The sequence below is a fragment of the Lethenteron reissneri genome, chromosome 34 (assembly GCF_015708825.2).
Source record: "Lethenteron reissneri isolate LAM-NWPU_2019-01 chromosome 34, ASM1570882v1, whole genome shotgun sequence".
Taxonomy (NCBI): Eukaryota; Metazoa; Chordata; class Hyperoartia; order Petromyzontiformes; family Petromyzontidae; genus Lethenteron; species Lethenteron reissneri.
Window position 1 is genome coordinate 704,727 of NC_083812.1, and position 71,289 is coordinate 776,015.

General features: G+C 53.9%; 3 protein-coding genes across 3 annotated transcripts; 1 reads left to right on the forward strand and 2 right to left on the reverse strand.

The window, feature by feature from the left end:
- Positions 1-1,842: 1,842 nt before the first annotated feature.
- Positions 1,843-10,428, reverse strand: LOC133350510 (solute carrier family 35 member D3-like). The gene is made up of 4 exons (XM_061564866.1): positions 9,997-10,428; positions 6,428-6,755; positions 4,276-4,469; positions 1,843-3,896 (listed from the first exon to the last, which is right to left on the reverse strand). Exons 1-4 carry the CDS (start codon positions 10,159-10,161, stop codon positions 3,306-3,308), a joined length of 1,278 nt encoding a protein of 425 aa, XP_061420850.1. The 5' UTR covers positions 10,162-10,428; the 3' UTR covers positions 1,843-3,305.
- A 5,540-nt stretch (positions 10,429-15,968) lies between these two features.
- On the forward strand, positions 15,969-28,267 carry LOC133350509 (ras GTPase-activating protein-binding protein 2-like). The gene is given in 14 exon segments (XM_061564865.1): positions 15,969-16,096; positions 17,379-17,516; positions 19,779-19,860; positions 20,273-20,374; positions 22,106-22,177; positions 22,720-22,810; positions 23,555-23,654; positions 23,828-23,984; positions 23,986-24,123; positions 24,715-24,825; positions 25,586-25,718; positions 26,200-26,331; positions 26,889-27,013; positions 27,431-28,267. Coding segments are annotated over 13 exon segments (1,638 nt in total). The 5' UTR covers positions 15,969-16,096; positions 17,379-17,421; the 3' UTR covers positions 27,731-28,267.
- An 8,391-nt stretch (positions 28,268-36,658) lies between these two features.
- LOC133350483 (uncharacterized) lies at positions 36,659-48,667 on the reverse strand. The gene is made up of 13 exons (XM_061564821.1): positions 47,727-48,667; positions 46,586-46,700; positions 45,986-46,234; positions 44,852-44,968; positions 42,937-43,223; positions 41,996-42,161; positions 41,359-41,455; positions 41,066-41,141; positions 40,132-40,257; positions 38,932-39,099; positions 38,658-38,715; positions 38,404-38,502; positions 36,659-37,551 (listed from the first exon to the last, which is right to left on the reverse strand). Exons 1-12 carry the CDS (start codon positions 48,665-48,667, stop codon positions 38,404-38,406), a joined length of 2,499 nt encoding a protein of 832 aa, XP_061420805.1. The 3' UTR covers positions 36,659-37,551.
- Positions 48,668-71,289: the final 22,622 nt, after the last annotated feature.

Below are 71,289 nucleotides of genomic sequence, written 5' to 3' on the forward strand. Positions count from 1 at the left end.
TATATATATCCATATATATGTTACAACGTTCCCAAATTCGTCACTGATTTCCGACAAAGTTGTACTCTTGTATCGACCTCGCACGGCTGATGATGATGATGGATTCAGTCGATTTAAACCACGAAACGGGTTTTGCAATGTGCGAAGGATGGAGAGAGGTGCACGCTTGGATCGACACTGCGACAGGGGGACACACAGATCAGAGACGTCCAACGTGGAGATGGAGCGAAGGAATCAGTGGCGTGCTCCGGACGGGAGGAGGGAGCCAGGGGGGTTGTTGTTGAATCGCAACGGCGTCGTCACCTCGCGCGGCAAACGAGACAGCGCCCCCCTCTCGTGGCTGCCGTGGGGATTGAAGGCCGCGAATTAACATCGCCCTCTGGTGGCTGCCGTGGGGATTGAAGGCATGCCGCCAATGAACAGCGAATGCAAAGTCACGTGCTATGTATGTATGGTGAACTTCTTGCGCACCGTACATAACCAACAGTGCTAATCTGAGGTGCGGGAGTTAATCGGAGGTGCTACGAAGAAGGGTCATTGCCCAAAACGTCGGCTATTAAATGTTAGTTCTTATAAGGCCGCAGTGTTATTGACGAATGTTTTTGGTGCACCATTACCAAAGCAGCCGCGTCACCAAATACGTCGTTTACTGTGGCTGATGGGATGGGTAAAAACTTGCATTGAGCCCAGCTCACACCCCCAGGTCGACTCAGCCTCAAAAGATTACCTGCTGCGGTGTGGAAACATCAGCACTTGGGGGAGACAAAGGCGGCCGGGCGTGGTGTTGGCTACCCACCCCTTCGTGTGCCGTGCCGGCATTCATAGGTGCTGCTCGCGAACAGCACTTGCCCCAACAGTCTGTTAAGGCTACGCGGGGGATCTTTGTCTTTGAGAGGGATAGGGCGCCACGCGTGTTGTGGTTATGTATGGGGAGAGAGGGTGATGGTTGGCGTCAGGGTCACCGGCGAGAGCTTGGTGAGTGGGGTTCAATAAGAATCACCATCGTTATCAACCATGATCGATCCACTGCTGGACGGCCGCCTCCCCAAGCTGCCGATCGATCATGCGATGTGAAAATCCACGCAGCGCCTGGCCCACAAAGATGTGTTTATTTTCGTTGCTGCGTCTTTCTCTGCGGACGTCCTCTCTGGCGCGTCCCCTCCTGTCTTGACTGCCACTCCGACGACATTATTCTTGACGACGGGCGATCGGCGCCTTTAGCCGTGACGCGTCCTGCCCAAGGGCCCACGATCTGAAGAGATGCTCGCCGCTCAGTTGGAATTACATTGAGACACAGAGAGGTCGAGCACGCACGCAGATTACAGATATCGTTCACACTGGTAAGAGAATGTGGGAGGGGTGCTGCCACAGTGGTGTAACTAGCTAGCGAGCCTCAACTTTGCACCCTCCCCATCCAATATCTATGCTCGTCATCATCTTCCTCATCAACCCATCACTGATGGGGTGGCTGGCGTGGTGTAATGGTCAGCACCCTGGGCTTGCAACCCAGGAGTCTCAGTGTCACTCTCGAGGCGCGGCAGTTGAAACAGTGGAGGGAAGTTTCACAAATGCCCCCCCCCCCCCACTTCCACTTTTGTCCACGCACAATTCGTTGATCGGCAGGTTGCGTGTGGCGGTGGGGTAAAGTGTGGGTACTCCCACTCTTCCAAGACGTCTGACCAGTGTGGAAGAGTAGGCCAAGTAACCGTCTGGAGGGTTTCTCTCTAGAGCTCCCAGTGGAGGGCCTGCAGCCAGCAGTAGCGTGAGAAGATAATTGCATTGACCTCGTAACTGGGCTGTAAGTCTTCAGAATCCTCGCTACCCACTCCGCTATTTCGCAGAAGCAACGACTCTGCGGCTTTATTCCCGACGCACCTTACCCCTGAACGCCCACGCATGAGGGCTATAGCCTCCTGTAAAACAAACGTTGCACTATAAACCCGGCCACCCGAGTTGAATTTGTGACCACAGATAACACCACCAGTGGCGAGAGAGAGAGATGTCGCCTTGACCAGTCCTGGGCCTCCTGCCCCTCCTCCCCGAGCCAGCACTAAACCAGCGTGGGGAAGTATGGCCTTCATCTAGCAGTAGATTGACAAATGACTGTAAATCAGTTTCTATTTTCATTTAATTGTCATAATTTACAGGAAAAAAACTGCAGTGCAAAACAGGAAATGTCGCATCGGGTGTGATGCAACTCCCACTCCTCGCGTAATCTACCAACCCCAGCCACGCGCCGGGTGTAAAACACACTAGTGGCCCTCATCGCGGAGTGCTCGGCCAACAACGCAGGGGGAAGGCTCGGCTCGAACCCCCCTACGTCGACGGGTACACAGGCAAAGGCGCAGCCCTGCAATTGCTCGCCCGCGCCACTGCTGGCGGAAGGGGCTGAGGGGGTTCAACAGAGGCCCTCTGGAGGGCATCAGGAAAGGGATGAGGGCTTAATTCCTCACTTCGTGTTGTCCGGCTTGCTGGTAACACCGGAGCGGAAACGGCGTGTGGACTGGTTGCTGAAGCGGTCAGATACCCGGCTGGAACCCAGCCCCGAGCAGGATGCCGTGTGCGAGAGCCAGATTCGTTGCATGGGAGTTTTGGTTATCACAGCATCCCTGAATGTCTCTTGCAAGTCTCCATCTCGTCCATAAGCCCACAAGAGATGTTTCACTGTGTCGGTACCATCCGAGGTGGGGTAACATAGTGATCCCGACTTATTGATGTTACCTACAATGGTGAATTATGCGATAACCGCTTCATATGAGCTGGGTTATCGAGCAATTCACTCGTATTGGCCATGTAAATAAATCGGTGATACCTTAGATAGTACCAACTTCTGATCTGGCTCATGAGCTAATTGTCATTACCGCAGAGTTTCAAGTTCACAGAGCCTCAACGGTGCAGTTGCAACGTGAGACCAATACGTTTGTGGATATATTTTGTTTCATCTCTGCCAACGCGGATATCACAGCGCTACCTCTGAGCTTCCTTCAAGTGACCCCCGATCTAGCGCAGTAGAGGGCAGCACTTTCCAAACCGCTCGGCCATGAGAAAGTAACTTTCATCACATGACGGTCAAAGCGATACATTTAATTCTCAGACGTGGAATTTAACCAAATTGAGTGCAGAATCAAATTGAACGTGATGGGTTTTTTTCGTGCGCAGTCATTGGTGACCGGGCTGAGTCCCTTCAACTCCTTGCGCTTGAGAACCTGGCATGATCACAGGCAGCTGACACCTGTAATCGATCCCTAGCTCTCTGACCTACGAGCCACCCGGCCTCCTCTGCGTCGCCGTCCCTCTCGCCGCACTCATTCCACGTGCACCGCGCAGACCGCGCGCTCATCCACCGGCACCGCGCCGGCACCGGTCCTGCCCCCCCAACCGCGCAACCACCGCAGCCACTGGAGCGGAGCCCTCGCCACGGCCTGCGCACCACCGGGGGTTCTGCGGAGGGGGTCCTGGACGGCGGCTCCCGGGGTCCCCGCGCGCACCCCAACGCCGCCGTCGCCGCCGTCGCCGTCTCCGCCGTCCGCCGAGCCGACGCACTTCTGGCCGAAGCACGCGCCGGCACGCGCCGTGCAGTCCCGGAGGAGGCGGTGAGCGAACACGGCCAGCCCGGCCACGTCCAGGCACAGGCCCAGCACCAGCCGGGCCCTGCCCCGCCACGCCGTCCGCCCGGCGACGGCGCCGACGCCGGAGCCGGCGCCGGGCAGCGCCAGCAGAGCGGCCCAGTCTCCGGCCGCGGTGTTGTCGAGGAGCGCCGTGCCCAGCCCGGAGTTGAGGCGCACGCAGAGCAGCGTGAGGAACTGCGAGAGGCAGCCGAGCGTGAGCGTGAGCGCCAGGAAGCCCAGGAAGATGAGGCTGTCCCAGCTGCCCCCGCGAGCAGCGCCCAGCGCCTCCTGGGCAGGGAGAGAACAGATGCTGCCGTGAGAAATGCTGTGGCAGCCGGTAATGGCTGTGTCCAGGTAAAAGTGTTAATGGTTTTGCAAAAACAATATATGGGAACAAGGGGGTGAATAGGTTAATGTTAGGAAGGTTAGGGTTAGGGGTACGTTCTGGATAGAAAATGGTCGAGGTAGGATATGATTAGGAATCAGTTGGGGTTAGCGATAGATTAGGAGTGTGGATAAGTGGAGATTGTCTGGCGCTTCAAGGCGGCCGGGCATGGTGCTGAACATCCCACCTCCGCTCGTGCGCCGTGCCGGCCTTCACAGGTGCTTGCCAACAGCACTTGCCCCGATAGCCCGGTGAAGGCCACGCGGGGTGTCTCTGTCTCACCTGTGGGTGGAGCAGCAGGAGGCCCAGCAGGAAGGGCATGCTGCCCAAGTTGAGCAGGTACAGGGTCTGCACGGCAGGGCGCGGTGCCTCCACAAACAGCCGCTCGACGTGCCACAGGAAGAGCCCGCGGGACAGCAGCGCCGGCAGGGCCCGCAGCCACGCCTCCCACGACTCCAGCGCCAGCCGCTCGTGGCCTGACGTAGCACAGCACCACCCCCGACCCCGGTCAGCCGGCTGAGCGCTCGCGCCACGTGACATTGCGCCTACCGTGGGGCGCCGCGGTGGCTGGCGTGGATTTTTCTCTGGGTGCTCCGGGTTTTCCCTCCGCATTTAGAATCAACACGCGTTTAGAGTGTTTGGCTGCGATACAATTTCTACGTGATAAGCCACTTCGTTGCGCTATCATTTGCCAAATGTAGAAAATGTCCTGCAATTCACTCATTTGGGACTACATAGCAATCAATGCTCCTTACTGGCAGACCAATGCCCCAGGTCGCTCTTGCAAATGAGACCCATTCTGGCCTCTTGAGCTCTCAGCTGATTGAAACATTAACATAAGTCCCAGAATCGCAGCATGAACCCAATGGGCTCACATTAACAAACCGCTTTGCATGGCCGTCGACAACCAAGCGGGGCAGACCAGGCTACCAAAAGAGCCTCAGGACCTCCCGTGTTGGAACTGGAATGGAGCCCAGGAGTCAGCAGTGCCGGCTCGCTGCTCGGACCGCTGGGCCAGCCGGCCACCACGCTCGTGAACGTTGGCCAGGGCGTGGGTGTGACGGCGCACCCTCCTGTACGCCGGGGCATCTCCGGGCGCTATCCATCCCATCTCAACATTTGACAGGGCACCCCTAGTGGCAGCTGTCACTGTGGCCAGAAGGTGACTCAGAACCCGGCCTGCAATTTTACATTCGTCTGCCTGTCGTGGGGGACGATGATTGCTGTGTGTAGTCACAATTCAGTAATTATTGTCACGTGTACTCTAACTCCCGTTTTAAGTTGTCCCTGAGTAATAAATAAACGTGAAGAATGATCTGAAATTGTAATCCAGCACCGCCGCACGGTGGCTGCTCACTCTTGAAGAGAGAGAGGACGACGAAGAGGCGACAGGAGGAGGCACCACCGACGAGTGGGAAGGCAGCAATCAGGTGCTGAGCTGGAACCAAATTTCCCCCAAAGCTCTGCCGTCCTCTATATATGAAGGTTTTGTCAGCTAATTAACTGGAGCACCCGGAGAAAAGCGGAGAACACCCGCACGTGCGCCGTCTCCTGGCGAGCCAGGGTATGGCTCCTCCACGACACCCACGGGAAGGAGGGAGTTTTACACCATCTGTGTTTGATCCACCAACCCTCGCCTCCTCCACAGTGCTGCATTACAGGCCACGTGCATAGCCACCACCGCCAGGGGCGCGTGTGGCCAGTGCACCATAACCCCGACCGCCTTTGTTTCTCCTCGTGGTGTGTACAGGGTCAAGGACATGCCAAAAACTAAGGTTCAGGCAATATTGATAATCTCTGCACCACGGCCAGGAACTGAACCCAGGTCACCGGGATTAGACCGAGGCACCGCCCTCACCGCGCCCCACACTCACATCGCTCACGTAGACACCCCCCGCCCTACATGTACACAAAGACAAATACAGCCCCCGTGTAGCCTTAATAGGCTGTGGGGGCAAGTGCTGGTAGTGAGTAGCACCTTTGAAGGCCGGCACGGCACACGTGGGAGTGGGTGGCCACCAGTAGCACCAGACGCCTTTGTCTCCCCAGTGCTGATGATTACACACTGCCCCAGGTACTCATTTAAGGCTGAGTCGACCTAGGCAAGGCCAGAGACCGGTTCAGACATCACTCGCCGTGAAGGGGAAATGAACTCGGGTGACCCGGTGCGGTCGTGGTGCAGCACGCCGGCCGCTGCACGGCACACAGATGACGCGTCCTGCCCACTCCTACCAACTGTACACATACACGCGCGTGCCCATGAGCAATCTGACAATTGTCATTCCGTTATCACGAGTGCTTGGCGTCTGACCGTATAGGTGCTGCGTGCTGGGTGCTGGGTAACAGCCCCAAGGTTCCCTGTGATGGGTGTCTGAGCCTCACTGCTGGGCGGGCGCTGAGTGGTGGTGGTGGTGCAGGGTGCTTAGCCCCGTACCGCAGAGCAGGGCGCCGGCCGTGGCGAGCAGGGCACTGAGGAGCTCGTGGGGGGCCGGGCCCGACCTCCCGCGCGTCGCGCCGCCGTCGCACCCCCCTAGCAGCGGTAGCAGCAGCAGCAGGAGGAGGCAGACGAGGGGGGCCAGGCGGGGCAGCAGGACGCTGGCGGGGGGCCCCAGGGCGCTCAGCGTCCACAGGTACGTCACGTGGTGGAAGCCGCGGCACACGGCGGGGAGCGCCACGGCGTCCGCCGCCCCCCACGAGGGGGGCTCGAGGCGCACGAGGCGCGTCCCGCCGAGCGCCGCCAGCACGCCGTGCAGGAGCAGCGTCTGTGGGCGCAGCGGCGGGCAGCGTGCAGTGGAGGAGTAGGCCGAGTGCACGTGGGGGGCGCGGAGGGGTAGGCGAGGTGGGGTGGGGGAGTGGGGAGGTGCAGAGGGGCGGACACCAAGGTGAGATAGGTGATGAGAGAGGAGGAGTGTCAGGGCTCAAGATGTTGGGGGATGTTGGAGGTGGAGAAGAGGGGGAGGGAGCAGTGGGGAGAGAGGGGAGGGGGAGGATTGGGGGAGATGACGGAGTGAGATGGGAGAGGGGGTAAGGCGGAGGAGGGGAGTGGTGAGAAGGGGAGGAGGGAGGGCTAAGTGAAGGGGGGGAGATGTGGAAGGGGAAGGCGGGGGAGAGGATGGGGCCGTGAGGTGGGGGGTTGATATAGACGAGAGGGGGGAGGGAGAATATAGAAGATGAGAGCCGAAAGGGGGAGAGAGAAAGAGAGAGAGAGGCAGGCGGAGAGGAGCCGGAGGGTGAACGGGAGAGGGGAGAGGGGGGAGACATTGGATGAGGTAGAGACAGAGGGAGGGGCGAGAGAGGGAAGAGGCAGGGCCAACGGGAGAGTGAGGTGAGAGTGGGAACACAGAGATGGTTAAGAAGAGGGGTGGAGAGAGGGAGGAGACGGATGATTAGAAAGTGAGATGGAGAAGAGCAAGCAGAGAGGGGGGAGAGGGGCGGGGCGGGGGAGAGGGGCACAGTCCAGAGTCTCATGCAGTGCAGGGTCCGTCTGAGTACGTGACTGTGTGTGTGACTGTGTGTGTGACGGTGTGTGACTGTGTGCCTGACTGTGTGACTGTGTGTGACTGTGTATCTGTGTGTGTGACTGTGTGTGACTATGTGCCTGACTGTGTGATTGTGTGTGACTATGTGCCTGACTGTGTGACTGTGTGTGACTGTGTATCTGTGTGTGTGACTGTGTGTGACTATGTGCCTGACTGTGTGATTGTGTGCGACTATGTGCCTGACTGTGTGACTGCGCATGCCTGTGACTGTGCGTGTTACTGAGCGGTAGTGTAACGGTTAGTGCGTTGCGCTACGAACCCGGCGACCCGCTCACATCTAAAACCAGTGATGATTATCTGAACCGGTCCTGGGCCTCCCCTAGGTCGACTCAGCCTAAAAAAACTTCGCCACTGGGGATACAAAGAGGGTCGGGCGTGGTGTTGACCGCCCACCCACCCCCTCGTGTGCTGTGCCGGCCTTCATAGGTGCTCGCTAACAGCACTTGCCCCAAAAGTCGGTTAAGGCTATACGGGGGATATTTGTCTTGTATATAACTGGGTGCATCTGTTAATGTATATACATGTGTGTGTGGAAGACAGAGTTGTAACTTAGTGGTGCGTGCATCTAGGTTCGGTTCCCGGCCATGGCTAACATCAATGACGAGGCTCTGTGTGAGCCTGCGGGTCTCTGTGTGAGTCTGTGGGTCTCTGTGTGAGTCTATGGGTCTCTGTGTGAGTCTATGGGTCTTTGTGTGAGTCTATGGGTCTCTGTGTGAGTCTGTGGGTCTCTGTGTGAGTCTGTGGGTCTCTGTGTGAGTCTGTGGGTCTCTGTGTGAGTCTGTGAGTCGCTGTGTGGGTCTGCGGATCTCTGTGTGAGTCTAGGGGTCTCTGTGTGAGTCTATGGGTCTCTGTGTGAGTCTATGGGTCTATGTGTGAGTCTGTGGGTCTCTGTGTGAGTCTGTGGGTCTCTGTGTGAGTCTGCGAGTCGCTGTGTGGGTCTGCGGTACTCTGTGTGAGTCTGGGGGTCTCTGTGTGAGTCTATGGGTCTCTGTGTGAGTCTATGGAGTAAGCTTTGATGATGAAGCTACTGCCTGGAGCCATGAGCCACCCCTGGTGGCTGCTCTCAAGTCATACTTCCCGTGCAAAGGTTACTTTGCACGGGCATGTTACGCAATAGATGAGTACTTTGTTTCGTTCTAATGTTCAACCTGTTCCGAAAGTTTTGTCTGGCTCAGTGGATGTGTACTGGACATCTGTGAAAAATCGCTTCATATCTCATCGTATAAATAAAGTTTGTGTTTCTCATTTACATATTTTAATAAATAATAATGCACGTTGAACGTAGCCAACCGTCCTGCCCAAGCCCGACTTCTCTGCGTGACGTTCACTGCGAGTGAAACAAAACTCAACAGACAAAGCCATGCCGGTGTAGGCGCATAGACCACGGCCTACGAGAAATTAACCGACTTCTCAATCCGCAGTGCCATAAGGGGAGTGTAACTTGAGTGCGAAAGCAGCCACACGGAGTGGAATAGACAGAATGGGTTGGGTTGGTAAACGTGGTAGAGACAGAGGAGAGGAGAGAGTGAGGGGGGAGAGAGGGGAGCTCTCAGCTGACCGTCAGCGGGTAATCGTTGTATCGACCCACGGAGGGAGGGATGATGGGCTAAGTCAACACCCCCCCACCGTCCCCACACATGGACATCCTTCGTCAAAATGACAAAATAAATTCTCAGCACATTCGTCAATAAACGAAAAATAAATATATCATATGCGACGTTTCGGGCAATGTCCCTTTCTCACAGAGCATACTTAAACATAGGACAAGCCCCATTTCGTCTAAGATGTTTTTGTCAGCAAATTTCAACAGAGGAAGTGCCCAGAGGATTACGCGATGCCGGTTATCCTTAAACATAGCCAAGGTGTAGTATTATTATCATCTTTATGCTTATATTTATTTTACAGATGAAGGCCTCGCTGAGTCCCATGACTCTTTCAGAAGGGTTCTGCCAAGTTTTGCTAAGGCAGTAGGCGCCGGTGCATGCTACGCGTGTGCTTAATCTGATTGTAGAGGGAGAGAGGTTAACATTGAGACTGAGCGAAGTTAATCATAAGCTAGAACAAGTCAGCGAGGGTAAGCGGTCCCAGATTCCTACTGTCGTACACAATAGGTTCTCGCTAACAGCACTTGCTGTTGGCGAGGCTATGGGGGGGGGGGGTCATCGTCTTTGTACGTTGTGTGGGGAGCGGTCGTGCCGCTGCGCTACGAACCCGGTGGCCCGAGTTCGATTTCCGCTCACGGCCAACACCAGTGACGATTATCTGAACCGGTCCTGGAGCCTCACATGAGTACCTGGTGCGATGTGTAAACATCACCACTCGGGAGACAAAGGCGGCCGGGCATGGTGCTGGCCACCCACCCCCTCGTGTGCCGTGCGGGTCTTCATAGGTGCTACTCGCCAACAGCACATGCCCCAAGCGTCCCTTAAGGCGATACGGGGCATACTGGTCTGTGTTTGCCCACCTCCAGGATGGCGATGAAGGTGGGGAACACGAAGCGGTACTGCGTGATGAGCACGCGCGAGAAGAAGGCGCACGCCGTGCCGCACGCGGCGTGCAAAGCCGCGGCGAGGACGCGCACCGCGGCCGGGCCCGGCCCGTGGGCCGACAGCCGCAGCCACCACCGCATGGCCGCTCGGGCCGCGTCACCTGGGCGGCCCCACGTCCAGCCTCGCTCCTCCCGTCATCTCGGGGCCCGAGTGTTCGCCACTCCGCCACTCGGCGTCGTCTCGCCCGGCTCCGCGTGTTTTGTGTTTCACGAGGCCCACCCGTGACGTGCCCGTTACGGACCGGGGCACACCCCCACCCAGCCACCCACCCCCCTCGCCCGTGCCATCTCTGAACAACCCTCCGTGCGAGACGATGACTTCCCGCTACCAGACCGAAGCCGGGCCTCCCTCCCTCCCCCCTCTCCATAGCTCCCTCCCACCTTTACTCATTGACTTGCTCCCACCCTCCTCCCCTCTACCTGCCCCTGCCTCCAGCCACAAACACCACCGCTTACCACCTCCTCCCCCCACATGACGTCCTCCATCTCCTCCATCCTTTTCTCCTCCCTGTATCCTCTCTCCCTATGCCATCCTCCCTCTCTCCATCACGCGTTCTCTCCACCCTGCCTCCTTCTAGCCCCCTCCCTCCATCCCTCCGTCCACCCTTTCATCCATCTCTCCCTCCTCCTTACACGCTCAATCCCTCCCTCCCTCCTTCACTCATTCACCTTCCCTCCCTCCCTCCTTCACTCATTCACCCTCCCTCGTACACTCCCTCCCTGCACCCCTCCGTCCCTCCTTCACTCATTCACCCTCCCTCCTTCACTCATTCACCCTCCCTCCGTGCCTCCCTCCCTCGTGCACTCCCTCCCTGCACCCCTCCGTCTCTGCTTCACTCGTTCCCTATACCCATCCCCTGCACCGCTGGGGCCCCTCCCCCCGCCCCCGGTTACCGTCTCGTGCCAGGTCGCTTCGTCAGCCGTCGTGAACCTTCGAGCGGCTGTAAACGCGGAGCCAGCGGGGGACGGGAGGAGGGGCCGCTCCACCGCCGTCGACACCCCCCGGGTACTTTGACCCGCGCCGCGCAGAGTCGCCCGTCGTGTCCCTCGCCACCCGCCGCCATGCAAATCGGCCGAGTCGGCTGAGCAGAGACAAACAAAGCAGACGGCAGAGCTGACGAGCGGTGCGGACAGCAGTACACATCACGTGATGTGGGGACAGCAGTACACATCACGTGATGTGCGGACAGCAGTACACATCACGTGATGTGGGGACAGCAGTACACATCACGTGATGTGCGGACAGCAGTACACATCACGTGATGTGGGCACAGCAGTACACATCACGTGATGTGGGGACAGCAGTACACATCACGTGATGTGGGGACAGCAGTACACATCACGTGATGTGGGGACAGCACGTGATGTGGGCACAGCAGTACACATCACGTGATGTGCGGACAGCAGTACACATCACGTGATGTGGGCACAGCAGTACACATCACGTAATGTGGGGACAGCACGTGATGTGGGCACAGCAGTACACATCACGTGATGTGCGGACAGCAGTACACATCACGTGATGTGCGGACAGCAATGCACATCACGTTATGTGGGGACAGCAGTACACATCACGTGATGTGGGGACAGCAGTACACAGCACGTTATTTGCAGACAGCAGTACACATCACGTGATGTGCAGACAGCAATACACATCACGTGATGTGGGCACAGCAGTACACATCACGTGATGTGCGGACAGCAGTACACATCACGTGATGTGGGCACAGCAGTACACATCACGTGATATGCGGACAGCAACGGGTGCTGCTCTGCGCGCAAGCTCGGCCCTTCCCAAGCACGGATTTGCACGGCACGTGACTCAAGGGTGCACGCGCTTTTCTGCCCGACGAGTTTCTAATTATCTACAGGGTAGTGGTCTGATGGCTTTAAGATGGTTTTCATCTTGGAGCTGCCGCCTAGGCTCACACACGAGTTGGAAGCTTCATTCGTAATTCTTCTCCCCAGCGATCCGTGCATGCGTAGGTTCGTTTCCTATACGAGGTGAGAGCTCATTTGATGCTCAGATCGCGTATTCATTCATACGAATTAAATCAGTCTGGTCCTGCATACGAATGCATTTCGTCGCTCCATCTCTGCAGGGGACGCGTCCCCGGGCCATGCGTTCCCTCTTTGGGCTGCGACTCCGTCGTTCGTCTTTCTTTCCCTTCCAGCAACGCGCACTGCCCAAGCCGATACTTACTGAACCACGGCGACGCTTTTGGGAAGGAAGCATTCGTCTAGCAGTGGATCGATCACTGCTGAGGTCAATGATACACTCGTGTCTGTGTGTGACACAACCAGCACCCCGCGTGAGCTAACACAATCTGCCCTCTCACCTTCACCCTTAACCCTTCCTCGAGCATGTTCGTTTTTTTTTGCAAATCCGTTATCGGAGTGATGCCAAAAGACAAATAACCCATTCAGAAAGCTCGCAGAGCAGTGCATCGTCGTCGTTTGTGTTAGGGAACGGGCCACGAATGTGGGTATCACAGAGCTACCTCCGAGAACCCTTTAAGTGACCTCTGGTCCACCCAGTGAAGGGGCAGCAGTTTCCCACCATCACCCTAAATCGAATTCCTAATACCCGACCTTAACCCCTCCACGAACCCTAGGTAGCCCTCGGCCCTATTCATGATTCTAAACTAAACACGCGCCCTACACCAGCGATGGCCAAGACGTGTATCGCAAAAGACGTTGTTGTAGATCTCACGACGAATCAGAACAAACACGAACATAACCATACAGTACAACAATATTGGTTACAGCGGATGGCAAATCCTACACACCCGTGAACGAAGAATTCCAACATCGCAAACACAATAACGCGCACCAACAGATGGCGCGCTGACTGTACGTGTGTACTCTAAAGCGGTACTGGAGAGGCCTTGTTGGGTCACGGCGCTCTGGTGGATCATCGCGGAGCCCGTTGAGATCCACCGGATTGGAGCGCAGAGCGCGGTGTGCGTGGACACCGCTGCTGCAGACCCCCGCCTCCTCCCCGCCTCCAAACACTCCCAGCGCAATGCTTCACGGCAACGCGCTGGTGGTGAGCCTGCTTAGTTACTGGATTGGTTTGACACAGTCCATATGAAACAAACTTTAAACAAACGCTCAACCCTAAGCAGAATTGGTAATGGCACGATCTTCAGATCTCACTGCCATGTGAATGAGGCAAGGCTGCAACGCCCATCGCTTCGTTGTACTGATGTTCGGATTACCCCACATCCTCCGACTATTGTAGACAGTGTGCATACAAAAAGTCCGACTGTAATAACGTTTAAGAGGGGAAGGCGTTGAGCCATCAAAAAGGGGGCTCAGCTGCTTACACCCCCACCGAAGCATACTCATTTGAGGCTGAGTCGACTTAGAGGAAGCACAGCACCATACATCTGGAACAACCTCCTCGAGGCAATCCACACACTCGACTCCATCACCACGACAGTCACAGTCACCACTCAGCAACAACACATCTCTTTGCACTTGCATACAACTGACTCAAAGCTTTATTTTTGTATTATTATTTAAACATCTATATGTTGTATGTAAATACATATTTCCTAATTGTTTAGAATGTTCTCATGTTATGTTGAGTATTTATGTGATGGCGCTTTGAGTCGCAGATTTGTGCCAGAAAGGCATCACGTATGTAAAGAAAAATGAAACTGACTTGACTTGATACAGAATCGGTTCAGATATCCGTCACTGTTATTGGCCGTGAACGGGAATCGAACTCCGGGTCTGGGTTCAAAGGGCAGTGCCCTAACGACCCACGGCGCATTCGCTCCTTCCTAAACATGCACACACACACACACAAAAAGGTAATGACAAACACAAAGAGGCAATGACAAACACAAAAAGGTAATGACAAACACAAAAAGGTAATGACAACCACAAAAAGGTAATGACAAACACAAAGACGCCCCCTCCCTCCTGTAGCCTTAACAGACTTTTTGGGGTAGATGCTGTTCGTGGGCACCTATAAAGGCCACACAACCAACACACGTGTGCACTCACACACATGGCCACACACCCACACACGTGTGCACTCACACACATGGCCACACACCCACACACGTGTGCACTCACACACATGGCCACACACCCACACACGTGTGCACTCACACACATGGCCACACACCCACACACGTGTGCACTCACACGCATGACCTTTATAACCAGCGGACAGCTCCAGTGGTACGAGCCTGTGGAGCTGTCAGCTGCTCCGGCTTAGGCAAGCAACCATAAAAAGCATCAACGTGACCATAAAAGCAATCGATAGGTCGTTTGTTACAAGAGGTTCGCGGGTTGGAATCCGGCAGGCTGCCCTGGTTAATACTTCGGTCTCTAATTGTACTACTATTTTTTATTTTACCAGGTAAAGTCCACTGAGCTATATAGATTTTTTTCATAAGCGACCTGGCCACAAATGCTAGCTCAACGAAGTTGTTCTTCATCATGTGGACATTTATAGCAGCCACGGAGAGAACATGTAAACTCCAAATATACAGGCGTGGTTAAGTGGAAAAATAGGTTCCCTATTCTTAATTATGCTGTTTCTGATATCTAACCATAAAGAATACATTGCCAGCGTATTTATTGTGTTATTTATACTCTCCGCAGCTACGGTAAATATTATTTATGAAGTTGTATAATGTTTTAGTATTACCAGTAGGACCGGTATCGTCCTTGCCAGTCACATTGGCAGTCACCAACGTTGATTCAGGCAAGCCTGGCTGCTGATGAGACACTGTATGTTGTTCAAACCGGCCCAGAGTTTGCTTGGATTGAATCAATGCTGCTGCATTTACAGACTGCGTGGCCGTTGGGTTGTGTAAAAAAATACTTTATTTTATGTAGGGAGACGGATATGTGAAGCAGACATTTTTCCTCCTTTAATAATTATTCAACGATTTCCTCCCATAGCTAAAAAAACCCAACCTACAATGTCACCGGTATTGGCCAAACATCGCGATGCTGAGAAGTGACCTGCAGGCAACTTTGGTGGGGATCACGCGTGGCAATATCGCCCCCTACTGAAATAAAATCAAAACTTATCAAAGCCCTCCTGAAAAAGAGTTGAAACTGATCGAGGCTTTTCTGGGTAATCACATATAATCATACAGTAGTAAATAATTATATGGTTTTGAAATTAGAGGATAGGATTTTGTATACGCAGCCAGATTGTGTGATTCGTTTTAATTATTGATCCCATGTTATATGCATTGATGTTGCACCAGCCACAAAGCCCTACAACCGTCAGTATCAAAACCACTGTATCTTCGCGAGACTTTATCACCAGAGGAACGTGGAATTTCCATCTCAGGCTCAGGGGTGGCTACAGTGACACTTTGGCTCGACTTGCAGCTACTGTGTAAATAAATATAACCACGGATGACTGATGAGTGCGTGAAAACGATGGTCAGAATCCGAATCTTTATTTAGATTGCAGGAGGACTCCTTTTCACAGATGTCCATTGGGTCAGCAAGGCACAGCTGCTGATAAGACTCAACGAAGTCGAGCCTTGTCCAACGATGCATGCCCTGGACTATTACACATTTTCTGTATAGCAGCAGGCAAAATGTCACGTTCTCGTATCTACTCTCTCTCTGCTGACCTCTCTCTTCATGTGCACTGAAGGAGGGCCATTGCCCGAAACGTCACTTATTAGAAGTTAAATGTTAAGGCCACGATGTTATTGATGAATGTGTTGAGCTTTTTTTGTTATTTGTACTAATGCACCAACTAACCAAATAGATAGATACATTATGTTATTATTGATATGCTATGTAAATAAATCACCTCTCCAAACCAATTCCCTGTTTCTCTGCGTTGAAGCCCTTCGCGTCCCTCCCTTCGCCCCAGCCCATCTCCTGACCCCCGCCCCCCACACACCTGTGCTGCACGGGGTTTCCCGGGCTTGGCCCCACGGGTGCCCGGCCTGGGCCGTTCTGCGCATGCGTCCCGCCGCTTTGTGCCGCCGCCGCCGCTGTTGCCGCAACTCGGCCCCGCTCGGTGAGGCGATTCCCGCGTTCCCCGCGTCCCCCTCGTCGCTCGCCGCGTTCCCCTCGCTCCCAACTCGGGGTCGGGTTTTTTCCCCCTCCGGGCAACCCCCTTGCGCGTTTCCCGAGCCGTGGCCGCGGCACCGTGAAACGGACCGAAGCGCGAGGCGGGAGCCGCGAACCCGCAGGCGCGGCCTATCGCGCATGGGCGAGGCGCTCGGGCCCCCCGGTCTCGGCTGGAGGCGCCACCGGACCCCGCGCCGTGGACGGCGGCGCGGGGTCGTCATGCGAGAGCGGGGTTTGGCGAGGCCTACCGCGGGGCCTAGAGATGGCGCGGTTGCCGCTCGGTCGCGAGGGAAGGCGGCGCCGTGGGGAGATGTCCGCAGCGCTCTCGACTCGCGGGGCCGTCGGGGAGGACGGGGCGACTAGCGGGAGATGGCAGAGGCGAAGGGATGCGCTGCCGGGAGTGGGGAGCATGCAGATGGAGGAGGGGTGAGAGAAACGTGGCTGGGATGTCGAGAGGCCGGGGTAGGGTGGCTGGTGGGGAGACGGCACGAGCGGGAGGAGATGGAGAGGGGACGTTGCGTTGGGGACGTGATAACGCTGGAGGAATTCTAGATTGTAATTGCAGAGGAAATGGATTTATGGTATGGAGAGGTGATGCAGATGGAGGGATACGACAAAACATGGGCAGTTGCGACGGACTCGAAGATGATGGGGGGAGAAAGGGGTGACTCGAGATGGACAGATTGGGACTACGTGCACAGTTAAAGGGGGATGAGGGGACAAGGAGATGATGGTTGCGAAAGAAGACTGCAGTGACGATGTCAGAAACGTGGAGATATGGAATGACCGACGGGAGATGTTGGAGAGATGATCAATAGCAAAGGAAATGGAGGCTATAATGACCGAGGGAGTTGAATGAGAAGGGGACCTTGTGACAATAGGAGGGAACGAGACAGGAATATGATTTAGGATTTAGCTGGGGGAGATCGGGGAGATGGAGGCAGCGATTTATCTCCGCAGCCGAGATAAAATGATGGTTGGGGATGTGGAGGGGAAATGCGCGAAAGACGCGAGGCGGATCTCGCAGCCGCTGAGGGTGAGGGGAGCACGCGGCTGGTGGTGGAGGCAGTTAACGAGGGGTCGGGCAGTTTTTTTGGAACGGTAGAGAAGGTAAAATTGGACGTGAACATCAGAGGTGACGATACGAGAAGACATTCCGTAGTTGGCGTATACGGATCTTGAATATGCATTTGAGAGTGATGTTTTTATTTATTCCCCCTCGCCCCAAGTGCGCGACAGTTCCTGTGAGCGGCTGTGCACGCGAGACGAGAGATGGTGATGGAGAGGCCAAGTCCGCAGTTGGTTGGGCGGGAGTTCGTGCGGCAGTACTACACCCTGCTCAACCAGGCGCCCGACTATCTGCACAGGTGCGCGCCCAGCCGTCCAGCAGAGTTCGGCACCCTGCGGAAGCCGAGTCCCGTGACAGCTGTGGTGAATTTGTCAGAAGTGTGCTCATCAGAAGTGTGTGCATGTGTGTGGTCCGTCCAGGGTTTTTGTTCTACTTTTGTTTTACAGGGAGTTGAGCGGCATTGTTTGTGTGTTCATGTCGAGGTTGATGGGTGAGCCAGTGGATGGCTTCAGGAGTAGCCTGGTAAATACTACGTCTGATATTGTGCCAGAAAAGGATGGATTTGTGCATTGGCATTACTATATTGCCTATGGTTTAAGATATAGTCTCATCGCAATTAATAGACCCCTAGATATGCATGATTGAAGCTAGAACTCGTGTGCTCTGTGGTTTGGGTTGAACTCGCATGACGATTCACATTTACATAGATACCCATAGACTGAAACTGACACGGTTTCAGCCTCGTGAATATATGAAATGTGAATGATTGAAGCAGGCAGTGGTGTACAATTTTCTGATGTTACAGCATCAGTGGTACTGTGGGCTATGCTTAATTGTTCCTTCGGTGTAGGAGAGAGCTGCCTCAGCCATGCGTCCTGAATACAGACCGTTGTTTGCGTGGTCCGTCCGGTTGGCGTCGCAAACAGCAACAATTTAAAAACAGAAATTAATAGGGGGCCCTCCTTAATGAAGTGTCTTGACGTCCTTGGGGTAGGGTTGTGGTGAGATGGCGCGTTCCTGTTGGGGTGTTGGTTAGGGGTTGAGTTAGGGTTAGTCTTAATGGCTGGTTGGTTAGAGGTAGAGTTAAGGTTACTTGTTGGTTTGTGTCAAGACTAGTGTGCTGCACCCCAAACATTGTCTCCACCTCCGCATTGCAACATTTGACTTTTAGGTTTGGTTCGCTTTATTTTCTGACATTGAAAGCAAATCAACTATTGAACCTGAATGCACGATTGGTAGGTTGCGAGTTCAAAATCCCATACAGGGATTTAATCGTTGCCTATGGTGTTAGATAAAACTGGTACTGTTTTCTGCAAAGTCAAGAGTCCTTGTCCGATGGCGTAACTTTCCCTTGCCACAACAAAGTAGAATTTTCACCACTCACTCAGGGCTTCGGCAGAGCTGGAAAAATATAAATAATTGGTTCTTGGCACATCTGAAATTGTGTTTTTTGGAGGTTGTGCATTAATAATTGCGTTGTAAATTGGTGCCATTAAGTTGATGATTAGGATGATGATTACTTAGTGTTGCCCCCAATAAAACTAATAGGCAAAGAGGTATTCCAGTGGCTCAGAGGTTAAAGCACTGAACTTGGTCCTGGGTTCAAATCCAGTCAACACCCTGTGATTAAACTGGGTTCACAATTGGCTCAACCTGGTGACCCGTGCACATCATATTACGTTTGAATCTGCACTTTATATGGAATCGGTTTCAGCTCTGAGAATTTAAAAGGTGGTTTTATTGTCATCTCATGAACAGTGGCAAAGTGGGTAGGAAATTACTAACCCCCTTTTGAGTGTGCTTAAATTAATCTCAGAGGTAGCTCTTGTGATATCCATTTGCCTCTACTATGGAGGATTGCATTACTCTGCGAGAACTCCAAATTAATTATTTGTCTCAAGAAATGACAGTGATAGCACAATCGGGATGTAATTGGAAGAAAATACAAAAACAATCAAGTATGTAATAAAGTGCTTCTATCTAAATTTAAATAGTTTCTTACCTTCCCAATACATGCATCAAATTGTGCATGGGCCAATGTATTTCTTACCATGACTTTACCTGAAAGAACCAAAGAGTAATTTCTGCAGTCACGAAAGCTTCAAATTAAGTTTATTTCTTACGATGTAACCAAATTACATTGAAACAATAGAGTGGTGTTACATTTAGGCTAACGGAGTAAACAAGACAAAAAACTTGAGACGAAAGGAATATATGCTTAAATCGTATCTCCATTCAAGTCGTGACAGTTCTTGGAATACCATGGAGCAGGGCCTATTTTAATTAAATTTACCATTAACCATATGGCTCCGTCATGTATGTATGTGTATGTTGAACTTATTTTACGCCGTTCTTAGCCAACTGCTAATCGAAGGCGCATTTATGTACGTATACGGCGTAGTGTTACAAGGTACAGAACAACAGCTACAAAGGTTACCGTGTTTGATACAGAGCTATGGTTACCATTGACAATTGGTGGCCACTTTGAAAATAGGCCCCGCCATGGAGGGTTTTTCTGTAGATGCCTTAACTGCTGCTGTTGTGTTGCGCTTTGTTGAAGGTTCTATGGCAAGAACTCAACCTACGTACATGGCGGGCTGGACGCCAACGGACAGCCCGCCGAGGCCGTCATTGGGCAAGCGGTGAGCCAAACGCCAGCAGCCACCGGGGAGCACACAGGCGATGCCAACTCGGCTCTGGCATCCACGCACACACACACACGTGTTCACCACACTTTGCTTTTTGTGTGTGTGTTGTTTTTATGTCGGTGTTGAGCAGTGTAGTGGTTTGCGCAGTTCTCAACCCATTGACCTGTGTTCGATTTCCGGCAATGGCCAACATCAGTAGCAGTTATTTAAACCGGTCTTGAGCCTCCACTAGGCCTGACTCAGCCTTAAATGAGAAACCTGGTGCAATCTGTAAAATTCAGCACCGGGGAGACAAAGGCAGTGGTGCATTGTGCACAGTGCCAGCATTCTTAGGTGCTCACTAACATAACTTTACCCAACAGTGTGTTAAGTCTGTACGGGGGATCTTTGGCTTTGTGCTCGGCAGGAAATTCACAAGAAGGTGATGTCGCTAGGATTTCGGGACTGTCACACCAAGATACGACATGTCGACGCTCTCGCCTCGCTCGGGGATGGAGTTGTGGTACAGGTGAGGAGAAGCCATACCTGGATTTCGGCCCCGAGTTCTAGTTTCAAGGAGAACGTGGAGTGAGGGGTACATGCTTCTGACATCATTGCAATGCAAATGCCAAACTAGTCTAGCATGAAATGATTTATATTCTTTGGGTCTGTCGGTAAAGCCATGTAGATATAAAAATAATAAAATTATCACAACGTTTCGATCGCAACACAAGCGATCGTCATCAGGTGAAAAATATAGCGAGAAAGCTACCAAGGCAGGAGAAAATACAATGGGAGAGCTGCTGAAACACGAAGTTTTTTAGGCTTCAGATGGACTCAGCCCAAGGGTAAGTGGGCAGGGCTAGAGGTGTAATTTGATTGTAAATGTCAGATCGGTGATGTACCTCCACGACGACGACTCAGCTGTGGAGGTGGCCATTGTATTGTGAGAGATTAGCATGTAAACGAACCAACGCGCAACTGGTGGCTGTGCTAGTGAGACATCAGCTCGTTAATTTTTTTAATGATTTCACTAGAGTACACGTGAAAGTCACTTAAAAGTGAAATTCCCTTTAATGAAGGTTTAAACTCATGTTGGGCAGGCTGGGACACACAACCTAGATGCCTATCAGCAAGATAATAGGTTTTTCTTGAATATATATACATTCGTATCATTTATCCAGGAAAGCCAAATTGAGTCAAGATTTTGACTTACATCTTTTGTGACTGCAGGAATTTATATTCCTTGGGTCTTTCGGTAAAGCCACGTAGATGGAAAAATAATACAAATATCACGACGTTTCGATCGCAACACAAGCAATTCAAATCAGGCGAAAAATATATAGCGGGAGAGCTGCTGAGGCAGGAAAGACCCAAAGAATATGAGTCAAGATTCTTGTTCAGGAGGGCCCTGCTAGATTGGGATGTTTGGTTAATTCCTTGTTAAGAAGTGTTTGGGTAGAGAAGAAGATTTCTAAATTGGAAAAAAAATCCACACCGAGAGGAGATAACACTGGAGTCCACACTCACTCGTCATGTACCCACTTTCTGTACTACCATCTCCTTGGTAAATGTGCACCTCAGCAGGTTAGTCGTCTCACAGAACATGGTTATCTGTGTTATCCACCAACTCTTGCTACAAAGCATTGGATTTGTGGCATATGTCACCACACCTGCTGGTATGGGTACACCGTCATGCCATATTCTTTAATTCACTGGTACTGTTGTAAAACTCTTTAATGAAGACTGGCATGTTTCATTAAATTATACATTTATGTTAAAATGGGCACCCATAAGAGTTTTTGTTGATGTTGGTTGAATCAGGCCTGAGGAACCTTGCCTTTACTGAGGGCCGAACCGGACTTTCCAATGCATGTGGTCGGGGCCACACATTAGTAGACACGAAATCTTGATAGTGTAGCGTTGTCAGCATTGACCGCACAGAGCTCCAAATACATTCGGTGACTGAGAACGCTTAAAATTAGTAATGCATTTTTCCAGGCGGAAAATAGTCCTCCCGAGTACCAAATGAGTATGGCTAAGATACTCGTAGTGGTGGATAAATATTGTTTGTGGGATGTTTCAAAGTTATAGACTGCATGTGGCTGTTGGCCGTATGAAATAGATTTGGCCATTAAGTCGCAGGTTTTCCACGTCTGGTTCCAGGCATTGAAGTGTAGTGCAAACACCAAAATATAAATTGTGGTAATGTAAAACCACTACTCGTATGACCGCTCGACTGCATCCATCCATGGTGCAGGTGATGGGAGAGCTGTCCAATGCCGGGCAGCCCATGCGACGCTTCATGCAGACCTTCGTGCTGGCGCCAGAGGTAGGTTCCCAGTGAGCACTGGTCAAAGCGCACACAGTGCACACACACCATGCCTACCCATACACAGAGTAAACACTACACACACACACACCCCAAGTAAATACCACTTACACGCAAATGCAGCATGTACATTGGACACACACTCTGTACATACCACAAACACCTTCACAGCATATACAGCACACACTTTGCCTATACCCCTCATACTTGTATGCACCACATATATGCCACGCACAACACATACGTACACATACCACCCGTACACGGCATACGCAACACACTGCATTTACCGCTCGCACCCATAATCGCAGCGTATATGCCGTACACGCATGCATCTTCGCTCATAGCCACACGGCACACAAACGCCATTTGCGTACCTCTCTCACACGGCAAGTTCGCTCCTCCCACTCGCCCATCGCACGCTTGCACGCCGCTTGCACTCGCGTGCTGGATAACTGCCCAGTGTTTATGGCCTCAGGCTCGTGTGTTTGTATCGGCGTGTGTGGGTGAGTGTTTACTATTTTTTATCTTATCTCACACAGGGATCGGTGCCAAACAAGTTCTACGTTCACAATGACATGTTCCGCTACCAGGATGAGGTGTTCCTCGACTCTGACACAGAAGCTGCCGAAGGTATCGTGTGGCGTTTACGCCCGCCCGGGCCCGTCTGGATTTGTCGATCGCTGCCACCGCCGCTGTGTGTGTGTAATTCGGAGCTGTGTCTTTGAACCTCGTGTTCTTTGGACGGCCACCTCGAGTCGGCCTGATTCTACCTCAGACCTTGTGTTCATGAACTAATTGAGTTGACTTGAGTGGACTGGCAAGCTGAGATGAAGGACAGCCGGAGTTGGTTTAAAAGAAAGTGGCATTACCATGATTTTCTGGTTACTTCAATTATCACGTGAGTTGGGCAACTCACCACCCTGCACACAGTTGGGCATGTTACTACTATGAATATAAAATAACTTTTTTTTAAGCTGCCTACAACACTTGGATCATCATGCATTGGGCATATTCTGGCATTGGACAAATTCGGACATCCAGGCCAAGCCTGACAAGTGAAACCTTCCAGGAGAATTTGGGCTCTTGCATAAAATTGGCAATCATCGTGAGGAGTCTGAATACTTAGAAAAGAAGTGCCAAGGGGCAATATTTCCACTTTGCCTGAATATCGACGTCGGAATTCTGATGTTGGAATCTGGGCCAGCAAGTGGAGCAAAATCATCCGGCAGAATTTGCATTCTCATCGAACTTGCGTTTGAAAAACATGGAGAGTGGATACCAGGGTGGGGGTAAGTTGACTATGTACTCGTGCTCCTTGTTTTTGTGGAAACACATTATGATGAGTGTGTGCTTGTGTGCGTGGGCTAACAACAGAGTCGGGAGAGGAGGTGGAGGAGGGTGAGGAGGAGCAAGAGATTATCCAGCCAGAGCCTCCGGCTCCTGCCCCCTTCATTCAGGACACAACTCCGCCCAGGTGCGTGACGATGTTGATTTGCAGATGATGATGTCCGTGTGCTGGTGGTGATGTCAATGGTGTGAGGGTGGTGATGTGCATGGTACAGGGGTGGTGATATCGGTGGTGTATGTGTGCGCGTGCGCGTGTGAATTTGTTGATGTTTTCCGGTTATGTTGTTTGCGTACGAGCAGCAGTACGGAGGTCGTTGAGCAGGAGGAGTTAACCTCTCACCTGGAGGCGGCGCCGGGCGGTGGCATCGCTGGTCCTGGGGCGGAGCCCGAATCCCCGGGCGGTGTGGAGGGGAACGGGGACGTGGAAGGGGGCAGTCCGGAGGAGGACGAGAGGGTCCCCTGACAGCCTAGATACGGACGGCACTGGCCATTGGAGGGACGAAACGGAGGGGACAACGCCGGAGAAACCGGAAGCAAAACCCCCTTCCCCGTGCCAGCCTGTCGAGCCCCCACCAGCCCCCCACAAGCCGCCCGAGGTGGGTCCCACTGCTGCGCTGTCGCTGGGGATGCGACCATTCATTGAGTCAAATCAATCATTTGCATTTCATTTTGATATGTTTTATACAGCACTTTGAATGGCATCCTTTGCACTAAATGGTGCTATAGAAATACAGACTTGATTGATATTGCCCACTTTGATGTACGATTGGAAACACGGACATTGACAAAGATAATGGAACTAAATCTAAAAAGTGCACGAAGGTGCATGGGAATTGCTTGCTTGGAATTACACGGAGATGGACAGAGGAACACATGGAGTGGAGAACGCGCGAGTTAGAGACATCACACTGAGAGTTAAGGCGGACTCAGTTGGCTTGGGCAGGACGCATCCGCTCGACGTGGTGAAGGGCAGTGGTCGAGATGAACGGCGGAGCGGTAGCCAACGCAGGAAACGCCTGAGAGGACGTCCACAGCGGAGGTGAAGCAAAGAAACCATCTCGTAGGCACGAGCCAGACACACCACGACAACGGCCTGGGGAGCCCTTCGTCCACCAGTGGATAGGTCATGGCAGATGATTACGATGATGATGATAATGATGACTCTTTTTTTGCGCGCACGTATGCAGACGAACTCATGGGCGTCGGTGACAAGCAAAAACCTGCCACCCGGAGGAGTGGGGGCGCCATCCGGAGGAGTCACCCCCTATGTGATGAAGGCTCCTCAGGCTCCGTTACAGGCATGGCCCCGACACAAGCGTTCACTTAACAATGAGTGTTCACTTAAGAAGGAGTGTTTCCTTAAACACAAATTCGCAATGAGAGGAAAATGATGGGAACCGAATAGAGTAAACAGGAGCAGAGGGCCAGGAGAGATAAGGAGGATGGGGGAGGAGGAGGGTGAGGCTGCATGAGGACCTCGACGCTGCTGCTGCTGCTGCACGGAGAGGGAGTGGCAGCGTGTTTTCACAACGGGCGGCGGGGAGAAGGGAGGATGAAGTTCAGAGTTGCCATACACAAGGCATGTGATTTACAGGGGACTTGAACGGATTTAGAGTTATTTGTAGCTTATTCATGTAAAGCGAGCTTTACTACCCGGGTGGGGGATGCGTGATGTCAGCAGGCACACTGCGTGACGTCAGCAGGCACACTGCGTGACGCTGCCGCATGCGGGAGACATCACAGATGTGACGTCGCCGCTCACTTGCCGTGCAAAATATATACATTATTGTGCCCCCCCCCCCCCCCCAAAATGCAAAAATCTATTTGTATACTTTTTGCATTGTGGACAGTCTGGAAGCTACCCACATGCCGAATTTCAAGTTTGTTGCATGTTGGGAAGTATGCTAAACATTTTGAACAGACACACAAATTTCCCTTCTATTGAAAAATGTACTCACTTGACATCACTTGCCCCTATTATGTATTTAATGAAGGACTGATATATTTTGTGTGTGTCTGTGTTGGGATCTGTTTGTGCGCGCCTCTGCACTTGTGTAGCCAGCGTCTCAGCCAAGAGTGGAGGTGAAGACCGAGCAGGCGGGGACTGGACCTGTCCCACTCCTCTCTCGCGGTCGAGGGGGGGGGCCCCCACGGGACCGTGCTGGGGGGCCACCCCGCACCCCTCGCCCTGGTAACACCAGTCACCATGCAACAACTATGCATGTCGATTCGTCAATCAAAATAGATTCTTGCACTAATTTTTCATGCTTCAGATGAATTCTGGTTTATGCAAAGCGCTTAATGTGGCTGCCCCAAAGTTGGGTAGCCACCTATTTTTGTCTCCTGGCATCTCCATTCTGCCATCTCTGTCCTTATTTAAGTGTGAATATAATTTGACATCATAATTGCTATGATTAAGTGTGTTTGTTTTTAAAATATAATTGAGGAATGCTCTGATATTGTCTGTCATCGAAGTCACCCTTGAAAAAGGCTTCTTAGCTCAATGGGCTTTACTCGAGAAATACACTTCTAACTTCTGACATGTAATTGATGTACTTGTTGCATTTAGACTAATGGAGCGTGCTTTGTGTTTGCATGTGTCTTGTTGTATGTGTTTGTCTGTGTGCGCGTATGTGCGCGTGTGTCTTTGTTTATATTGTGCGAGCGTGCAGAGGGGGGTGACGGGAATCAGGAGTTTGAGCCACGGCGCCCGACCACGGCACGCTACCCGGACTCCCAGCAGATCTTCGTGGGGAATCTCCCGCACGACATCGAGGAGGCCGAGCTGCGGGACTTCTTCATGAGTGAGCTCCGCTTTCCCAGTCGAGAATTTTAAGTTCTCTTTTTAACGTTGGTTGGGAGTAGAGGTGGGGGACGTGACGCTGCCACAGCGCTGTAACCGTGATCACGCTCGACTCGCAATCCAGAGGTTTGGCAGTTTGGTTCAATCTGCCGGCGTGGCAGTTCATTAATTCCCCCGCCCCCTGGTCCACTCAGCAGTATAAGTGGGTGCAGCACAGTTCGATGGAGATGTTATGTTGACTGAGGCTAGTCAGAGATGTGTCGAGGCGTGATGGTATATTTTATCCCTACTGATGTCATGATGCATCACTGCATCCCTAATTCACAGCCCCTTTCTGGGTAATGGAGGTTTTTTGACCATACTTCACGTTGGTCAGTGCACGTTGGTGAACAGTCAGTAGGCATAATCGCTCGCCTGACTGATGCTAGCCATGGTCGGGAATAGAATTTGGGATTGCCAGAGTCGCAGTGCGACGCGCTGACCATTGGCACCACTGGTCCATCCTTAATATCCACCACCATGTTCTGCCCTTCCCCTCCCGTCGTCTCACACCGCCAGCGTTTGGACACGTCGTCGACCTGCGCATCAACACCAAGAGTAGCGGCAGCGGCAGCAAGCTTCCCAACTTCGGCTTTGTCATCTTCCAGGAGCCCGACGCCGTGCAGAGCGTGCTCGCCTCTAAGGTACGGGAGGGTGGGTGGCCAGTGGGTGGCCGGCTGGTTGGGTGTGTGCAGCTGGTTGGGTGTGTGTGTGTGCAGCTGGTTGGGTGTGTGTGCAGCTAGTTGTGTGTGTGTGTGTGCAGCTGGTTGGGTGTGTGTGTGTGCAGCTGGTTGGGTGTGTGTGTGTGTGCAGCTGGGCCAGTGGGTGGGCAGCTGGGCGAGTGGGTGGGCGAGTGGGTGGGTAGCTGGGCCAGTGGGTGGGCGAGCAGGACTGGTAGGTGGGTGGGCTGTGTGGCTGCTGGTCGGCTCTGTGGAATCGGCTCGAGTGCGGAAGCTACACGAATTGCTGCATCGTGAGACCGTGGGAGATATCTAGCAGTGGATAGACTTTGGCTAATGACGATGAATGAGCCTTGCCCCTCGTTGTGTCCGCGTGCTCAGCCCGTGCTGCTGCGCGGGGAAGTTCGTCTCAACGTGGAGGAGAAGAAATCTCGCGTCGCCCGCGACGGCGAGTGGCGCTCGCTGGAGGGACGCCGCGGCGGCGGCGGGGGGGGGCCTGGCGGCGCCCGTGGCGGAGGGGGGCCTGGAGGCCTGGGTCCCCGTGGCGGCGGGGGACCCCGCGAAGGCTGGGGGGGCGGTGCGTCCCCCAGGGGCGGCGGCGCCGGAGCCGGGGGCTTTTTCCCGCGTGGCGGGGGGCGGGGTGGCCAGGGGGATCCCCGATTCCCTGCCCAACGGCGATAGAAGTCGCCCCGTGGATCGCCCGCCCGCCCATCCGCTCGTCCATCCGTCCGCACCCCTCCGCACGCAGGAGTCTGCCCCCGCTCCGCGTGCAGGGGCGCAGGGTTTACCGCGTCTCGTGTGGTGGGTGGCTTGCTGCTGTTGTCTTATCGCAGTGCGTTACGGCCTCTCCATGCGTCGTGTCGGCGCTGGCGGCACTGCTGGCCCAGCAAACGAGCCACGGGTCTTCTCGCTCTTGCTCGCCCCCCCCCTCCTCTCTCGACGTGCCGGCCCCCCACCAACCCCCGGTTCCGCCTTCCCAACTTCCGGGTGCTGTGCTCTCATCTCTCTCTCGCTTCCTTGGGTGTGTCGTTATAATTTTTTGTTTTGTTTTTAATTTCGGAGATGATCATTCTTAACTGAATATTTAAACAGACATGTACAGTGTTAAATAGCTCCTGCCCGTGCAGCGCTGAGTAGGCCGGCGTGGGCAAGCGCCGCATGTTTCGCTCTCTCTCTCGCCGCTATCGCTGTGTCGTATTAAACTGTTCATTGCTCGTTGCCTCCAGCGAGTGCTTCTCTGCGTGGCTGTGAAACCATCGGCCTGAGATGAACTTGTACATAAGGCGGGTTTGGTCGGTGGCGCGGTGGCATCCCCGAGTGGGTTGGCGAGTGGTGTTAGGTGGCAGGCGGGGGGGGAGCCGGTGTGTGAGTCCGGGTGGGTGCTTGGTGTCTCAAACGATTGTGCAGCGGGAACAGTGGCGGTGGTAGATGTTGAACTCCCCTCTTAACGTGTAGCGCCGTCCCACTTATCCCCACCCCCCACACGCGTGGCTGGTGTTTTGCGGGGGACTTGCAGTAACTGTGCCTTGTCGGGGCCGCGCGTGTGGAGCTGAGCGGCGTGCGGGCTGCACGTTGTCCCGTTCGTACGTTCGCTCGCTCGTCGCTTCGTGCGTGTGAAGTGAAGGCGGCGGGGGGGAATAGCCGCGGGGGCGGAGAAGGGCTGGTGCTACTGGGGTGCGACATGCGTCCGACCGCCGTGGGAGGAAAGCTTTCAAATTTGGCGTCCGCTCCGAAGTTCGGTTGCGTCCAGGGATTAATTTCTCACCAAATATTTTCTGGCTCGCTGGCAGACTGGAGTAGGCACGTCACTAGTATAGCCATAGCGAGAGGTATTCTGAATGTGGTGTTCTGGGGTACAGAAATATTTTCCTTCTTGCTGACCTCGACAGAGCCGGCTGAAAATAAGCCCTGGCTGTTACCTTGCAGAACAATCCTGCAATGTCACATTTCTTAAATCTAAATTCCCAACGTCCTGGTTACAGCCCGGGACTGGGTGGTGGTAGGCGGACCACGTGTGTGCGTTTGCGCCGTATTCCCCTGGTGAGCTCTAGGGGTTGTGTGCCAGGCGTTCTTGAACTGTGAATCGCTGATCTCTTCCTGTCTGTGGCTCCTTGCCGCCTGCCAGACTCGCTTACCGCCCCGCTACGCTCGCCGCCCCCACCACCCCCACCACCCCCACTCCACGTGCTCACCACCGCCTCGCAGTCCCGGCACCACCTGGGCAACGTCGCTCGCTCTCGCTGCCTTCGTCTGTCGTCTTTTATTTGTTTTTCATTTTATTTCGTTTTATTTTTCTCTCCCTGAAATGCACTGTTTCATTAGTCTGTTGAGAGGTTTGTACTGCGTATTTCGTTTTATTTGTTTGTCCAATAAAAGTGTAGCTGGTTTACAAAGAAGCATGCGCCTCGCTCTTGTTGGGGGTGGGGTGGGGCTCCTCGGGGTGGTCTCGAGGGGTTGCCACCTGTCCCGGATTTTCCAGGATCGTCTCCTTGTTGAGGCAGCAGCTATCCTGCAAAATCTCTCAGTCTCCCCGGTGACATTTTAACCTACCCAGTTTTTTTTCTGGATAAAGCCAAGGGCTTTGGTACATGCAGTGCTCACCTCTATGTTGGTTACATCTGTTTTCAGCTTACATAAACGTTTTTGTTGTGCGATTGGTGTTTTTGTAATTTACAGATTCGATTGTGTAATCATAGTGCTTGAGGATAATGCATTTACAATATTTTTCGATTTAAAGCTTTCGTGACTGCAGGGATTCATCTTCTTGTTTCTTTCGGTAAAGTCACGTAGAAGGGAAGTAATAAAATAATAAAAATAAAACATAATTAAACAATTCTCACGACGTTTCGGCTACAACGCAAGCAGCCGTCTTCAGGTGAAGAATGAGACACTACCAAACTAGGAGCTTATATATAAGCTGCATTGGGGGTTGAAGAGCGCCTTAACAAAAAGAATGTGCATGTGAAGAGGGATTTAGCATATTCATGGAAAATGCGTAGGCGTTGGGCGGGGGGGTGTCAAAGTCATATTATGCCCATGCATTATGCAGGATCAGCAGCAACCAAGGGGGGTGCAGGGATTAGCAGTAACAAAGGAAAGGAATGTTAATGATATGTAGCTGCAGTTACTCAACAACCACGTAGAAAACTAAAGTATAAACTACATAAAAAACTAAAGTATAAACTGCATCGCACCATCAGTATACTTACTATACTCTATAATAAGCTGAGTTACTAACAGCAAGTAATACATTACAATTTTACCTCGTAAAAATTCTATAATATGCTTCCATCTAAACCTTATTCTCTTACATCACACGAGCATATACCGTACTATATACTGCCATAGATAAACCCAACATTAAATTATATACTGTATTGCTGTAAACCAACCTATATCTTATACATTTAATATCACACTATGTATTATTCTACACACCCTAATGTGTATCGAAATGGTTTATTACGTCCTTCCAATGATTGCTGAGCCAGAATCCATCTTCTCGGTTAAAGTTGTCTCTGTGTTTGTATATGTGGATCGCCTCATGAACGAATCTCTCATGATAGCCAGATGGCTTGCAGAGAACCTCTGTCTTGGAGAAGTCAATATCATGTGAGCCCACTGAGTTGTAACAGTGATCTGCCACGGCTGAGGTGTTAGTCCTACCGTGTTTCAGGTCAGCTTTATGTTCACGGATGCGGTCCGAGACATGTCGTTTGGTTTCCCCAATGTAACTGCTACCACAGAGGCAACTTAGTTTGTAGACGCCAGGGTACTGTATGTCTGGAACCACATCTTTTACAGACGGTACCAGATCACGGATTTTATGTACTGTGTTGAATCGGACCTGGATCTTGTGTTTAATCAGGATTTTGGAGATCTTTTTTGTGACCCCAGCAATGTAGGGTAAGGTGATGGTCTTGAAAGGCTCCTCAACAGGATCCTTCTTGATGGTTGGAGTGATGGCTTTGCGGATTGTATAGTCGGAGTAACCATTTGCCTTAAGAGCTTGGCGTACGTGTTTGAGTTCACTGGAAATGTGTTCATGGTCGGAGATGCATTGGGCTCTATGATATAGAGTCTTGATGAGGGAATTCTTCTGAGATGGATGGTGGTGGGAATCCGGTTTTAGATAAGCATCCGTGTGGGTGGCTTTCCTGTAGACAGAGTGGCTCATTGAACCATCAGGTCTCCTTTTGATTAGGACATCCAAAAAGGGTAGCTTGCCATCATTTTCGACTTCCATGGTGAATCTGATGGCTGGGTGTATGGAATTGATGTGGTCGAGAAATTGGTCTAGAGCAGGCCGGCCATGTGGCCAGATGACAAAAGTGTCGTCTACGTACCTCTTCCATAAGGTCGGGCGTAGAGTGGCAGTCTGGATGGCGTCCGTCTCAAATTTCTCCATGAAGATGTTGGCTACAACCGGAGATAGGGGGGAGCCCATTGGGGTGCCCTCAATTTGCTTGTAGAAGGTTCCATTCCAGGTGAAGTATGTATTGGTTAAGCAGTGTCTCACCAGGGGGGGTACCCCAGCATTCAGTCCTTGATGAACCAAGTCTTCAATGATTGCGATGGTGTCAGGCACAGGTACCTTGGTGAACAAGGAAACCACATCAAAACTGACAAGCAGGTCGTCTGGGGACAGGGCAATCCCCTTGATTGTCGATACCAGGTCAGTAGAGTTTAGTACTGCAGAGGTGGTTTTTCCAGTGAAAGGCCGTAGGATTTCGGACAAAAAACGAGCCAGTTTGTAAGTGGGGGAGTTGATAGTAGAGACAATGGGACGAAGAGGTGTATCTTCTTTATGTATCTTTGGCAAGCCGTACAATCTTGGTGGTCTGGCTGCAGAAGGTTTCAACGAGAACTGTTTGGTCTGATCAATTAATGCGGTTGAAGCAGAAATGATGTTGTTGGTTTTGGAGACGAGGCTGTTGGTGGGGTCTCTTTTTATTTTTGTATAGCTGCCATCGTTTAGTAGTTCTTGAATTTTGTTGTTGTATTCTATTTTGTCCATGATGACAGTGGCATTGCCTTTGTCGGCTGAGAGGATGACAATGTCATCCCTCTTTTTTAATTGAGCTAATTCAAAACGCTCCTCTTTGCTGATGTTGCTAGCTGGCATCTTAGCGTTTTTGAGGGTTACAGAGATTTCGGATCTTGCTACGTCTGCAGCGATGTGACTCAAGCCCTTGAGAGCTACATCTACTCGAGCAATTATATCATTAACTGGTATGTGTCTAGGTGTGACTGCAAAGTTTAGTCCTTTAGCTAAAACGGATTTCAAACCTTCAGAAATAGGACTGTTACTGCGATTAATTACGACTTTGTTAATATCTAGCTTTTCAATGTGTGGGTCCGGTTTCTTGTTTGAGAGGCGATTGAATTTGGAAATCAAGTTGTCCTTACATTTAGTCGACATAGCGGCAGCTGAAGAGGCAGTCATTTTTTCCACATGTTCCCAATCCGATGTGGACATTGTTACACTCAAAGATAAGTGTGATTTGTAGAGTGTCTTGTCTGCCACTCTACGCCCGACCTTATGGAAGAGGTACGTAGACGACACTTTTGTCATCTGGCCACATGGCCGGCCTGCTCTAGACCAATTTCTCGACCACATCAATTCCATACACCCAGCCATCAGATTCACCATGGAAGTCGAAAATAATGGCAAGCTACCCTTTTTGGATGTCCTAATCAAAAGGAGACCTGATGGTTCAATGAGCCACTCTGTCTACAGGAAAGCCACCCACACGGATGCTTATCTAAAACCGGATTCCCACCACCATCCATCTCAGAAGAATTCCCTCATCAAGACTCTATATCATAGAGCCCAATGCATCTCCGACCATGAACACATTTCCAGTGAACTCAAACACGTACGCCAAGCTCTTAAGGCAAATGGTTACTCCGACTATACAATCCGCAAAGCCATCACTCCAACCATCAAGAAGGATCCTGTTGAGGAGCCTTTCAAGACCATCACCTTACCCTACATTGCTGGGGTCACAAAAAAGATCTCCAAAATCCTGATTAAACACAAGATCCAGGTCCGATTCAACACAGTACATAAAATCCGTGATCTGGTACCGTCTGTAAAAGATGTGGTTCCAGACATACAGTACCCTGGCGTCTACAAACTAAGTTGCCTCTGTGGTAGCAGTTACATTGGGGAAACCAAACGACATGTCTCGGACCGCATCCGTGAACATAAAGCTGACCTGAAACACGGTAGGACTAACACCTCAGCCGTGGCAGATCACTGTTACAACTCAGTGGGCTCACATGATATTGACTTCTCCAAGACAGAGGTTCTCTGCAAGCCATCTGGCTATCATGAGAGATTCGTTCATGAGGCGATCCACATATACAAACACAGAGACAACTTTAACCGAGAAGATGGATTCTGGCTCAGCAATCATTGGAAGGACGTAATAAACCATTTCGATACACATTAGGGTGTGTAGAATAATACATAGTGTGATATTAAATGTATAAGATATGTTGGTTTACAGCAATACAGTATATAATTTAATGTTGGGTTTATCTATGGCAGTATATAGTACGGTATATGCTCGTGTGATGTAAGAGAATAAGGTTTAGATGGAAGCATATTATAGAATTTTTACGAGGTAAAATTGTAATGTATTACTTGCTGTTAGTAACTCAGCTTATTATAGAGTATAGTAAGTATACTGATGGTGCGATGCAGTTTATACTTTAGTTTTTTATGTAGTTTATACTTTAGTTTTCTACGTGGTTGTTGAGTAACTGCAGCTACATATCATTAACATTCCTTTCCTTTGTTACTGCTAATCCCTGCACCCCCCTTGGTTGCTGCTGATCCTGCATAATGCATGGGCATAATATGACTTTGACACCCCCCCGCCCAACGCCTACGCATTTTCCATGAATATGCTAAATCCCTCTTCACATGCACATTCTTTTTGTTAAGGCGCTCTTCAACCCCCAATGCAGCTTATATATAAGCTCCTAGTTTGGTAGTGTCTCATTCTTCACCTGAAGACGGCTGCTTGCGTTGTAGCCGAAACGTCGTGAGAATTGTTTTATTATGTTTTATTTTTATTATTTTATTACTTCCCTTCTACGTGACTTTACCGAAAGAAACAAGAAGCATTTACAATATATTGGGAAATTCTAATTTCCACGATGTCCCAGTTTGTGCAGTCGAGTTGGCAACCCGAGCTCCTCGCCGGCACATGATGAACGCGATAACCGAGTGGCACACTTTTTGGCTGGTGAGGTTTGTGTGGTGGCTCGGGACTTCACTAATCTCGCCGAAAAATTTTCTGGATCACTGGTTGGGGTCGGTGGCACGTGACGACGCATCTCCAGCCATGGCGAGAAGGATGCTGAACGTGGTGTTGTGGGTGCGGAATATTCAGAATACCGACAGATATGAAATGAAGCCCGGGAGAGGCTCGTTCACCCTCTTGTTATGGTTGATACCCTACCCATGAGCCCAGATCAGATATTTATCCTGGTGGTCTTGGCGTACACCTGTAGTCCAGCACGATGGAGGCGAGGGTTGGTGGGTCACACAAATGTCCTGAAACTCCATTCCCGTGGGTGTGGAGGAGGAACCCGACCATCACTTGCCAGAAGGTGGGACAGCAGAGTGTGGACTACATCTGTTCTTTATGGATGTTTTTGTAACGATGCGTCGAAAATTCACGGTTAATGCTAATTTAGGAACTCTGCGATGATGCTAACGGTTCAAACAACAAAAACTACAAACGAATCGTGATCCCGAATTGTAACAATTCTATCACGCGACTGGGCGATTAAATCGTGGCATGCCGAAAAATCGAGCGATGAAATCAGGCCGTGTCCTGGGAAAACTTGATAACCCGCCTCGGTGCAGTGCTGGCGACAAGAGGTCTGATTGTGTACCAACGCACGTGCCCGACACAGAAGCGCCTTCAAATGAAGATCGATTGTGCGTGTGGATCGCGAGTCGATATCTGCAGCGGTCCTGCGCCTCCCCTGGATCGATGCCGTGTGTAAACAGCATTGGGGAGACAAAGGCGGCTGGGCGAGAAATGGGCTCATGGGATGAAGTGGCGACTCCCCGCAGGGACACGCCGTGACTCACGACTCGCTCCCGCCACCTCCATGATGCAACCTCCTCTCGGTAAACGTCCCCTGACAGTCCCCCTGAATTCACCCCCCCCCCCCCCCCACCATGCAACATTCTGCTTCAGCTCCCTGCTTCAGCTCCCTGCTTCAACCATCAAAAATTCGGACTCCCCAGTCGCAGGTTCCCTCCCGCCGGCTGCCGGCTTCAACTTCCCGCTTCACTCTTCTCATAGAGACGCCAGAATGCATCTCCCGTGTTTCAGCTCCTCTGCTGTAATTGTGCCAACTCGCTTACATCTTCACTACGCCCCCCCCCACCCCCCACGTATAATGAGGCTGGGGGTGGTGGGGGGGGGCTTCATCTGGGATGAGCCGAGCCGCTGAGCGGATCACGCGGCGAGACCTTCACTGGGTGGTGAGCGCCGCCTCCTCGTCTCGTCTCACGGTCACGGCCAATGGCTGCGTTCGTACGGCCAGTGTCGTGGGGAGGGTCAGTGTTGGGGTCAACGTGATGGTGAGCGTTTCGGGCTGTGTTAGGATTATTGGTGGGATTGTGTTTAGTGCTATGTCAGTGTCAAGGTTGTGGCTGTGTTGTGGTCGGGGTTAGAGGGCTCTGTTCACGGTTATGGTGAGGGGACGTGTTGTGGTTGGGGTTAGAGGGCTCTGATCAGGGTTTTGGGGAGGGGACGTGTTGTGGTTGGGGTTAGAGGGCTTTGTTCAGGGTTATGGGGAGGGGATTCGTTGTGGTCGGGGTTAGGGCTGAGTCAGGGTCAGGGCTCTGTTATTGGAAAAGCATCGCGCGCTGTGAACATAATAAGAATCCACGCACAATCAACGTCACATTTTGTTTCCTCTTCGTTACCACGGGCATCGACTCACAATCGAACTCAGTTACAATGGGGTCGGCTCGCGTCACGGATCGGCCCGATTCCGAGGATTCGTGTCGTGGTTTCTGCTCGCGTTGGCGGCTAGCGGTCGGGCTAATGTTGGGTGCTCGTGGTAGTAGTATGGATACACATACCGTAGCGTCAGTGCGGTGCGAAAGAAGTTGAACGTACAGTACAGTACATACTCATTATCCTACACAGGTCCCCCGCTCGCCACGCGCCACTCAAGTCGCCATCGAATCCCCAACCAACACGGAATGACGTTTAGTCAACGTTGGCCCAACGGTGCCAACCGCGTGCCAACGTTGGCTCGACGTTGGCACGTGCACTGGCTTATGTCGCGCGCGTCATTTGCGTGATTGGTTGAATTGCACATTGAGCGGCGCGGGGAATCGGCGTCATTTACAGTGAGGACACCAGCAGCAGCAACTACTATCATGATAATAGCAGCAGCAGCAATAACATCAGCAGCAGCAATAACATCAGCAGCAGTAACATCAGTAGCAGCAATAACATCAGCAGCAGTAACATCAGTAGCAGCAGTAACATCAGTAGCAGCAGGAGCAGCAGCTGCAACTGTCATGATAATAGCAGCAGCAAGAGCATCAGCAGCAGCTGTCATGATAATAGCAGCAGCAGGAGCGGGATTAGTAGCAGCAGCTGTAGTCGTAGCGGCTGTAGTAACATGAGAGATGTCACCAATAGCAGCAGCAGCAGCAGCGGCGACAACACAATCAGCACTCGCAGCAGAAACAACTGGACACGTCAACATCTCTGTGGCCTGAAGACAAGGAAAATACATAAGAAGCGACGTTTCGGGCAATGGCTCTTCACAAAGATGACAGCACGAGGGGTTGGGCTCGTTTGATGGTTTGGGCTCGCGATGTATCTGCTATGAAGTAGGTCCATTGATGCATGTGCCGAGTCGAGGTTTACCGAGTCGAGGTTTACCGAGTCGAGGTTTACTGCGCTTGTGCGACCCGAGTTCAATTCCCGCTCACGGTCAACATCAGTGGCGATTCTGAACCGGTCCTGGGCATCCCCTTGGTCGGCTGAGCCTCAAATGAGTACCTGGTGCGGTGTGTAAACATCGCCACGAGGGAGACAAAGGCGGCCGGGCGTGGTGCTGGTTACCCAGACCCTCGTGTGCCGTGCCGGTGTTCATAGGTGCTCACTAACAGCACTTGCCCCTACAGTCTGGTAAGGCTACACAGGGGATCTTTGTCTTTGGTAATGGTCATGGTGATAATGGTGATAATGGTGGGCGGGCGGGGGGCGTAATTTCGGCCACACCACCGAGCCTTAACAGGCGCTCGCAAACTTCCCCCACGAGTCTACAGAGCCACCATGGGGGGGGGGGTCTGTGCCTGCTGCTGCCGGTGCTGCTGCTGCTGGCGCAGCGCGCTACAGGGCCCACAGCGCGGGCCGCTCCGGTGCAGGTGGACCCAGAGCGCCTCGCCTCGGCTCACGGGGGTCACGGGGGTCCGAGTCTCCCCGCCTTGCGCAGCTGCGAGCCTGGGGAGGCAGAGGGGACACGCGCTGGCGTGAGACCCCGGCGAGTTCACCGGCACCACGAGGGCCTTGGGGTCTTCTTCCTCGCTGAAGGCCGAACGCGACTGTGAGGGCGCTGACGCGGCCCAGTGTTAGCGCGCTGTCGACGAGCGCAGTTCAAACTCGGCGGCCGTCCCGGTCAATATTGCGCGTGCTGTGACAGTGATGATAGTACCGCTAAGCGCCGTCTGCTTAACGTTGGACGTTAAAGATCCCTCTGCCGTCTTTCGCAAGATTTACACGCGCGCACGCACATACCTCGACCACTGCTGTCACGGCGAGATTGCGGAGTGAGAAGTGACGAAACAATAACGCATTGTCGCCAGATCGAAAATTAGCCCCCCTCTCTCCTCCTAGTGCCCGGTTCGCGCGGCTAGGAAGCTCGGTAGTGATGGGTGAACATCGCCTGCGGGTCGTTTAGGATTGGCTGCGCTTCGTGTGGCGACCCTGGGTCGTGTGGAATGAGGTCGCGATGGGCCGTGAGCGGCCCGTGGGACGTGGCTCCTCGGTTTGCAGCGCTGAACGTGCGCGCCGCTGCCCCTCGCGCCACCACCACGGACCACGTTGACCGATCTCCGAATGCAAATCGTTACACGCTGCACGCGCCAGATAGTTGCTAATCCTAACCCCGCGTGACGCGTGCACGCGTGTGTGTACTCGTATGTTTACATACCTATGTGTGCGTTAGGGTTAGTGGATTGTGGCATTGCGGGGACGTATATGCGATGTCGTCACCGTGGGGAAGCCTTCATGCAGCAGTGGATAGACCCCGCGTCTCGCGAGCACACACCCCGATGCTGCTGCTGCTGCTCTCACCTATTTGTCGTGCCAGGTGAGTGCCGCGTACTTCTCCGCCAGGACCCCCTTGAGCTGCGCCGCGTGCACGTGGTCCCGCGTCTCCACCACGCAGGTCACCTGCACACGCGCACGCGGTTTAATAACAACCACGCCCAGAAGAACAATGGTGACACAACTCATTGTCGTAATGACAATGAGCGGTTGTAACACGCCGCGAAGTATCCGCTCAGACGAGCGGGCTGTGAGACGCCCCCGGCAGGTGCTGCACTCACCTGCACGCTGAACGAGTCGGTGGCGAGGAAGGTGCGGTCGAGACTGATGTCCACCAACCTGGGGGAGGGTGAGGGGAGACAGGTCACACACGTGACCACCACCACACACGTGACCACCACCACTCACGTGACCACCACCATGCTCAGGTGCACGTTCATCCTGGCGAGGAACTCGAGAGACGAGGACGCGTGGCATGACTCGAGTCCACGTAGAACCACACTTTGCCGGCCCGCCCGCCCGCCTGAGCTCGGCGCAGGCGGCCAGGCGACTCACCTCGCCTCCTCCCTGCCCAGCAGCTCCAGCAGTCTGCCCGGCTCCGCGGGAGAGTCGCTCACGCGCACCGAGAACTTGCAGAGTCGCCCGTCCAGCACCAGCGCGCGGTCCACGCAGCGCTTGAAGTGGGAGACGTCGGTGCTGCCGCTCGCCAGGACGACCACCACGCTGGGGGGGGGGGGGGGGGGGGGGGGTGACGCGCAAGAACGTCACACGTGGGACACTTGTGCACGCGCACGCTGATATCTCGATGTGAATTGACTCTGTTAACGCAGCCAGCGTTCATTGCTTCGCATGTCACGTGGGGCGTCTTTGACGATCATCGGGCGCGTGCAGGCAGCGTGGAAACGAGTTAATTTGTCTTTGAATGGGGAGGAGTCAATTGGTAAACGCGGAAAGACGAAGCGTGGTGGTGGTGCCACCAGTGGGGACTGGGGTTTGGGAAACCTCTGGGCTATGGAACTCTAGAAGCAGCGTCGCTAGTAGACTCCAATAGGCGGCACGTGGTGGCTACGAACAGCGCAAGCCATAGCAAGATGGTATATTGGCTGTGGTGTGTTGGGTCCGTACACGTGGTTTTAATTCTTGTTATTACTTGGTGTGTTTACCCAGAAAAGCCTCACTGAGTCTCATGACTTTTTTCAGGAGGGTCATGCCAAGTTTGCGAAGTTGGGGGAAAGGATGACTCCTGCTGTGCATGTGCGATCCCAATTGAGTAGTTTGCAGAAAAAATATATAATTTGACAAAATGTGGACCCTGACGCCAACACACGGTGGCCTACCCTGGCGAATGACTTCATAAGAGATTTAACGTGGACCGTGAAGCAGGCGGCACGTACCATCAACGTGGTTGTTACACCCGCAGTATTAATCGGGTCGGCCGCTGGAATCGAACCGCGAACCTCTGCAACTAGCGGCGAACGGCGCTACCGCTGGGCCACAGGGAGAGATGTTCGTCTCGCATGACACTCACCCCGACGCCAAAGTAAACTTCATCTAAATCACTCGCAGTTCACCGGCGTTGCTTGTTCAATCAAGCCCGACGCACTCTGCTGATGCCACTCTGAATGTCGAATCCGGTCCTGCTTGTGTTGAACCAATGCTGCTGCTGAAATGATGCACACGCTGGCAGCACTTGCCCCAGCAGCATGCTAAGGCTACACGGGGGCCCTTTGTCTTTGTGTCGCGTCGCACGCTCACCGCTTGCCACGCAGCTCGGGCAGCTTCCCCGAGACGATGGCAGCGAGCGCGGCGGCGCCGTCCGCGTTCACGGCGGCGCCCTCGAACTCCAGCACCTTGAGCATGGCGAGCAGCAGGTCCTGCTCCCTGCACACGTGGGCACGTGGGGGGGGGGGGGCACGGGTGGGCACACGGGTGGGCACGCGGGCGACACGCGGGTGGACACGCTGGGGGGCACGCTGGGGGGCACGCGGGCGGGCACGCTGGGGGGCAATGCCGTACCAAGGGCGCTGAGTGGTGGCACCCCCAGGGCCCCCTCTCGGGGGGGCCGCTGCCCTACCTGGAAGCCGAATTGCCAAGCAAGGGGAGTGGGCTGACGGCTCAGTCGTTTGGTGGGGCGGGAGCCGCGCCAACGCAGCTGGGTTGGGGTGGGGGGGGGCAACCAAGGGACCCTACCCCGCGCGCCAAAATGTTTAGCTGCGGCGGGGGGGTGGGGGAGGGGTGCGGGGGGGAGAGACCCCCGTGTGGGGGGGGGGGGGGGGTCTCAATATCTGGAGGAGCCGAGTGGCAGCGTTCGGGGGCGAAGAGAGAGATTGTGACGTCACCCACAGTGGCGCGTGATGGTGGTTGGTGGTGGTGGTTGGTGATGAGACGATGATGATTATCGACGGCTCGTGTGGTGAGTTTTGCGATGTGCGTCACTGTGCGTGACCCAGCGGTCAGCACACCGCGCTACCGACCCAACGGGCTCAGTTCGACTCTGGGCCACGGCGATTATCTGAGCCAGTCATCGAGCCCCCAATCTTGTAACGTGTCGGCCTCAGCAGGTGCTCACTAGCTGGTCCTCGTATGAGTGACCCGAAAGTACGTGTGTCAGTGTGTGTCACGGTGGGTCAGTGCATGTTGGTGTGGGTCAGTGTGCGGGTCATCGATGTGGCTCTCGCGTGCCACTCACGTGATCGACACCACCTTGTCGATCACGTGACGCCCCGTCGCGAAGGCGTTCGGTCCCACGGACTGTGAGCTGAGGTCTGCACACGCATAGGTACACACAGGTACACACACAGGTACACACAGGTACACACACAGGTACACACAGGTACACACACAGGTACACACACAGGTACACACAGGTACACACACAGGCACACACAGGTACACGCAGGCACAGGTACACCTAGGAACAGGTGCACTCACACACAGGTACGCAGAAATACAGGTGAACATAGGTAACGTCGTCCATCTCACCCTCGCACAGTCGGTTCTCGTCGCCACTGCAGCTCGGTGTCGGCTGGCCCATGGTGAGTGCGCGCTGCCAGCTGGGACAGCTGGCCAGCTCAACACCCTACAACAACAACAATAACAACACCACTAACACAACAACAACAGCAGTAGCAACAACAACCATCAATACCCCACCGTTGGGAGTACCACCCCCACCACCGCCGTGTCTCACAGTCGGTGGCACACAACACGTGACCCACAGTCGGTGGCACACAGCACGTGTCACACAGTCAGCACGTGACCCACAGTGGGTGACACACAGGACGAGTCTAGACGCAGCAGCACGCCATGCTCAGGAGACCTCGCGCCGTGGCATTGGCGACCAGTTACGCGCCGACGACTCCGAGTCGATCTACCAGCGACCGGATGTGGTTTAGCACGAAATTAAACCCTGCCACCACCAACGCAACCACCATACAACAACAACGACCATCCAACAATAACAACGATCACAACCACCCAACAACAACGACCACCACCCAACAACAACAACGACCACCACCACCCAACAACAACAACGACCACCACCACCACCCAACAACTCCGACCACCACCGTCCTCCCCCTCTCGCGAACGCGAGACGGCGGCGTGTGTGTCTCACGACGACGGCGACGTGCGGGTCCAGGTGCTTGATGGCGGCTGCTGCCCCCGCCAGGAGGCTGCCCCTGCCCCCGGCCGGGATGACGACCGCCTCGACCCCCGGGACCTGCTCCATCACCTCCAGCCCCAGGGTCCCCATCCCCGCGATCATGTTGGGGTGGTCGTCACTGGCGGCAGGGGGAGGTACGGGGAGCCAGCGGCGGTCAGGGTGGGGGCGGTGCTCGGAGGGGAGCCGGACTCAGCTCGTGCGGGGCCTGTAGCAGATGTTGCTTTAAAGGGGCCTTCATTTTATCACTTCCCTTCTACGTGACTTTACCGAAAGATCCAAGAATAAAGAGCCCTAAAAAAAAAACATAAATATTAAAGCACCAATTTTTTACTTGCACAGTAAAGTCATTGTATTTTTTCATTTACTATACAGCCAGATAATACGACAAATTGCTAACCTTAAACACCCGGTCGTTCATAAAAGTTGAAGGCGGTATAGTGCTATAGTAATAGAGCAAGTGCAGAATCACTGAACCGGAATTGACAGCTTGAAAGCGTTTAGCACGGGGCATTTGAAAGTGCGGGGCCCGTAGCATTTGTAGCTACTTCTGCTACTCGGACAATCCGGCACTGAAGGGGAGGTGTGAGTGAGAGGGAGAGTTGCATGGAGTGAGAGCTGCGTGCGTGGTGGATAGCAAGAAGATCACAAGCGCCGCTACCCGCGCCGTTTAGCGATTTTCGGAGTGTGTTTAAAGTTTAATTCGCATTGATTCGGTTCGCCACCCCATTTAAAGGCCGTCACGCTTCATGTTTATTGGAGGGGGGGGGGGGCTGCCTCGTGTTGCGTGAAACACGAACAGAGGCCCCTTTGCTCGACCCACTGCTGGACTAGGGTCTCGCCACGCACGTTGTTGGCGGGAGCGATTTGGTGAAGGCGCGGGGAGGGTCACTCACTCCTCCAGCAGCGCGCTCCCTTCTTCGCGCGCCACCTGCAGTGCGTGCGCCCTCGCCCCCCGCACCCCCTCCCCGCCGCCGCCGCTGCTGCTGCTGCTGCCCCCCACCACCGGCACCCTCGCCGCGTTCGCGCCCAGGTCCCGGCACGCGCGCAGCAGCGCCTCGGGGGCGCGCGCCGCCACGAGCACGCGCGCGGGCACGCGCATCTCGGCCGCGTGGTGCGACACGGCGAGCGCGTGCGCCGAGCTGCACGCGCCCACGGCGACCACCCCGCGCGCGCGCTGATCCTGCGCGGGGGGGGGGGGGGAGTGTGGGGGGGGGGGTGAGGGGGGGGGGCGAGGAAGGTGGAGAGAGGAGGAAGAAAGGAGAAGTTGGGGAGAGTGAAGGGGGATGGGGGAGGGAGTTGGTGGCGGGGAGATGGAGAGATGGGAAGGCGGAGAGAGTGGGGGGGGGGGGGATTGGGGTGAGGAAACGGCGGAGGGGATGCGGAATAAGGAGGAAGGGGGTGGAATGTGCGTGAAGTTGGGGGAGTTGGAATGGTGTCGAGAAGAAGGGTGGAGGAAGATGGGGAGGGGGTGGCGATGGGGAAGTGAAAAGGGGTGGGGGGCGAGCTGAGAGAATGTGGTTGTATTGGGGGTGAGAGAGGAATAGAGCATCGTGGGAGGCGGGGGGTGGTCTGAGTTAGTGGTGAAATTCCACATTCTCGGAAACACGGAAGTTGACAAAGACAATGGAACAAAGGGCGAGGTATGCGCCAGAAGCGTGGGGGAGACGCGTGCTTGCGACTGCACGGAGAGGAGAGACGGGACGGAGGGACGCGAGCTGGGACATCGACGTCGCGTTGACTCGGGGAGAGCGCCACGGTGCTGGGCACGACGCGTTGCTACAAGGGGGGGGGGGTGAGGCTCAGTGGTGGTGGTGGAAGAGCAGCCAACGGAGGGGACTCGCCAGAGAGAATGACACTCGTGGAGATGGAGTAGCCATGAGGGCAGCGCGTGCAGGGGAGCGATATTCATCGTGGCCTCGCAGGACCGTGCGGGGTGACGATGGCGTGTGGGGGGATATCATCCATCGCTGGATAGCACGTGCCGTATGGTGGTGCTGATTAGGTGGTGGGAGCTCGATGTGCTGTCCATGCTGACTTCTCGGTGAACGTGACTGACGGTGGTTGTTGATAGTGATGGTGACGCTGTTGGTGCTGATGACGCTGATAATGTTGGCAATTGTGGCGATGTTGAGCGCGGTGATGGTGTTAGTCAGGCTTGTTGTGGTGATGGTGATGCTGATGATGTTGCCAATTGTGACGACGATGATGTTGGTTATAGTGATGCTGATTGTGTAGTTGTTGATGATGGTAATGGTAAGTGTGGTGATGATCAGGTCGAGGGGCCTTAGGCTCATATGGGGGAAGGGTTTGAGTGGGCACAAGTAACAAAAATGTATGAAGTCATCAAAATATGCATTTATTTACCTAGGTAACATTAACACATTTATTCGACTCAAGGTATGTTAATGATAGATAAACCACTCACGACAGTAATTTATTTTTAAAAACATTCTAACTTTAGCTGCTGTGATAACATCATGAATGTCGTGTGACCGTAATTTAGAAACCCCAAAGAAACATTTCCGATGGCCGTGCCAACCGTCGGCCAGCTACGACTACAACGTGGGATAGAGAACCTAAAGCAGGCCGGGCATGCCAGTCAGTCGACCCGTGGCACCTGCTGGGTCTGTCCCGTGACCTCCTGCCAGCGCGCGTTTGACACTTCACTTGGCCTCAACGTGCACCTGGCCTGGCACAAGCGCAGTGGTGACGTCAGCGCCACTTAGTGGCGAATGGCGGTGGTGGTTGTTGCCGATCGCGGTGCTGCGGATGGTACTGCTGAGGGTGCGAGTGGTGGGCTTCACCCACCTTGCTCATCATCTGCAGGCAGTAGCGCACCCCACGCTCCTTGGCGCTGCCAGTGACATGGAGGAACTCCTTCTTCACGAAGATCTCCGATCCGTAGTACTTGGAGAGGCGCGAGTACTGAGTGCAGGAGGAGGATGGAGTGAGAGGAGGTGGTGGAGAGGGAGAACGAGGAGACGGGATTGAAGAGGTAGAGGGAGGAGGAGGTGGTGGTAGAGGATGGAGGGAGATTGAGGGAGGAGGAGGTGGTAGGGTTAGAATCTCCACCGGCGTTCGCATCATCGTAGAGTCGAGGGTTGGTGGATGACGAAGGAGGGTAAAACAACGCCAAGACCGGCACGGCCTAGGGAAGCCTTCATCCAGCAGTGGATTGACAAATGATCTGTTGGTGATTATCGTCTCTACCTCTCGGTGTGAAGCAGACAGTGAGCGCTCTGGCTCAGCGCGGACAGCAACAGTGCCGACTAATACCATCTGTCCCTTCTGGATGGGATAGCGCGTTGCCCCCTCGCGCACGTGGATTTTATCCGGGCGATCCGGTCGCTGCCACTTGTATAAACACTCATTAATTTTGCTGAAAACATCTTAATACGACGAAGGACTGCGGAGCCGCCTGGCTGCCGCTGCCTTCCAGCTCGTGTCGGTGGTTCCTCAGTGATTGTGAGAGACGCAATTTACATGAACCACGACACGATATGTAACATTAAACATCACTATAATTTAATTAACATTATCATCACTGTCACGCACATGGGTTCGATCCCGTCTCATTTCTTCTCTTCGCTCCTCATCCCTCCTCTTGTCTCCCCGTGCCTGTCCATCTCCTACAAGACTCCTCATCCATCGCCATCACTTCACGTCACTTGTCACGTGTCCCCACCGCTCCCCATTATCCATCGCGCTTCATCGCTCGAAGCCTCTCCTCATCCTTTGTCATCTCTTCCATACTTCCCATCCCCACATCCTTCCTATCCCTCGAAGCCCGTCCCATTCGTCTGTCACCTCCTTTCCATCTCCCTCCTCCACTCGCCTCTCGTCGTCCCTCTCGATCCCTCCACCCAACCACCCCGCCCCCGCCCTCCACCAATTCTCCCCCCCCCCCACAGCCCCCCACCCCCCCCCCCCACAGCCCCCCACCATGCACGGAGTCCGCTGCACCGCGTTCTGGATCATGAAGGCGGCGGCGCTGATCTCTTCGAACTGGAGGGATTCTCCCTCCGCCGCGGGGGCCGCCGCGGGGCCCTGGCGGGGGGCGGCCCCCGCCGCGGGGCCCTGCGGCAGCGGCCCCCCGTTGGGGCCGGGGGGCCGCGCCGAGGGTCCCTGCAGCGGGGAGGGGCCAGCCCCCTCCGCGATGGAGGAGCCGCCCCCGTTCTCCACTCCTTTCACCTGCGCGCACAGAGCGAACCTCGTGTCAGGCGACTCGGGGGTGGAGTGGGGGGGGGGGGGCTGCAGGGAGATGGGGGAGTGTGGGGCAAAGGGGGGAGAGAAGGTAGAGTGTTGGCTGTGGGGGGGTGGGGAGGTGTTGTAGAGAGAAGGGGGAGGAAGAAGAGAGTGTGGGGAGAGTGTGGGGAGGGAGGCGAGAGATGGTATCGACGGGCTTGTTGAAAGTGGAGAGAAAATGACGAGAAGTGCGAGAGGGAGTGGGGCGGGGGGAGAAGGAGGGGAGTGAGAGAGTGGGAGACGAGAGACAGAGACATAAGAGACATGGGGAGAGAGAAATGGGTATGAGCCTCTCACCCATGATGATGCGGAAGAGGAGGTTGATAAAGGGGGGGACCCCTCGCCCCCCTCCCCCTCCTCCCCCGGTCCACAGCCGCCCCCCCGCGGCTCCCCTATCGCCGCGTCATCCTTGCTGAAGTCACGCGCGCGAGACATAGCAACGATTATTATCACAGGCATTCATCATCATAATCACCGTCATTACCATCATCAACTCACTCTTTCATCATGAGCACAACACATGTATCTATCGATTCATCATGATAATCGATTATCAGTTATGGTCTATCCACTGCTGGATGAGTAACTCGCCATGTGGCTCAGTGGCAGAGCGAGCGTCTCACAGTGGAGTTGCAATCCTTACGGAATCGATACAAACGAGTTTCACTTTGTGGTAGTGGTCAATAGTGGGTTGTCACATGGATCGCCTCGCCCCCGCCATAGGAATGAGGAATTTCTCCCGCTGACTCCAGGCTGTAGACAGGAGATGAGCACCGATTCAAGGAGGACATCGCGGTGACTGCCTGGGTGTCGGCAGTCACAGTGTTTGTAGGTATACAAACACAAAGAGCCCCCGTATAGCCTTAGCAGACTGTTGGGGAAAGTCCCGTTAGCGAGTAGCACCTATGAAGGCCGACAGAGCACGCAAGGGGTTGAGTGGCCAGCACCACGCCCTGACGCCTTTGTCTCCCAAGTGGCAATGTTTACACACCGCACCAGGTACTCGTTTGAGGCTGAGTTGACCTAGGGGAGGCCCGGGACCGGTTCAAATAATCGTCACTGGTGTTGGCGCAGCGCGCTAACCGTTGCACCACTCACACACTCACGCACACACTCACGCACACTCGCACACACTCACACACACTCGCACACACTCACTCACACACACTCACGCACACACACACTCGCCTTCACCCACTCACCCACTCACACACACACACTCACGCACACTCACGCACACACGCATACTCACGCACACACACACTCACGCACACACACACTCACGCACACACTCACGCACACACTCACGCACACTCACGCACACACACACTCACGCACACACACACTCACGCACACACTCACGCACACACTCACGCACACTCACGCACACACACGCACACACACACTCACGCACACACTCACGCACACTCGCTTTCACCTGAGCAGCAGCACAGAGACCGCGTACACGACCATGCGCAGCAGGAGGCTCAGCACGGCCTGGAGGTCGCTCACTCGCTCGAGCCGATCGAGCTCCCCGTTGTTCACCCCGCCTCGAACGTCCACCCCTTCTTTAAAGTCCACCCCGTGTCTTGCGTTGTTCACCCCGTCTCGCACGTTCGAGCCGCGTCTCGCGCTCTTCAAGTCTCTCACGCTGAACACGTCTCTTAAGTTGTTCGCCCCGTCTCGCACTTGGGAGGCGCGTCTCGCGCTGCTCGCGCGCCTGAAGTTGATTGCGTCTCGCACGTTCGAGCCGCGCCTCGCGCGCTCCGCGCTTTTAACCATCGACTCGCGCCTCGCGCCCTCCGCGTCTCTGGAGTCGATCCCGTCTCTGAGGCTCAAGCCGCGTCTCACGCTCTCCGCATCTCTGAGGCTCAAGCTGTGCCTCAAGCTCTCCGCATCTCTGAGGTTCAAGCCGTGCCTCAAGCTCTCCGCATCTCTGAGGTTCAAGCCGTGCCTCAAGCTCTCTGCGTCTCTGGAGTCGATCCCGTTTCTGAGGCTCAAGCCGTACCTCACGTTCTCCGCATCTCTGAGGTTCAAGCCGTGCTTCACACTCTCTGCGTCTCTGAGGTTCAAGCCGTCTCTGAGGCTCAAGCCGCGTCTCACGCTCTCCAACCTCTCCCTCACGCGTTCCACGTCTCTCACGCTCACCACTTTGCCCTCCCCGTGTCCCGCGCCCTCCCCGTCTCTCGCGCTCTCCCCTTCGCTCGCACCCCTCACGTATCGCACCCCCTGCACGTCCCTCACGCTCTCCCCGTCTCCCGCGCCCCCCCTGTCCCTCTCGCCGTCCACCCCGCTCGCGTCCCCCACGCTCCACACGCCCCGCACGTCTCCCTCGCCGTCCACCTCTCTCACGTCTCTCACGGTCACCACGTTGCCCATCACCGCCCCCCACCCCCACTCTCTCCCGACGCGAACCCCGAACTCGCAGGCCCCGCGGAGTTCGCTGGCTCGCCCCCCACTCCCCGCACCCCGCCCACCCCTGCTCAAGTCAACCCCGGCGAGCGAGGGGGTGTCGGTTCGGTCCCGGTGAGGCCGAGCCCGAGGCGGTAAAAGCGGTAGCGGAGATGTGTCCCTGGGACGCGGCGCAGTGGGGATAGTGTGAGACGCGTTCACGGGTCACCCCCACGCTCCCTGCCCCCCCCCACACACGCTCCCTGCCCCCCCCCACACGCAATGGGGTTGGTGTGAGACGCGTTCACGGGTCACCCTCACGCTCCCTGCCCCCCCCCCCACACGCGCACTGCGCGCGAGGTTCTAAAAATACCACGCGCGAGACCGCAGCCGTGGGCGCGCTGCGCGGTGCCCAACGCTCGATGTAGGTGATAGGGGGTCGGGGGCTGCCTGTGCGTCTGTGTGTGTATGTTTTTGTCTACGCGTGCGGTACTGTGGCTGTGTGGCCGTGTGTATCTATGTGTGTCTCCGTGTAAGTCTGTCGGTACGGTGCGAAATAAGTTCTATATTAATACATACGTGTCTGCGTGTGTGCGTGTGTCGCTGTGTGTCGCTGTGTGTGGTCGTGTCTGCTCTATATTTAGCTTTAGCACGCGCTGGGCAAAAGCCACGTGGCCTCCGTGCTCTCTGAGGTTCACAGATCGCTACCTATGCCATCCCCATCATCACCACCAAACATCACCACCACCACCACAAAACATCATCACCATCAAACATCACCACCAAACATCACCACCACCACCACCACCACAAAACATCATCACCATCAATCATCACCATCAATCATCACCATCAAACATCACGACCAAACATCACCACCACCACCACCACAAAACATCATCACCATCAATCATCACCATCAAACATCACCACCAAACATCACCACCACATAACATCATCACCATCAATCATCACCATCAAACATCACGACCAAACATCACCACCACCATCACCACCACCACAAAACATCATCACCATCAATCATCACCATCAAACATCACCACCAAACATCACCACCACAAAACATCATCACCATCAAACATCATCACCATAACCACCAAACATCCCCACCACACATCACCACCAACATCGCCATCATCACCGTCACCACCAGGACCAGGAGTGGTCATTAACACTACCACCACCAAACGATGTCATCATCACGACCAAACCTTCACGCGCGGCGCGCAAGCACGAGACGAGGAGCCACACGCAAGCAGCTGCCCGGGAGGGGGGGTAGGGGGGTGGGGTCGTAGGGAGCCCAGCTGGGGTCTGGCGGGGTCCCACACCACCTCCAAAAGGGGTCCGGGCTTGAGTCGCGGTCCTGTGGACAGCCGGGCGTCGGGGGCAGCGCCGCCCGCCCGTGGAGCAGCCCTCCCTGCAGCCTCGAGAAGAGGACATGGGCTGCGAAGTTCATGGCAGCGAGTTGGTTGAGACCCGTGCAGGACGAGGTGGAGGAGGAGACGATGAAGGTGGAGGAGGATTCCTGAAGCTTCCTGGAGCTCAGGGGTCCGAGGCGTGGGGGCTCCACCGTGCTACGGAGTCGCGTGACTCCGACGCCCGCAAGAGTCGCGCGCTCTGCGGTCTCTCCGCTCGCACCTGGACGCAAACCGAAGCTTCCCGCGGTGTGCGGTGAATGTCCTGGGGAGAGGATCCCGCACTGAGAGCGTTAAGGGCTTAGATCGCTCCCCCACCCACCCGCTCCCTCCCTCCCTCCTTCCTTATTCCTCGCCTTACTTCTTTCACTTATTCACTCCCCCCCGTCTCTCCAGCTTTTCTCCATCCATTCACTCCCACCCTGCATCTTCCTTATCTCCCCACCATAATTAATCTTCCTCCTTCTGTAACCCATTCACCCTCTCTCTTCTCGTACCTCTCCTTCATTATCTCCTTCTTTCACTCTTCCCCCACCATTCATTCCCTCTTACGGTCAATCCATCCCTCACTCACGTTTACCCTTTTCCCCTTTCATTTTTCCGGTTCTACTCTCATTTCTCATTCTCTCTTCATTTTCCTATCGCCATCTCCTTTCCATGCCCCCCCCCCCCCACTCTCCTTCACTCGTTATGTAACATACGACGTTTCGGGCAATGGTTCTTCTTCACAGCCAAGGTGGAGGGGTGGGGGAGCGGCTGAGTGGCAGTAATTGCCTTGGTTTGAATTTGTTTCGGTTTGAGCGAGCGCATCGATTGTTCCATCGCTGTTCCTGAACGCAGTCCAGAAGGCCCAACACCGCAAAGCGGCCTGTAACAAACAGCACGTTTCAAAGTTGCAATACGTCCGAGTTGAGACGCGTCTTAAGTTGGGCGAGGTTCTCACACGGCCTTGGGAGCAGAGACGCTCGTGGGAGGGGATGGGTGGGTGGGTAGGTGAGTGAGTGGATGAGGAGTGGGTATGTGGGTGGGTGAGTGATTGAGTGAATGAGTGGGTGTGTGGGAGGGTGGGTAGGTGAGTGAATGAGTGGGTGTTTGTGTGGACGAGTGAGCGGGTGAGTGGGTGAGTCCTGCAGTGTGGTGGTGGATGAGAAGACGCGGTCGAGTCTGATTAAGCTTAGGGTCTCGCTCAGGCAGCTCCGTGTACTAGTACCTCGCTTCCATCTCCGCCCCCCCTCCAACTCCACCCGTCAACCCAAGCCCACTGCCCCCCCCCCCCTTCTCTCCACCAAACCCAAGCCCCCTAGCTCGCTAATTGGATAACGGTGCTCACCGTGATGAGGATTCCAAGATAACATAAGCGCGGATGCAACGAGGGCTTTATTGGTCTTGTGAGCGGGGCTGCCCGGGCTGATTACTCCATCCTGCCCTTGAGGAAAGCTTCTGTCGTTTGCTGCCATGTTATTCATCAGCATCATCACTATCAGAATATATTTTTTTATATACTGGAGGAATCCGATGAGCTATGAAGCTCTATTTCACGGACGTGCAGTAGGGACACGGGGTCAGCAACTTACAACAACAAACAATACCATCGCCATCATCGCAACCCATGACCAGTCCACTGCTGGATGAACGCCTCTCCAAACCGTCGCCATCTCCCACGGCCCTGCCACTTCACACTCCCCACTCAGCGCCTGCGCACGCAGAGAGAGCTCGATTCACCACCGCTCCATCTCCCCGTGGCGCACCGGGACCCGAGGGTCGCGGCTCGCTAATTGGACTCCCTCCGTGGGACGTCCCCGTTGGCGCGATCTCTCTCCTCTGACCCAGCGGGCATCGTTACCGGGCAGCCACGCGTCCTACCCAAGCCCCGTCTCCTAGATCGCTCTGCGATGATGCACGCTTAGCAGACAGGCAAGCAAGCAAACACACAATACATTTGGCAATAACAATAGCAGCACACACAAGACAAAGGTCTCCCGTATAGCCTTCACATATTGTTGGGGCAAGTGATGTTGGCGAGCACCAATGAAGGCCGGCACGGCACAGCACGAGACGGGGAGGGTGACCGGCACCACGCCCGGTCGCCTTTGCCTCCCCAGTGACGATGTTAAAATATCACACCAGCTGCTTCATTGCCCCTGAGTCGACCTATGGGACGCCCGGGAATGGTTCAGATAGTCGTCACTGGTGTTGGCCGTGAGCGGGAATCGAACTCGGGACGCCGGGTTGGTAGCGCAGCGCGATAACCGTGACACTACCGCTCCGCTCAGAACGACACCGCCTCGAACACCACCGCCTGCCATTGAGGGCCACGCAGTGATTATTCACGAACGCGTTGAGCGCTCTTGTTGACTGTGCTTTCGCACCACTGCCATCTCAGCAGCAGAAGCAGAGTCACCAAATCGAGTGTTCGTCTTAACCACACCAGGTGGCGATGCAGATTCTCACACGCCCTCCTAAGGAGGCGTATATGCAACGAAGAAGGGCCACTGTCCGAAACGTCGCCTATGACGTGTTCATTTTATTTAAAAGCCACAGTGTTGTTATTGACGAACGCGTTGAGTGTGCTTGCTGACTTTGCGTGTGCACCACGCAGCAGCAGCGCCACATAATCTGCCTTAGAGGTGTCTGTCGCATGCCAATCAAATTTAAAATAGTTTTCATTCGCAGAGCCGAACCAGCTGAACTAATGAAGGAGACACAAATAATTGAACTGAAATATGTTTTTTTCTGCAGTAGTTTCTGATGAACAGGCTACGACCATCATGAGTGACGGGCGGCTAAAACACGAATTCGAGCCCAAGCTTTAGCAGTACCGGCTGAGCGCTCCAATCCATCCCACCACCTCCACACACCGTGGGTGTATAGCGATATGTAGATATATATATTTATTTACTGGAGCCGAAGAGAGATGTACTTGGGATGTATAGAAATGTATAGCGATCAGAATAATAATCTGTATTTAGATTGATTCTGATTCAGATTTTTCACAGATTTCCACTAGATGAGTCGAGATGTACTCTATAGCGATGTACTGTGGATGTATATCGAGACGACTCGAGTGATGTATTGGGGTTGCCATCGGCATGCGAGACGCGTGCTGGTATCCTACACGTGGCCGCTGGGTGGCACTGGGGGCGCAGGGGAGAGAGTGGGCAGCTTCCATGCAGAAGGTGCCGCAGAACGACAATGGATTTGGCTGCGCTGCGCCTCGTGCTGCCCGGCACATTGCCTCCCATGGCGGTGGTCGCTCGGCTCGAGCACGCTTAGCTCCGGCCGCGTTGCCTCGCGATCCTGGTCGGAGCCGAGTCGGGAACCTTACAACAAGTTCGCTCAGCGCCTGACGATGCCTTCTCATCCGGGGCACTTCTCTGCAGCACACCCCACGAGTGTGTGTGTGTGTCTGTGTGTGTATGTGTGTCTGTGTGTGTATGTGTCTGTGTGTCTGTGTGTGTGTGTCTGTGTGTGTGTCTGTGTGTGTGTGTGCACCTTGGGCAGTTATTGAATGTGGGCCTGGATCAAACTGATGCCAGAAAACTAAAACCTTTTTATTAGTTTTTTTTTCGATTTAAAGCTTTCGTGACTGCAGGGATTCATCTTCTTGGTTCTTTCGGTAAAGTCACGTAGAAGGGAAATAATAAAATAATAAAAATAAAACATAATATTTTATTATGTTTTATTATGTTTTATTTTTATAATTTTATTATTTCCCTTTATTAGTATTAGGGGTAACCAAAATGATTTCCAAAGTCATGAACACACACAAGATCCAGGAGCGATTTAACACAGTACATACAATTCGTGATCTGATCCCATCTGTGAAGAACAAGATTCCTGACATGCAATCTCAAACTAAGCTGTATCTGCGGCAGCATTTACATTGGGGAAACTAAATGACATGTCTCGGACCATGTTCGTGAACATAAGGCAGATCTGAAACACGGCAGGACCAACACTTCTGCCGTGGCTGAGCATTACTTTAATGCGGCTGGCTCACGTAAAATGTATTTCTCTAAGACGATGGTATTTTGCAAGCCAACTGGCTATCAACAAAGATTCGTTCATGAAGCCATGCATATATACAGACACAGACACAATTTCCACCGAGAGGATGGTTATAAACTCAGCAATCATTGGAAAGATGTCATCAACCACTTTGATTCATGACTGAATTTGTGTTTTCGTCAACTTCCACCGTCAGCAGTGTGAGTGTGTGGAGAGAGGTGCAATGATTGCCTGGCAGCCCTTTGGTTGGTGTTGCTTTCTCCTACATTAACATCAGCTGCCCCGCCCATGCTGCTGACACACTGGGGCCACGCCCATCTCTAAACCTTTATTAACAGTTTGTCTTTAGAGGCTAACCCCCATTTTCCTGATGACGACTGCTTGTGTTGCGATCGAAACGTCGTGGTTTTTGTATTATTATTTTTTTATTACTGAAAGAACCTAAATAAGTCTACATTATAGACTGCCAGTACGCTCACTTTTTTTTCTTCTATCTACGTGACTTTACCGAAAGAACCAAATAACATGAATTCCTGCAGTCACGAAAGTTTTAAGTCAAAATGTATTATTATGTTAATACTAAAAAGGGTCGCGTAGCTATAACTGCTTAACCCGACTTATTGATGCTTCGTCGTTTGCATCGCCCTTGTACTGCTCGCGTTGTGGCGTCCGCAAGTCTATGGCAGTGGTGAGACAGCACCATCAAGGAGGCTGTCTCTGGTGCAGGCCAATCACTTTCAAGGACAATTAAAACATTATCGTTTGCATGTTTCATCACAGGCATGTGTGTGGTGAATCCAGACTAGATGCCGTGTAATAGGTGTCCATTTGATGTTTGAACATCTTAACGCTTGCATTATGCCAACAAGGGAAAAGCCTTCTAGTTGATTCATCAAACTGATGAGTCGACGACGCGCATTGAGAAAGCGTTTGTTTGGGTGCTGTGTAAAAACTGAGCCTGGTACGTCCACAACACACACCGTGTTTCCTCCAGACGCCAGTGCGTCATCAGTATGTACGTACCGAGCACCTTCCACGATATATGGTATAAATACAACTCAACACTATTGTCAATAACACTGTGGCCTTAAAAGGAAACGTATCCAATCGGTGACTCTTTGGCCAATTGACGTTCATCATAGTATAGAAGGCCCATTGCTTGAAACGTCGCCTGCTCTATATTTATTTACAAAGCCACAGTGCTGTTGACAAATGTGCCAAGGCGTTGTGTGCGCGCTTGTGCAGCACTGCCAACGCAGCAGCAGCATCACCAAATAATTGGTTTACTCTGACAAATGGAGCAGAATAACTGGGAGTGTGGGGAGGGGGAGGGAGCAGGTTGGGGGCGGAGGGGAGAGAGGGGGGAGGGGGCGTCCCGAGTCGGTGGTGAAATTCCACATTCTCAGAAACACACGGACATTGACAAAGAAAGTGAAACAAAAACTGAAACGTGGGGCAAGGTAGAGAGGCGCGCATGCTTGGAATTGCAGCACTGAGAGGCAAAGACAGAGGGACACGTGGATGAGAAAACACACGCGCGGGGCGAACACAGAATCGCGACTGATGAGAAATGTGATCGGCCTTGGGCAGGCCGCGTGGCTCGAAGAGGGACGCGGCCACGCGGTCGAGCCGAGCGAGGGAGCCAGCGGAGGCGCCGCGCCCCGAGTCGGACGCCCGCCGTGGTGATGGAGCGATGAAATCATCGCGTGTGCAGGTGTCAGGGAGAGGTCGGCACAGCGGAGGCTCCCTAAGATAAGGCAGCATGGGGAAGCCTTAATCCTGCTGTGAATTGATCCTGAACGATGGTCGTGCTACTGCCGCTGCTGCTGCCGATGCTGCTGATGACGACTCAATCTCTCGGCCCATGGAGCTTGTGGGACAATAGTTCCCAGCGGCGTTCGCTGTAACAGTAAATATTAAATATATAAATATATATAAACAAGAAGAGCAAATGTGCAGTGGATGTGATTAATGAAAGGACTAAACACAGAGGTTAGGTTCAGCCGGGACAGTCCGGAGCGTTGCTGTACCACATGATTTGTACAAACCCCATTCATGGCATTATAAGTATATCGGGATTACTAAAATGATTGTGGATTTTGCGTACATTGCACTCTAGTGGTAGTGCCTTACTCCAGTTATCCCTACTCCGAATCTGACCTAAGCAGCATTCCGGAAAATATGTATGTTGAACTTCTTTCGCACCCTACGTATCTGATGTCGCTTATTGGAGGTACAGGAGGACAACAAACTAAACACGAACAGTGACATGTGCGTGACATGTAGACACGAACAGGAACATGGACGTGATATCTATCACTCAATCCCACTTGCTGTACTCTTTGGGTCATTCGGTAAATTCACGTAGGTAGAAAAAACAATCGATCACGACGTTTCGATCGCAACGCAAGCAATCGTCATCAGGCGGAATGACGATTGCTTGCATTGCGATCGAAACGTCGTGTTCGATTATGTTTTCTACCTACGTGACTTTGAACCAAAGCGTATGTATCCCTGCAGTCACGAAAGCTTCAAATCAAGATTCCACTTGCTGGACTCCGCCTCGCCTTCTTTAGGAAGATCTCGCGTCTCGTTCATTCACACGATCTTCCCGTGACCCACCAACCCCGGGCTGCAGGTGTGTTTGACTTGGAGGCGTCCCTTTTTGTTTCTTCCGGACTCAGCACATTCGCACATTGCCCAGAGAGCGCGGCGCTGTGTGGGGGGCTCGGGGTTTGTGGGGGGGGGGGGGGGCTCAGGGTGGGGGGGGGGGGGTGACATTTTCGTTATTAAATTAAAGGGACGGAAGAGAAACAAGGTCCCTTTCACCCTGGGGTAGAATGTTTGTTGACGGAATTCGCGTGGCCGTCCGGCGCGTCCCGTAACCTGATTACTCTGCTCGCCGTCCCCTCCTCTATTCGTCCGTAATCTAATGAGGGACCCCCACCACCGCCCCCACCGCCCCTCCTCTCTCCCCCTCATTGCCCCTTCCATTGCCCCTATTTGTAACTCCCCACAGAGAGCAATTCACCTTTGAACCCTGACCCAGGCTGCCCGCATCAACGCTCTTGGGGTTGTGAAGGAGCGCGGCGGGGAGGGGGAAGGGCGGTGGAGCGGACAGGAGGGGGGGGTGAGGTTCTTCTTTCGTCCACCTCTCGTCCACCCTCCCCCCACCCACGCATTGAATGTCACGAACCCATTTGCTGTACTGCCGTCTCCTGGCAACAGCGTGCGCCATCCCAGCAGCGGGCTCGGGAGTTGTTTTTGTACTAATCCCCATCGTGATCGACCAACCATCTTCTCACACGCGCTCGGATTAGTCTTGTCGAAGCCCAGTTCAATTGCTGCGTGCGCGTCAGAGAGCCCCGGAGTTGTTTAAGTGGAGGTTGGAGTCCCTGTTGAGTGGACGCCAACCCAAGTCACCCAGAGTGAGACCGTCAGATCTCGTGATGAGCTAAGCAGGCTAGAGCCGGGAATCGCGTTTGGATGGGCGATTCTTCGCACACACACAGCAGCTTCACATCGGCTAATGTGGGACCACGTGGAAGGCAGCCGAGGGCAGAGTCGAGAAGGCCATTGCTGTGCTCTGCTGTGTTATCACAGTCACGTCAACTGTGAAGGCTGCGCAGTGTTGGCTCGTCGAGAGATGAAGGACGACTCAGCGGCGCCAGGAGGAACCACAGACGGGAAGGGCAGCAGCAGCAGCAGCAGCCACGCGGCGAGGAGCTGCGCTAAATCCTCCCCCAAGCTCTGCAGTCCTCTACACATGCCGGTGTTATCAGCTAATGAATGAGTATTTACATTCCATGCGCCCCCCCCCGCCGCCCCTGCGCCTTCACAACCACACTCAAAACACCAGCGTGGTGAAGTACGGTCGAATTACCTGCACGGCGTGGCAAAGCTCTCCATCCAGCAGTGGAGTGACACAACGAGCGACGCATGTTCACGTGGTCCTCTCTGCGGCTTTGGCAACGGTGCACAAGTTAATTTAGCAAGACAAAGTCATTATATAAAGAAGGGCCATTACTCGAAACGTCGCCTCCTATTACATATATTTATGCTCTTTTTAAAGCCACACTGTGTTATAATTATTTTTTAAAGGCTTTGCAATGACGCCACTCGTGCCTGAAAGTGACTTCAATGGGACAGCCCGGGTCTGGGTGCCGAGCTGCAAGCCGAGAGCTGTTTGTGTGTTGGTGTCGCCTCCCTTAATTAACGCGGCTCATTAGAGGAATTATGGGCGAGGGGGGAAGTGGATGGAGGGGAGGGGCGGGGCTCGGGAGGAAGGCATAGAGGGTAGAGGAGGGGCGGTGGAGGGGGGGTAGGGGAGGGGGCGGGGGGAAGGGACATCAGAGACGGCCGAGGTGACGCGTGCACACGTGTGTCACATACAAAGACCCCCGTGTAGCCTAAACAGACTTTTTGGATAAGTGCCGTCAGCGAGCACCGATGAAGGCCGGCACGGCACACGAAGGAGTTGGTGGTTAGCACCACGCCTGACCGCCTTTGTCTCCCCAGTGACGATGCTTATACACCGCACTTGATAGAGCTTTATTTGAGGCTGAGTCGATCTAGGGGAGGCCCAGGACTCTTCAGATAGTTATTGTTATTGGTCGTGAGAATGAAATATAACTCGGTTCGCCGGGTCCGTAACGCTACGGACCGCTACACTACCGCTCCCCACACACCCTAATACAAAGACAAAGATCCCCCGTATAGCGTTAACAGACTGTAGGGACAAGTGCTGTTAGCGAGCGCCTATGAAGGTCGGAACGGTACACGAGGTGGTGGGTGGCCAGCACCATGCCCGACTGCCTTTGTCTCCCCAGTGGCGATGTTTACACACCGCACCAGGTACTTATTTGAGGCTGAGTCGCCCTATAGGAGGCCCAGGACCGGTTCAGATAATCGTCACCGGTGTTGGCCATGAGCGGGAATCGAACCCGGGTGGCCGGGTCCGTAGCGCTGGGCTGCGCTCCGAACCGCTACTCTACCGCTCCCCGCACCCTCGAATGCTCGCGCACACACACAACAACCACGCGCACACATACAACAACCACGGGCACACACACAACAATCTCGCGCACACACACAACAATCTCGCGCACACACACAACAACCACGCGCACACACACAACAATCTCGCGCACACACAACAACCACGGGCACACACACAACAATCTCGCGCACACACACAACAATCTCGCGCACACACACAACAATCTCGCGCACACACACAACAATCTCGCGCACACACACAACAACCACGCGCACACACAACAATCTCGCGCACACACACAACCAATCTCGCGCACACACACAACAATCTCGCGCACACACACAACAACCACGGGCACACACACAACAATCTCGCGCACACACACAACAATCTCGCGCACACACACAACAACCACTGGCACACACACAACAATCTCGCGCACACACACAACAATCTCGCGCACACACACAACAACCACGGGCACACACACAACAATATCGCGCACACACACAACAATCTCGCGCACACACACAACAATCTCGCGCACACACACAACAATCTCGCGTACACACACAACAACCACGGGCACACACACAACAATCTCGCGCACACACACAACAATCTCGCGCACACACACAACAATCTCGCGCACACACACAACAACCACGGGCACACACACAACAATCTCGCGCACACACACAACAATCTCGCGCACACACACAACAACCACGGGCACACACACAACAATCTCGCGCACACACACAACAATCTCGCGCACACACACAACAACCACGGGCGCTCTGTGACACACGCGCGCACACGCGTCTCCATCTGTCCATGCTGGTCCGCGCGGGGGGCGGGGGTGGGACCGGGGTGTGTGTGGGGGGGGGTGATGTATGGGACGCGACGGCGTCTTGTGAATGAGAGCACACGCGGTGCGTGCGGAGCGGTTAGCGCGCTGCGAACCCGGCCACCCGAGGTCGATTCCGGCTAACGGTACTGGACCTACCCTAGATCCACTCGGCCTCAAATGAGTATCTGGTGTGGTGTGTAAACATCGTTCACTGGGAAGACAAAGGCGGTCGCGCGTGGTGCTGGCCACCCACCCTGTCGTGTACCCTTCCGGCTTTCATAGATGCTCGCTAAACAGAACTTGCCCCGACATTATGTTGAAGGCTATAATACTGGGGGATCGCTATCTGTGTGTGTATATGTGTGTGTGTGTGAATGTGCGGGTGTGTGGTCTCCATTCAAATTCACTCAAAATCCTCTTAGCGAGAGCAAATGTTTAAGTTGTGATCAGTGACAGTTGCAGGCGACCCTTTGTGAGGTGAGGACCGCTCGCGCGAGTCGACAAGCGTCTCTCTATGCGGGGGGGGGGGGGGTCGTGTTCACGTGCGTAGCTATACGCACGTGAACACGAGTGTGGGGGAGGGTGCGTGTGATACATGTGCACGTGTACATTGTTAAGCATAACGTGCACACGTGTGCGCATAAAGTGAAGTGCGCGTGATTCTTGCAAGGATGCAAGTGCTTGTCTGGGTAAGTGTACACGAGTGTGCACTTGCCCCAACAGTCTGCTAAAGGCTATACAGGGGAGCGAGATTTTGTCTCTGTACAAGCTCGTCTGTGAATGAGTGTGTATGTCGTAATAGGTGCTCGCTAACTACCATGTCCCCTGCACGTCGTGTGGGACACACCAATGATGGGTTTGTCTCTGTTAAGTTATATCGGGGGAGCGGTGGCGCAGTGGTTAGCGCACTGCGCAATGAACACCGGTTCTCTGAACTTCGATTCCCGGCCGCGGCCAACATCAGCAGCGAGTAACATCTGAAACCCAAGCCCGCGCTGACTGGCGTGGTGAAGTATGGTCAAACAAAACCGCCCGTCGCTCGGAGGCCTTGAACGAGCAGTGGATTGACATGGGACGTAAAAAAATAGGGAAATGATCCCTCGCCCACCACTCCCCCATCACCCGCCTCCCGATCCAATACACGATACATGATCACGATTCGATAATGGATTATTTTATTGAAAAAGTTGTGGTAAAATTGACATACGTTTCTGCAGGAATCGGGACAGCCAATCGCATTCGCCCTCTCTCGCAGTGTGCGATGACAGCCAATCAGAGGCGCCGAGTCAAAGCGACACCGCGGCAACTGAAGATCCCCCCTCGGGCGAGCGGCTCCACCCCCTCTCACTCCCTTCAACTCGCTCCCTCTCCACCCCTCTCACTCCCTTCACCTCGCTCCCTCTCCACCCCCTCTCTCTCTCTCTCCATCTCTCTCTCCATCTCTCTCCCTCTCCACCCCTCTCTCGTATCACTTACCCTCCATCTCCCTGGCTCTACATCTCTGTATCTCTCTCTCGATCTTCCTCTCGCCATCTCCCTCTTTTCCCTCTCCCGCCCTCCCCTCTCGCTGTCTATGCGGCACTTTAATGGGGGAGGGGGAGGCGGAGGAGAGGCGCGGGTGGGGGTGGACGGGAGGGGGGGGGGGGCTCTGTGTGTGGGGGGAGCAAGGATGAGATTTAGAATCTTTTGTCCCCAAACAGGATTTAAAATCAGTGACAATAACCGTGTCAAGGAGTCAGGTCGGCAACCCCCCTCTCTGCCTCCTCCCCTTCTCCCCGCTCCACCCCTTCCCCCCCCCCTCGCTCCCTCCACCCCCCGCCGCCCTTTCCCCGACCACCTTCATTCACGACCCGAGCGCGAGGTCACGAGAGTTGGGGGTCACGGGGGTTGGGGTCACGCGGGTTGGAAGTCAAGGGGGTCGAGGTAATGGGACACCTCCAGCTACGAGTGGATGTCACGCGCGCGCGCACCTGGCAGGTGTTGATGCCAACCGCCTGCGTGTGGGGAGCGGCAGTGGAGCGGTCAGCGCGCTGCGCTACGAACCCACGCACCCAAAGACAAAGATCCCCCGTATAACCTGAACAGACTAGTGGAGCGAGTGCTGTTAGCGAGCACCCATGAAGGCCGGAACGGCACAGGAAGGAGTGGGTGGTCAGCACCACGCCCGGCCGCCTTTGTCTCCCGAGTGGCGATGTTTACACACAGCACCAGTTGCTCAATTGAAGCTGAGTCGACCTAGGAGAGGCCCAGGACCGTGAACGGGAATCGAACTCGGGTCGCCGGGTTCGGAGTGCAGAGCGCTAACCGCTACACTACCGCTCCCCATAACACACACACACACTGCACACACACACCCTGCACACACACACACACCCTGCACACACACACACACCTTGCACACAGACACACCCTGCACACACACACCCTGCACACACACACACACCCTGCACACACATCACACACACCCTGCACACACACACCCTGCACACACACACACACCCTGCACACACACACCCTGCACACACCCTGCACACACACACCCACCCTGCACACACACACACCTTACACACACACACCCTGCACACACACACCCTGCACACACACACACACACCCACTGCACACTCACACACCCTGCACACACACACCCTGCACACACACACACACACCCTGCTCCCATACACACCCTGCACACACGTACCCTACACACACACACTGCACATCCTGCACACACACACAGCCTACACACACACACCCTGCACACACACTCTCACGTACGACTAAGGCAGCCCCGCTAATTCGCGACACGCGCATGCAGTGGGGAGACCGGGCGTAGTGGGGGGGGGGGGTGCAGATGGGGGCTGAAGGGAGACGGGGGGTTACTGCTGGACGGCGCGGGGCCCCCGGGCGAGGGGACCGTGTCGCCGCCGGGGTCCCCCTCTCCACGGGATCTTCTGGGCCCCTTAAACCCCTCCCCACATTCCCCCCCTCCCCGCCCCCCACAGCCTCCCCCCCTCCCCATCCCCCACAGCCCCCCCTCCCCACCCCCCACCCCTCACAGCCCTCCCTCCCCACCCCTCACAGCCCCCCCCTCCCCACCCCCCACAGCCCCCCCCCTCCCCACCCCCCACCCCCACAGCCCCCTCCTCCCCACCCCCCACATTCCCCCCCTCCCCGCCCCCCACAGCCCCCCCCCTCCCCACCCCTCATAGCCCCCCCTCCCCACAGCCCCCCCTCCCCGCCCCCCACAGCCCCCCCCTCCCCACCCCCCACAGCCCCCCCACTCCTCACCCCCCACAGCCCCCCCCGCCCCCCACAGCCCCCCCCTCCCCGCCCCCCAGAGTCCCCCCCTCCCCACCCCCCACAGCCCCCCCTCCCCGCCCCCCACAGTCCCCCCCTCTACACCCCCCACAGCCCCCCCCCGCCCCCCAAGCAACACGCGCAGGTCGCGTGGACGCTTTAATGAGATGGGGGAGCGAGGCGCGACGCGACCCCCCGCGGAGACAATGGCAGCCCACCCCCCACCTCACCCCTCCGACTTTACCACGACAGCACCACAATCAACAACCACCACCACCACAACAACAGCTACCAACAACAAACAGCAGCGATACTAACGTCACCTGCAACACCACGGACCATCATCACCACCTCCGCAAGCAACAACCACCACCACTACAAACAAGACAAAGATCCCCGTATAGAATGAACAGACTGCCCGGGCAAGTGCTGCTCGCGAGTAGCAGCACCCATGAGGGCCGCCACTGTGGCAGGCGAGGGGTGGGTGGGCAGCACGCCGCATCAGGAGGTACTCGCGTAGGGCTGAGTCGACCTTCTTGGCGGCCCAGGGTCTGTTCAGATATTCGTCACCGACTTTGGCAGTGAGTGGGAATTGAACTCGGCTCGTGGGGTTGGTAGCGCAGCGCGCAAACCACCACTACACTGTCGCTCCCCACACAACAACAACTACCACCACAAACACCACCAACTCTCACAACCACCAACAGCGACACAAATAATAGTATGAACACCGCCACCACGTCAATATTTTATTTTGAAGGCGAAACTGCAAATACATTTTACAATCACAAACGTCATAATGTTATTAATCCACTGGTGGATGAAGGCCACCGCGTGCACGCCGTGTCGACGATGGGAGTTGTTTGGCCGGAATCAAGAATCGCTCGCCACTGAAGTGAGGCGACGAATTGAGGTCGCCTGGTTTTTGAATCGCGGTGCGCTAACCACTGCGCCACCACTCCACCCTACACAACCAACCCCCCACCAAATAAACAGATAACCAAGCATTGATTTTAAAATGATAAATTTGACTCCAACGAGAAAATCAGCGAGGCTTCCTATGAACAATAAATCATCTTATTATTAAGACATTATCCAAACGTGCCATGACAGGACCCTCCTGCCGACGAGTCTTGAGACGCAGTGATACTTGCGGGGGTTATTGTGACATATCTCGCCAGAAGCTAAGCTTGGGTTGAGCCCGGATAGTGCTTGAATGGGTAACCGTCATGCATAACAGGTTGCTATAGGCTGGGGCGTGTCTCACGTTGTGAGCGGCAGATGGGAGCGCAACAACATCAAATCGTTGTACTGTACATTGCCGCGTCTACGTTCCCAGCCTTCACCGACCCGCACTGACCATCGTGGATGAGGCACGATTCAAATGACCCCTTCGCGACGAGTTGTGTGGCGTGGGGTGGCCCCTCATCCAGCAGTGGATCGACAGAGGAGCCGCACTTCTCAGTGTCAGACCCTCCTGCAAGCGAGTCTCGAGACTCGTCGAGGCCACGCTGGATCCATTGCTCTCACGCTGGTTCCACGACGTCAATGGCGCTTGGGCAGGAGGCGTGCCGCTCGCATGGGACGACGGCTGATGGCGAAGCCTCGTGGCGGAGCTGCAGCACAAAGGAGGGAGACGGCGCTCTGAGATGAGCTCGTGCGCGGGTATCAGGTGGATTGTGCCGTCGCAGGAGCAGCGGCAACAGCATCGCCGTCATCATCATCATCATCGTCATCATCATCATCATCGTCATCATCATCATCATCGGCATCATCCCGAGCAGCATCAGCAGAGGCGTCGTGCAGTGCGGGTTACCGCCGCTAAGTGGGGGGTGTTGGTGGAGCGGGGGGGGGGGTGTCACAGCGGGCCCCCGCCCTCTCGTGCCGCTGGGGTCATTAAGCGACGGGGTCATTAAAGCAGGACCCTCGAAAGTCGCGCTGTTGTGTAAACTCTTCGGAGAGAGACACAATGCTCCCCTTGTCACAGTGCAGGGCTGGATGGGGGGGGGGGCGAGTGGGGGGGGGGCGAGTGGGGGGGGGGGGCTAAGGGGGGCCGCATGGGTGGCTAAGTATGGTGGTGGAGGGGGTGGGCGACTCGGAGGGAACCTCCTAAAAAACTAAAAAAGGAGAATTGCTGCCCCCCGCCTCCCCGACCCCACTCACCGGGGTCTGAATGCCTCCCCGAGCCAAGCGCTGACATCTGTTCCAAACGGGGACCCCGAGAGTAGCGAGGAATACATTAGCGGCAGCGCTACGGGCAGACGATACCAACTACTTCCACGCCAACTCCTCGTTACACTCACTCCTTACACCGACACAAAGATAAAGATCCCCCGTGTAGGCTTGACAGACTGTTGGGGCAAGTGCTGTTCGCGAGCACCTCTGCAAGGCAGCACGGCACACGAGGGGGTGGGTGGCCAGCACCACGCCAGACCGCCTTTGTCTCCCCAGTGGCGATGGTTGCACATAGCACCAGGTACTCATTGGAGGTTGAGTCTATTTAGAGAAGGCCCAGGACCGGTTCCGATACTCGTCACTGGTGTTAGCCATGAGCGTAAATCAAACTCGGGTCGTCGGGTTCGTAGCACAGTGCGCTAACCACTGCGCCACCGCTCCCCACACATCAACACGCGAACTTTAGCGACAGATTATTTGGTGATACCACTATGCCTCTCTATGTGCTGTGAAGAAGGACGGAAATGTAGCCTCTGTTATGAATTTGTTTTAAGGATACACTGTGTTATTGACGAATAGGGTCGAGTTTTAATTTGACTGCAGCCCCCTCCATACACGAACAGCTGATACTAACGTAGCTGCACACAAATACACAGCACACTGACGCTCAACACTCCACAGTGCTATCACCCTACAGCCAACACACTTACAGCCAACAAACAGCCAACACACAGCCAACACACTAACAGCCAACACACTCACAGCCAACACACAGCCAACACACTCACAGCCAACACACAGCCAACACACTCACAGCCAACACACTCACAGCCAACACACTCACAGCCAACACACTAACAGCCAACACACTAACAGCCAACACACTAACAGCCAACACACAGCCAACACACTAACAGCCAACACACTAACAGCCAACACACTAACAGCCAACACACTAACAGCCAACACACTAACAGCCAACACACTAACAGCCAACACACAGCCACACACTCACAGCCAACACACTCACAGCCAACACACTCACAGCCAACACACTAACAGCCAACACACCAACAGCCAACACACTCACAGCCAACACACAGCCTACACCCAGCCTACACACAGTCTACACACAGCCTACACACAGCCTACACATATACAATAGCAAGAGCGCAAGACGAGCCTGCAGAACAGCAACAGACACTCTCGACATTCACACCCAACGCCCCAGGGCGAACTCTCTGCTGCACCATCACCTTGTCCTGACTCAATGGGAATCACCGCCTGGCTGCTGCTGCTGCTGCCTTCCCACTCCTCGTCTGTGGTTCCTCCTCCTGGTGCCTCTGAGTCGTTCTCTCTCTCTCCCTCCCTCTCTCTTGGAGAGCGATTTCATTGTTCGTTACTTAGGTCTCTATATATTCAGGTGCTTTCGTCCAATTACTGAGTGTTTATGCATGCAGGAGGAAACCGGAGCACCCTGGAGAAAACCTACGCGTGCGAGGGGGCAACACACTATCCCACACAGAAGAGACAGCCCTCACCTCGCCCCACTACGTCCCTGGTCTCATGGTCAGCGCTGATTCGGGGTCACAAGGTCACACTGGCGGACCCTTGACCCCGTGAGGCCACGAGTGCCACTGCTGCTGCTGCTTGGTGGAGGGCCGCTTTGTCCCCAACATCTCTCGCCTCCTGACTTCCTCCTCCTGCTCTCCGAGACCTCCTTCCACCGCCTTCGCCACCACAATGCCCACTCGGGTCTCTTCACCGTGGCACGCATTGTCCTTGACCGGCGTTGTTACTGTGAAGGGCCCAGCGCTCGAAACGTCCACTTCTTTGTGCCCTTCTGTGCGACGCGGGCTGAGTGGCCAATTGTTGCGCTGATTGAGAGGTCGTTGGTGGTGGTGGTTGTTGTTGTTCCGCTGTTTGTTACAATCAATTTCAATTGATCAATGTGCGTGTGTGCGGTACGAATAGTGGTGGCGGCGGTGGTGGAGTTGAATTGTGGCATTTGTGGTAGTGGTGGTGTTGGATGGTGGTGGTATCGAATTGTGGTGTTGAATTGTGGTGGTGATGATGGTGGTGTTGGATTGTGGTAGTGTTGAATTATGGTGGTTGTGGTGTTGAATTGTAGTGGTTGTGGTATTTAATTGTGGTGGTAGTGGTGATGGTGATTATAGAGACACCGCCGTGGGGCAGCGCGTCGCTTGTTGCAGATGTTCACGGTTCAAATTCAGCGGCCACCCTGGTTATTACTGCGGGTGTAGCAACCGTAACACAATAGAACACGCGCCGTCTACGTCGCAGTGGAAGTTAGAGATCTCAGTGGCGGCGTCCTGCAAGAGCAGGCCGTTGTGAGCCGGCGTCACGGAAAGAATTTGACAAATTTCCCGCAAAGCGACCCACCTACAAGTTGACTCACAGCCACTCACCTGCGAGTTGACTCACAGCCACTCACCTGCAAGTTGACTCACAGCCACTCAAGTTGACTCACAGCCACTCACCTACAAGTTGACTCACAGCCACTCACCTGCGAGTTGACTCACAGCCACTCACCTCAAGTTGACTCAAAGTGAGTCACCTGGAGGGTGCGGAGGGAACATCGTCCCCATTATTCTGCTCAACCTCGGCACGACCCTCGTGACAAAAAGAGTCATGAGACTCACTGAGACTTTCCTGGATAATCTTAATACTTTCCTGGATAAACAAGCGTGGTGATAACAACAACAACAACGGTGGTCGCGATGGAAGGGGTTTAGGTGGATTTCGTATTGATGGTTGCGGTCATGTCGGTAAGATTGTGGTGGTGCTGGTGACTGCAGTGGTGTTTATAGTGACGAATGTGGTGGTGGTGGTGGTGATTTTTGGTGATGTCACCCTCATGTCTGTAGCTGCGTCGGTTGTTATTGTATTTGTTGATATTATGCTTGTTGATGTGGTCGTTGATATTGTGGTTGATGTTGTGGTTGATGTTGTGGTGGTGGTGTGCTACAGCGAGAGTAACATGTGGCAATGGCTCGTGTTCGTGCAGTGCGTTGTTGTTGTTGTCGTCCTGATTGCTGTTTGCTTGCGTTGCTGTTGTGCTCTCCACCACCCTCCCCCCCTCCCGACCTCCGGCGCCTCTTGGCCACGCTCCTGCACCACAACAGGAGGTGGGTGTCATTGTGGTTGTAGTGGTGTTCATTGTGGTTGTAGTGGTTGTCATTGTGGTTGTAGTGGTTGTCATTGTGGTTGTAGTGGTGTTTATTGTGGTTGTAGTGGTTGTCATTGTGGTTGTAGTGGTGTCATTGTGGTTGTAGTGGTGTTCATTGTGGTTGTAGTGGTGTTTATTGTGGTTGTAGTGGTTGTCATTGTGGTTGTAGTGGTGTCATTGTGGTTGTAGTGGTTGTCATTGTGGTTGTAGTGGTGTTCATTGTGGTTGTAGTGGTGTTTATTGTGGTTGTAGTGGTGTTCATTGTGGTTGTAGTGGTGTTTATTGTGGTTGTAGTGGTTGTCATTGTGGTTGTAGTGGTTGTCATTGTGGTTGTAGTGGTGTTCATTGTGGTTGTAGTGGTGTTTATTGTGGTTGTAGTGGTGTTCATTGTGGTTGTAGTGGTGTTCATTGTGGTTGTAGTGGTTGTAGTGGTTGTCATTGTGGTTGTAGTGGTTGTCATTGTGGTTGTAGTGGTGTTCATTGTGGTTGTAGTGGTGTTTATTGTGGTTGTAGTGGTGTTCATTGTGGTTGTAGTGGTGTTTATTGTGGTTGTAGTGGTGTTCATTGTGGTTGTAGTGGTGTTTATTGTGGTTGTAGTGGTGTTTATTGTGGTTGTCGTGGTGTTTATTGTGGTTGTAGTGGTGTTTATTGTGGTTGTCGTGGTGTTTATTGTGGTTGTAGTGGTGTTCATTGTGGTTGTAGTGGTTGTCATTGTGGTTGTAGTGGTGTTCATTGTGGTTGTAGTGGTGTTTATTGTGGTTGTAGTGGTGTTCATTGTGGTTGTAGTGGTTGTCATTGTGGTTGTAGTGGTGTTTATTGTGGTTGTAGTGGTATTCATTGTGGTTGTAGTGGTGTTCATTGTGGTTGTAGTGGTGTTTATTGTGGTTGTAGTGGTGTTCATTGTGGTTGTAGTGGTTGTCATTGTGGTTGTAGTGGTTGTCATTGTGGTTGTAGTGGTTGTCATTGTGGTTGTAGTGGTGTTTATTGTGGTTGTAGTGGTTGTAGTGGTGTTTATTGTGGTTGTAGTGGTGTTCATTGTGGTTGTAGTGGTGTTTATTGTGGTTGTAGTGGTGTTTATTGTGGTTGTAGTGGTGTTCATTGTGGTTGTAGTGGTGTTCATTGCGGTTGTAGTGGTGTTTATTGTGGTTGTAGTGGTGTTCATTGTGGTTGTAGTGGTGTTTATTGTGTTTGTAGTGGTTGGTATTGTGGTTGTAGTGGTGTTTATTGTGTTTGTAGTGGTTGGTATTGTGGTTGTAGTGGTGTTTATTGTGGTTGTAGTGGTGTTTATTGTGGTTGTAGTGGTGTTTATTGTGGTTGTCGTGGTGTTTATTGTGGTTGTAGTGGTTGTCATTGTGGTTGTAGTGGTGTTTATTGTGGTTGTCGTGGTGTTTATTGTGGTTGTAGTGGTGTTTATTGTGGTTGTAGTGGTGTTCATTGTGGTTGTAGTGGTGTTTATTGTGGTTGTAGTGGTGTCATTGTGGTTGTAGTGGTGTTTATTGTGGTTGTAGTGGTGTTTATTGTGGTTTTCGTGGTGTTTATTGTGGTTGTAGTGGTTGTCATTGTGGTTGTAGTGGTGTTTATTGTGGTTGTCGTGGTGTTTATTGTGGTTGTCGTGGTGTTTATTGTGGTTGTAGTGGTGTTTATTGTGGTTGTAGTGGTGTTTATTGTGGTTGTCGTGGTGTTTATTGTGGTTGTAGTGGTGTTTATTGTGGTTGTCGTGGTGTTTATTGTGGTTGTAGTGGTTGTCATTGTGGTTGTAGTGGTGTTTATTGTGGTTGTCGTGGTGTTTATTGTGGTTGTAGTGGTGTCATTGTGGTTGTAGTGGTGTTTATTGTGGTTGTAGTGGTGTTTATTGTGGTTGTAGTGGTTGTCATTGTGGTTGTAGTGGTTGTCATTGTGGTTGTAGTGGTGTTTATTGTGGTTGTAGTGGTGTTTATTGTGGTTGTAGTGGTGTTCATTGTGGTTGTAGTGGTGTCATTGTGGTTGTAGTGGTGTCATTGTGGTTGTAGTGGTGTTTATTGTGGTTCTTCGCCCCCCCCCAACCAAGCACCCCCATTACTCTGACTGTCTCCCTCCCCCCCTTGCCCCACTCCCCCACCCCTATATAGCAATGTGGTCGTTGTTGTGGTTGTTGTGGTTGTTGTGGTTGTTGTGGTATCGCTCGTGGTCGGTCGCTGTTGTGCCCCCCCCATCCCCCGCCCCTCCCCCCACCCCCGGGGGCCCCGCTCCCCCCACCACAAAAGCCGCCTCCCTGCACCGTTTGGGCATTGAGACTCTGGGGCTCATAAAGCGATAAACGCGAGACGCGCATTGAGACGCGCTTTGTCAGCCACCGGGCAAGAAACGCGAAATCCATGAAAGGAAAATAATGGGATCGCGACGAGCGCGGGGGTTAAAAGTTAAAGGGGTTTTAACAAAAAAATAATGGGGCCTGACACACACGCACACACATACGCGAGATAAAGATCCCCCGTATAGCCTTAACAGACTGTTGGGGCAAGTGCTGTTAGCGAACACCTATGAAGGCCCGCACGGCACACGAGGGGGTGGATGGCCAGCACCACGCCTTTGTCTCCCGAGTGGCGATGTTTACACACCGCACCAAGTACTTATTTGAGGCTGAGTCGACTTAGGAGAGGCTCAGGACCGGT

Excerpts from the sequence above, each read along its gene's own strand:
- LOC133350510 (XM_061564866.1), bottom strand. The coding sequence starts at position 10,161 with ATGCGGTGGTGGCTGCGGCTGTCGGCCCACGGGCCGGGCCCGGCCGCG. Across the intron at positions 6,756-9,996 it reads CCTTCATCGCCATCCTGGAG|ACGCTGCTCCTGCACGGCGT; the intron begins GTGGGCAAACAC and ends CTGCGCCCACAG. Across the intron at positions 3,897-4,275 it reads TCCTGCTGCTCCACCCACAG|GAGGCGCTGGGCGCTGCTCG; the intron begins GTGAGACAGAGA and ends CTCCCTGCCCAG.
- LOC133350483 (XM_061564821.1), bottom strand. The coding sequence starts at position 48,667 with ATGGGCAACGTGGTGACCGTGAGAGACGTGAGAGAGGTGGACGGCGAG. Across the intron at positions 42,162-42,936 it reads GGGAGCGCGCTGCTGGAGGA|TGACGACCACCCCAACATGA; the intron begins GTGAGTGACCCT and ends CCCTGCCGCCAG. Across the intron at positions 38,716-38,931 it reads CTGGGCAGGGAGGAGGCGAG|GTTGGTGGACATCAGTCTCG; the intron begins GTGAGTCGCCTG and ends ACCCTCCCCCAG.